Source organism: Salvia hispanica, chromosome 6 (assembly GCF_029641045.1).
Source record: "Salvia hispanica isolate PSC_SH4W2 chromosome 6, Shi_PSC_v1, whole genome shotgun sequence".
Lineage (NCBI taxonomy): Eukaryota > Viridiplantae > Streptophyta > Magnoliopsida > Lamiales > Lamiaceae > Salvia > Salvia hispanica.
The window spans coordinates 10,270,200-10,342,288 of NC_142697.1; the positions used below are offsets into that span (position 1 = coordinate 10,270,200).

The 72,089-nt window shown below is 36.9% G+C and overlaps 3 protein-coding genes, 1 long non-coding RNA gene and 2 pseudogenes across 4 annotated transcripts; 4 read left to right on the forward strand and 2 right to left on the reverse strand.

Moving 5' to 3' along the window:
* The first annotated feature begins 7,876 nt into the window (after nt 1–7,876).
* Nucleotides 7,877–8,390, forward strand: LOC148923196 (uncharacterized). The gene is made up of 2 exons (XM_089061424.1): nt 7,877–8,056; nt 8,121–8,390. Exons 1-2 carry the CDS (start codon nt 7,877–7,879, stop codon nt 8,388–8,390), a joined length of 450 nt encoding a protein of 149 aa, XP_088917550.1.
* A 16,472-nt stretch (nt 8,391–24,862) lies between these two features.
* Nucleotides 24,863–26,753, reverse strand: LOC148923197 (uncharacterized; annotated as a pseudogene).
* Nucleotides 26,754–29,875: 3,122 nt separating this feature from the next.
* LOC148923198 (uncharacterized) lies at nt 29,876–31,533 on the reverse strand. The gene is made up of 2 exons (XR_016132695.1): nt 30,254–31,533; nt 29,876–30,145 (listed from the first exon to the last, which is right to left on the reverse strand). It is a non-coding gene; the product is annotated as an uncharacterized LOC148923198 (long non-coding RNA).
* Nucleotides 31,534–34,389: 2,856 nt separating this feature from the next.
* LOC148923199 (uncharacterized) lies at nt 34,390–35,675 on the forward strand (annotated as a pseudogene).
* Nucleotides 35,676–42,735: 7,060 nt separating this feature from the next.
* On the forward strand, nt 42,736–45,220 carry LOC125208464 (aluminum-activated malate transporter 8-like). Its single transcript, XM_048108090.2, has 6 exons — nt 42,736–43,114; nt 43,212–43,352; nt 43,568–43,840; nt 44,012–44,121; nt 44,206–44,352; nt 44,631–45,220. The coding sequence occupies exons 1-6, from the start codon at nt 42,844–42,846 to the stop codon at nt 45,063–45,065; spliced, it is 1,377 nt and encodes a 458-aa protein (XP_047964047.1). The 5' UTR covers nt 42,736–42,843; the 3' UTR covers nt 45,066–45,220.
* A 12,380-nt stretch (nt 45,221–57,600) lies between these two features.
* LOC125203233 (NC domain-containing protein-like protein) lies at nt 57,601–59,219 on the forward strand. Its single transcript, XM_048101545.1, has 3 exons — nt 57,601–57,742; nt 57,853–57,926; nt 58,284–59,219. The coding sequence occupies exons 1-3, from the start codon at nt 57,723–57,725 to the stop codon at nt 58,964–58,966; spliced, it is 777 nt and encodes a 258-aa protein (XP_047957502.1). The 5' UTR covers nt 57,601–57,722; the 3' UTR covers nt 58,967–59,219.
* Nucleotides 59,220–72,089: the final 12,870 nt, after the last annotated feature.

Consider the following 72,089-nt stretch of genomic DNA (forward strand, 5'->3'; position numbering starts at 1 on the left):
AATTTTCATCCCCCCCAGCTGAAGGAGATTTCGAATTCTACTCCTTTTCCCAAAAGGATTTCTTCTGTCTTCTTTATTTAAGTCCTAGTATTCTGGTGAGATCAGTCCACACTGATATTGGAGTACAGTTCGGGAACCAGAGAGAAGATTTGCGGTCTAGTATTCAAAGCATCACGTGGAGAAGCAGCTAGCCATCTTTATGTCTTTGAAGAATTAATTAGGTATTTTTCTGCTCCGTAGAAAAGCATGTTTTAGGTTTCAATATTCTTAAAGCATGATTAATTCAAGTTATGAGCATGATACATGTAAGAATTACGCGAATAGATTTTGTCTAAATAATCTGCTAAATAGATCTGATTATTAAGTGATTTATTGGTGTGATTGATAATTGTTAAATTATGTTAATCCATGAAACACCGCTTCCGCTGCTAGTTCCATCAGTGAGGCCTGGCGCGGAAGCTCTGTCGCCGCTGAGGGAGGGTCCGGATCCGGATGAGTCGGATTCGAGTGACCTCAGGGCTGAAAGCGGGGCGAATTGGCTCTGCAGAGATCCAGCTCCTTCCAGCTCCACCTCGAGCTGCTCGAGGTCCGATCTGCACCTGCTCCTCGGCGTGCTCCGCGCGCCGCTTGCGTCGGTGCATGTTAGCAATAACGACCCTCTCCCGCACCTTTGTATTAAAGATACACCTATTGTTAGTTCCCTCTGGAACATCCTTCAATTTGTAGATCACATAATCCGATTGTTAGTTCCCTCTTGAACGCCTTGTCGTCGTACCCCACCGTCGTCACCGACTGGTAAACAAAATCCACCCAATTGAGGCGCTCCACCAGGTGGAGGAACAGGTCCCGATCCCGATCGGAGGTTAGCTCTAGGACAAGGTTTCGTCGTCTACCTATTCGCCGTCGGTCGCCGATCGGAGGAAGATTACGTCGAATTGAGTGAAATGTTGAGAGAGAGAGAGACCTATTTCATTTTATTTTATTTTTAATTATTTGTTTCCATTTTTTAATGAATGCATTTGTTAAAATAATTAGTGACTTAAAAATCATAATTAAGATTCTAATCTGGTCAAAGTTGGGCAAAACGTGTTGACCGTTAAAAAATTAACGAAACTATTGACGGACGACCAAAATGATCAAATTTCCATATGTACAGGACCAAAAATCCAAAATATAAAGTTTAGGACCAAAAAAAGGTAAAATGGTCATATGTTTAGGACCAATTTTGGGCTTAACTCTTTTAGGAATCAGATTACATTCCTTACTTTTTTTTATTATTGAAACAAACAAAGGATTTTAAAATTCTATGAATCAGATTACTTTCTAATGACAAACAAGTGGCAGGAAAGTAAAGTTGTAAAGGAAAATGATGACTAGGATTTTGATTTCTAGGATTATTATTTCGGAGATTTATGATTTGTCAGAAAATGATTACGTGGAATATGATTGATGAAAAATATGATTACTGTGTTCGGAAACATGTCAGGATTTTAAAATTATAATTTTTCAGTTATTGAAATAATTTGATGAATAAAAAATGTAAAATATAAAATAAAATACTCTTATTACCTGAACTATTATTTTACATTAAAAATAAAATAAAAATTATAAAAATAAATAATCTATATAATCTAAAAAATTTAAATAGTACACTTAATCAAAATAATCTTCAAATGTTTGACATGGGCATAATTGATTTTTTCATATAAAATATTCATCATAATCAAATTCGTGGCTTTACATATGATTAGAATTAATAAAATTTAGCAGAAATAAAATTCATTTCTAAATAATCAAACCCGTGTTTACATAGATGATTAGAATTAATAAAATTTAGCATAAATAAAATAGTTACTCGAATTAAAAAAAATTAGCATAAATAAAATAGTTATGGAGTAGTGAAAGAAAAGAGATATTTGATGAGTAGTGGTAGAAACCGCTTTTCAAATTACGGGGAAAAAGAATACTTAGGTTTAGAAGAGGAAAAAGAATCCTTAAATTTCTACATAACTTTCCTTTGTTTTAGGAATTAGTTTTCTGTCATTTTTTTATAATTTTACCAAAAATTGGAATTTAATTATATTACTTTCCCTATTTTCAACAAACACAAGAATTTTACAATTGGGAATTAGATTACTTTCCCAGCACACAATCCATGTCAAACAAACATGGCCTAAGAGCATCCCTAAAAATGCTCTTAGCTAAGAGCATGTTTTTTTGCCCGGCCCTACTTTTATTCATATTTTATTCCATGCTATTTGCTAAGAGATGCTTTTTCACTATTCATGGGTTCCACATACTATTATTCAATATAAACCTGAAATACTATTACAAATTCCTAAAAACTGAAAAAGTAAATAATTAAAATTCTGAAAATTTAAAATTGCATAATTAAAATCCTGAAATTAAAAAAAAAAAAAAAAAAAACAAAACCCACTTGATCTAGAGATGTGCAAGGTTTACGGTTCGAATGGTTAACCGGGGAACCGTAAACGCCAGTTACGGTTTTGAACCGGAATCCTGAGATTTTAATGAAACCGAGACCGTCACTTTTGGAACCGTGGGCCGGTTCAGATTCCAAAATTCAGGAACCGAGACCGTGCCAGAACCGCCAGTTCCGGGCGGTTCCAAACCAGAACCGCAAAAATCTAACGAAAAAACCATTCAGGTCCATTTGGTGAATTATATTAAGAAATATGAGAGAAGTATTAGTGAGAGATAATTTGATGTAAAAAATGGGTGATAAATGAGGGTATTTATAGATGATTAGGATGAACTGGTGATAAAAAAAATAAAACAAAAATTCAAATTTTTTGGAAAAACGGTCATAAAACAGCTCTACTTTTGGGAAGTGAGATTTTTTTTTGGTTGTTTTTACAATTTAATAAAAAACATTTTAGTAGTGCGATTGGGCGTCACCTCCAACACATAGCGCGCCACGTGTCCCGTGAGCGTCCCGCCCACCCAACGAGCGGAGCTCTTAGCTAAGAGCACGTCCGTGCCGATGATTGCACTGTTTATTAGCACTATAAATACCTGCAAGTATACAAAGGTTAGTATAAGATATCGATCACAGGGAAAAACACTCTCAAACTGGCTATCATCTATTAAAACTCAATTACTATCGGGAGAACCAAAAGATTTTGAGAATTTTTGTAAACAGAAAACAATTGAAAGCAATAAACAACTAATTGCAAATAAATCACGGAGATAAAAGTATAGAGATTAGGGAATTCCAGGGATGTGTGTTCATAGTTATGATTATACAGAATTCAACTACAATACCCTAGCACAGTTAATACTTTGATAGGATGAGTCACCTAGTTTATGCTCATGTGATGCAAAAGTTGATTACTAACATTAGGTTAGTCAATCCTAAATCTGTAACTTCTAAAAGCTCCTAAGACCCTTGAAAAGTCTTCACTCTCAATTAACAGTGTCGTTTTAAGGGAAGCTAACTGTAGTGTCTACAAAGTGGATCTAACTGGCCAACCTCCTCTCACAATTATGTAGCAAGTTATATTAAATCATCCATGGTTGTGTCATTCAAACATGAAGCATCGAAATTTACATAGGGAAGAAACAAAGTAAAAACAAAACGGATATTAAATAGAATAGGAATTGTATAACCAAAGTCGTTACTAACACATCCCTAGAATCCTATGAATTTAGTTACACATAATGTAATAATCTAAAGACAGAGATTGAAGGGAAAACAATTGGAATATAAAACTAAAGTAAATAAATCACAAAGGTTGAATCCTCGTAGTTTTGATGCTCTTGACTCCTTCTTCAACTCCTTGTACAATGAAGCACTCTAACTTTTAATCTCTAGAAAATATGTTGCAAAAAGAGGATTGGTATGATAAAGCTTATGGGCCTATTTATAGGGGAGAAATCGTCACTCATCCAATAAGAAAAAGGACTGCACAATATGGTAAATCTTCGAGAGAAATCTAGGGCAAATCTGCTCGCCACTATTTCATGGCGGACCGCCGCACCTTAGCCGGCGGTCGCCAGACAGTGGTCCGAAACTCTCTGAATCTTGTGTGGGGGTTGCCACGCCTTGCCCGACAGTCATCGGGCAGGTCTTCATTCCATGCACAGATTTTACTAAACGGACCGCTACAGATTGATGGTCGTCAGGCGCCGGATGCGACCTGAAGCTCCAGATTTCCTACTTCGCGTCTTAACTCCCTTTTTAGGATCAAATATACACATTTCTCACAAACACGTCAAAATACCAAAATAGATAAAAATTTGCAAATAATGGACATGTAATACAACTTTGACATTAAAAACGAACCAAATAATGACCTTAAACCAGTGCAAAATCCGAGCGTATCAGCCGACGGCACGAACGCAACCATGAGAAGGCGCACTGCTATGCCACGGCACGACCGGTAAACGAGCCAGAATTGTTTATATGTTCTGTCTCATGACCACTAATTAAAGGTATTGGATGCTTGATAGTATTAATTATATATAGTTCTAAACTACAACTTATCTATTAAAAATGCAATAATATTTCTCAATAACTAAGCTAAGTGTTTGCATTCATGCATACGCAATTCCACTCATACGGAAGATTGTTCAAAAAATTAGGTTTAAGTTTGCAAGGATCTCAATTTTAGAATCAGTTTTAATCTTGCAAGCATCATAACTAATTTGATTGTTATATATTTAATTTTATAATAATTAAAATATTATAGATAATTACGATTATCTAAGGTTGTGTGTGGCTCATAACTGGATTTCAAACTTAGACAGGGTCTCTTGACTCTGTTGAGAGTCTTGTTCTTCTTCTCTGTTGTATCTTCGTTCCATTTATGAGTACTTTGTAAGGAGGTGTCGGGATGTGGAAAGCACAACTAACAAGAACTCTTCTATGTAGTTATTTTCTATTATAAGGCCATTGAGGTGCTTTTGCTCGTAAGAGGAAAATTTTTCTCACATTTGAAGATAATCTGTGAGTATTTCATCAAGTTTGTCTTGTACAATCAATTAATTTCCATGTATTAACTTCTTTGGTGGTTTTTCGAGGTGTGACGGTTGGTTGAACCTCAGTGTTCTACCTTCTATGTCAATGAGATTTCTATTGATTTTTATATGATATTTGAGAGATCTTTGTATTCTTGAGCTTGAGTGCGAGTTCTCTGTGAGTGTGGTGACGTCTTTTGTTGAGTAGGTCATGTTTTTTTTTTTTTATCAAAAATGCCCAAAGTGGGCGGGGGGTTTAGGCAGACCCCCAACCCGTGAATAAATCAAAATATAACGTTCCAAAATATGATCCTAGCCCAAAAGTGACTAGTATCTAAAGCAAGAACATGAAGGAGAAACAAATTGGAACTCCCACAAGTCGGGATGCTCCATGCTATCAAAACTAAACTAGTAGCCAAATGAACAAAAGGAAGAAATAAACAAAGTAGAAATATCAAAAAGTCATAGTCAATCCACATCTCTGCGTCGGAAACGGAAGTTAGGATATCCCAGCTAGTCCATCCTAACAAGCGCCTTCAGGTATCGAGGCGCAGAGACAGAATCATAATATGTCATAGTAGGGGTCTGAACCCCCCTACCTGCAAGGAAGTCGGTAGCACGGTTTCCTTCTCTGTAGATATGTGAGAATCGAACCTACCGCTGAGATGTCATCCTCCGGATCAAAGCCATATGATGTCTAAAATCGGCAGAACCAGACCGTCCAGATGTGACTAAAGTAACCAGAGCCGCTGAGTCAAGCTCTATCCAAATGTGTGTAGATAACTCCATGGCCATCTCTAAGCCTCAAATGAGAGCCATAAGCTCTGCCTCAAAGCTCGAAGATGCATCCACCGGAGAAGAGAAGGCCCGCAGAAGGCCTCCATCAGTACCACGAACCAATCCTCCCTCTCCCGCCTCCAAAGTCGCTGAAGAGAAGGCACCATCTATATTCAGCTTCACCCAAGGGGCATCGGGGGGATGCCAAAGAACCATGAGTGATCGTAGAACACGCTGTTTGGGAGAAGAAGGCATGAAATCCACCGACATCGAGCAACCCCTCTAGTGTAACGGGGTGATCTTGCCGGCCAACACGAACATATGTAGATGATGAGTGACCTGCCAAACGATCAAACATGGAACAATAAACAAATACGCATGTCGGGAGCCCTAGAGAAAGAGGACATCCGCTAGTGACCTAGTCTAAGAGCAATATCGGTGCGCGTGTAAATCGGTGTGTGCGAGGGGGGGAACCAGGCATTGAAATACTCCCACACAGAAATCGCCGACTGACTCGAAAGAAAGACGTGACTAAAAGACTCAAAAGAATGAGACTGACAACACTGACACCTACCATACAACAACCTCCAAATAAAAATCGAGATGGTGGGGGTCAACCCCTCGTTCCAAATCAGTCCCAAAATCTCATACTTCGGCAGTCTCGTCCGAATGCTCTCCCAGGCAGAGGTCACAGAGAACTCGCCATGGCTAGTCAGACTCCAACGCCTCACATCCTTCACCCCCACCTCGATCGGCGTGGCTCTGATCTGATCGATCGTGTCGAGAGGTACACCAAACCTGAAATATAAGTCATGCAGCATATCCTCATCCCATGCATGCTCATGCCAGTATGATGCAACGACCTGAGATTGAGGAGGATCATATCCCGGCACGCACAGACACCGGATGGAGCTAGCTCCAAGCCAGACGTCATCCCAAAAGCTGATCTTCCCCTCACCCAAGGACCAATGAATATATTCATGCGTGAATGACCAAATACGATGCAGACGACGCCAAGTAGGACTATCATGTGTCATGTTTGGGCATTCATACAATGCTTAGCTTGTTGTTGTCAGTTGAGAAGTATGAGGTCCATGGCATGTGTAGTTGTTGTGTGACCGGAGCCACCATTTCTCCAATCTTTTGTTTTCTTCCCGATTCTTGTTATAAGTTTCTTTTAGATCCGAAAGGATCTGCTTGCTTGTGATACTAACTCTTCATGTTTGTGTGCAGCTAATACACAGTGTACCGCTTAGGCTTGGATTGGTTGTGATTCAAGCATAGCTATGGTTTTGTGGATCTCATACTAGTGGCGAGTTATAATGCCTTTTTCTCTAGTCTGTTCTTGAGAGATTGACCATCTCTTTATTGGTGAGCTATAAAAGAAGTCTTAGTAATTAGTGAACCTCGGCAGTCTGATCCCTACAATCCACTTTTCTAACTTAAAGGATTTGGAAAAACTTACTAGTGAACATTAAATTAATAAGTTCATTTTCTAACTAAGGGAGTTACACAACCTCTGGGGATGTAAGTACTTGACAGAGGATACAGACTTGATGAAGAAGACAATGAAGGCCTCACGTAAGAGGTAACCACAGAGGAGATCAAGGAAGCACTCTTCAACATCAGTATTGATAAGTCACCAAGTCCGAATGGGTACACATTAACTTTCTACAGGAAGCATTGGCAGTTCATTAGAGAATATTTGGTAAGGGTGGTTAAGGTGTTATTTACTACAGGAAGGCTCCTTAAAAGCCTCAACACAAAAGCCATTTCTCGCATCCCGAAGACAACCACGAACCCAAGGGTAAGTGACTTCAGACCGATTGTCTGCTGTAACGTGGTTTGCAAAGTGATCACGAAGATCATTTCAAAGCGGCTCGAGTTGCTACTTCCCAAGATTATTAGCCCAGCTCAATCGGCTTTCATCTCAGGGAGGAGTATCATGGACAATATCTACCTTGCTAAGGCGATCATGAAAGGTTACGCAAACAAGAAAGGATCACCGAGGTAAACTATCAAGATAAATCTCTAGAAAGCTTATAACACAGTTGACTGGAGTTTCTTGAGGGACGTGCTCACAGGTCTCAACGTCCACCCTTCTTTTGTCCACCTGATCATGGAGTGCGTCACATCACCTTCGTACACGATCACGATGAATGGTAGCCACCATGGCTACTTCAGAGGTAAAAGGGGTCTTAAGCAGGGAGACCCCATGTCTCCTGCATTGTTCATTTCTGTATGGAATATCTGTCTCGTTTGCTTCTTGATGGCACTTTTAGGGACCTTCAGTTCCATAGTAAGTGTGAGCATGTGGGCATTACTCACCTTACTTTTGCAGATGACCATCTGCTATTTGGCAGGGGAGACTTGATTTGAAGATTCTAGCAGACACCATGGAGGAGTTTTCGGCGTGCTCGGCGCTTGGCATCAACCAGGGAAAGTCTAAGATGTTTATTGCAGGCACCATCAAAGTACCCAAGGAAACTTTGCTGCAAGTGCTTGACTTTCCAGAAGACAATCTCCCAATCAAGTATCTAGACATTCTGTTTGCATCGAATAGACTTGTTTCCTTAAACTATGGCCAATTGATCGACAAGTTGATAGACAAAATAAAAAAAATGGCCAACTAAGACTCTTTCTTTTGTTGGGCGCATGGAACTGTTAGGTTTGGTATACTGAAAAGCATGTTTCGAGCAAGTTTCGCGCGAATAGAATCTTGCTTGTATACGTAAAACTCTACAATCCACTTTTAACCCGATTCAGTATTATTCGAGCAGTCTCGCACGAATAGAATCACTATTATTATTACATTGTGTTTGCTTGTGTATTTATAAGATGTTTTATAAACATTTAAATGTATAAGAAGTAAACAAAGCCTAAGTCTTTTGCTTAGTAGACTGGTTGTGGGCGTCCACTTTAAGGTAACTACAGTCGGTTCTATGCAATGCTTTGCAAAAGAGAAAGAAGAATTTCACAACCTAGATAGGCTTTGGCTACCTATCCTGAAAGGTTGCAATGTCAGTCCGCATATTTCTAAGCCTTACTAAAATAAGATGACTTTGGTGCGGTATAGCACTGAACGGATCTAAGAGCAAGACGTGTCTTTATGTTATCTACTGAAAGACTAGGTCTTGATAAAATACTATTTCTTAATCTAAATATGTTAGCATTGAGCATACGGTATTGATTATGCACTACTTTGACTTATCAAATAGTGCGGATTTTTCGCAACCCAATAATCCTGATATATTGGGTAGTGGTGATTAATATCTAGCGGTGCTAGGATTGCTATTATGTTGAAACATGCGCGAGGTGAGTCTCGTTTGATAATGTCCTCAAAAGGAGCTCGAACAAGGTTTTATTATTCGGAAAACTGGCCAGTTGGAGTTTTATTACTCTATGAATAATAAATAAATGTTTCTTGCTAAGTCCACTCTTGGAATTAATAAGATATTAATTAATTAAGTCCATAGCAGATATTAATTAATTAATGGACATTTATATCTTAAGCGCGGGAAATAAATAATATAAATAATGAGAACTCGGATTACTTGTAATTTCGGATTTGGGTGGGGAGAGTTCAATATTACTTCTGTAGTGGTTGCTCGTAATATTCCAATATAATCTTATATTAAATTGTGGGCTCAATTTAATTAGTAAAAAGCTAATTGGGGGAGCCCATATCCCTGACTGGGCCCAATATGAACTTAATATAAATAGGAGAATAAATAAGACAGAAATCACTTTTCCAAAAGATGAAAAATAGCGCCAAGTCCATATATGAGAGAGGAACGATTTCTTCTATGAATTTCTCCTCCGTGAGATTTTCAGCTCCTCCTCCATGAGGAATTTTCTGTCTTCTTTTTTCGAGTCCTAGTATTTTGATAAGATCAGCCCACCCTGATATCGAGATACAGTTCGGGAACCAGTCAGAAGATCTGTGGTCTAGTATTGAAGATCCTCGTAGAGAAGGCGCGAGCAATCGACGATTCTTTGGAGAATCAAAATCGGTAACCCTAAACCGTAGAAATCATGTTTAGTATTTATATTTTTCTAAGCATGAATTATTTGCGTTCTACCATGAAATTATCTGTTTAATATGTGAATTAATTAATCGCATAATCGGTCAAATAGATCCGTATCTGATTTATTTGTATTGTACAAGTCTTCCGCTGTGCAAGGGCACCAAACCCCAACAGATTCAAGATATCCAAATATCTCCATACGTAAATGTAACAACCCGGCATTTCTAGGGTATAATAAATACGGCGACTGTTAACTAGGCGAACTTAAGTGCAACAAGAACATAGACTAGGGTTTCAATTAAAGAGATTTGACCAAGTGTTTAATGAAGATCAACGCAACAAGTCAACGGCTTTAAATACGAAGATCAAGATTTAATAGATAGCATAGGCTAAGCTCAAAAATCAAAGGTTTATTGTAGCTCCAACAAAACGCAATAATTTCCCAATATTCCAAATCAAAGAAATAGGTTCAAGACAACCAACGATAATAAGTTTCAAAATCCCAACCATCCATATTATTCGATTCAATTGTCTCAACACCACCGACCGTCCGTCGCCGCTCAACCTGCACATAGGGAAAACATATGCAGGACTGAGTATTTTAAACATACTCAGTGGACTCATGCCAAATCATTTTATAGTTATGCCACCCTTACCATAGTGAACTCGAGGTTTTGCATTTATTTAAAGATAAGCATCGAGTATCACAAAATATTTCATGGACTGGCCAGTCAAACAATACCTCCCATTTTCTCATCAATCATCATTTCATATGGTGCGACGAAGTGTGGCCACACTTTCGCCCACGAGACCGGCCGACTAGCAAGGACGGCTCCCGATCTCCCGTGTACACTAGCCTGATAGGGTTTGCGGCCCTACTTAGACCCGAATTCGTTTTTATAGCCCTTTAGCCTAATGGAGCGTACTCACAATCTAGGCATCAGGCACACACAATATCCAAAATAATTCATAGGCATGGCATAACAGTTTAATCCACCCTTATTTCTCCAACATCATAAATTTTCAACATAAGAGAGAGTTTAAGAATAAAGCCCACCTCGATTTCCTTCGAGTTCAAAAAATGCACTTCTTCTTGTTATCACACCGGGAACGCGAACTATCACCTTTAGTTCAGATATTTCAAATAAGTCTCAATCATGGATCAAAATCATGCATGATCTCACGTTTTCCTTTATCCATCGATTATTTTCAATATCACCAATCAAAATCAAAGTACGATTATCATATCGTTTTTATTCACACAACAATTCCAGATTTATCATCACATCGTGTCACGCATGAGTGTTCCCACACAACACACGCACACACGCAACACACATGTGCACGCCTACCGAGGCGTGCACACACACACACACACGGTCATACACACACACATGCATCCAAATTAACCGATTAATTTCCCCCTTCACTCGTTCTAAATGCATGTGGACTCAAGAACACCGATTGATCGGTAGGAGAAGAAAAGATTAATAATAGAAGTACCTTTTCTTGCAAAAGCAAACGGTAGAAACAAGTAGAATCTTGATTCTTCAATAAATTCTTGAATCGCAGCTTCAATTCTTCTCCAAAAGATGAAGAATTAATGGAGAAAAGGGGTGGACGAAAATATGGAGGAGTGGGCGGCGGTTTTTGATGAATTAGGTTTAGGATTTTCACTCCTTATTTATAGAGTGCAAGATATACTCCAATAATTAAATAAATCAAGATTTGGAGAAGATATGGTGGTTAAGTAGCGTTAAAGTGGTAGAGAAAAATAGAGAATTTCGAATTCTAGGCTATTAAATTAGCCTATGATTTAATTTGAATATTTCACGGAGTAGGATCAAATATCACGGAGCAAGAAAAATAATAATAACTCTCCCAAAAAATGTGGAAAGTGGCGTGGGAATTGATTCTTCATAAGGAATCAATTATTAAATATTATTTAAACAAGATATGGCAAGATATGCTAGGATATTTGAATTTATTTATGGAAGAGAATAAACAAGGGATCAAATAATATAATATTAAAATCCCTTCTCCCATAAAATAGGGATTTTCGAAAATCCCAAGAAATAATAGGGGTTTCGAATTTTTCATCACTCAAATAAGGAATAATCGGACTTTGGATTTAATTTGGATAATTATCCCAAGCAATAATTAAATCCAAGAAAATGGGATTTCTTTCCAATAAATAGGAGGGGGTCGATAATTCCACATACTTAAATAATGCTCCTATTAAATTCTCACTCATCCCTTAGGAAAATATTTCACCACAATTATTCTTTCTCCCCACATTAAAATATCCACATATTCGGATTTCACCTCCACTTCACATTTTCCAACGACTTTGACCATTCCACGACCACGTCATATTTTCCACAATATTGACTATTCAATAGCCACGTCACATATTCAACAAGTTTGACTATTCAACTCAATCTCAACCCATATCGCAATTAGGTCACAAAGAACATTGCATTTTATCATTCATCATTTAATTCCACATATCATAGCATTAAAAGCATTTAATGCAAAAAATTTATATCTTGAAAATTAGGGTTCAAAAAAGCGGGATGTTACAGTAAATCCACAGCCTCAAACAACAAACCAACAGATCTCAGCTCCAAACATCCAACAATTAACAATAACGAAAGAGGAAAGCAACCAAACAACATCAACTCAACAAGATCCGACAAAAACCAACACTAACTTCCATAATATGTAGAAATAGGTTCGAATCCAGTAGATCAAACTTAGAAACTTGAGTTACGAAACTAAAATCCAATAAGTACTTAAAACGGAAAGAGAACTAAGCAAAATGAAAGTAAATATTGTTTCTTCGCCTTCACAAGGCGGTGTTACACGACAGCAAAACGATGAGAACCACCACGGCGGCCAGAAATCACCCCATATCCAAGTGCGCAACAACTGAAAATGTATTTGAAGTGAGGACCTAAGTGATGAGAACAAGGAACCTCCAAAAGTGAGCTAAGAGAGTGTGTGTTTGTGTGTAAATCTTCATTGTTGAGCTCTTTATATAGGTGAGGCTTTGATCCATAGGGCATCCTTTGGTGAGTTGACGCTTATGCCCTTGAATAAGATGCTCTAGAAATCTGTTTTTCTCCTCCTGTCGCCAACTTTCTGACTCTCCCAGGTCTGGATGACGACATCTGATTTTCACTTCCAATTTCATCTCTTTTGCATCTGTCAGGTCAGGTAACAACAACTCCTAGGTCCTGCAGATTTATTACGCACCTGAACTTAGAAACATAGATTAGCGCCCCAAAAATACAGAATTTTCACCCAAAACCAATGCATGAAACGAGCCTTATCAGAGATCAACGACAATTAGGAGTGTCATCAAATGGGCAGGACGAAAGATTCGAGGTTCACAGATTGTCCAGATGGCGAAGAGGATTGCACTCACGGCTACAGTGGCTATCATTTGGAGGACCGGGAACAAGATTATATTTGATGGGAAAACTTAGGACGCAGCTAGGTTCATCTTTGAGATCAAAGAAGCTACCTAAAACATCTTGTACTCACACTTTCCACATGAGCAGGTTCTTCTCCACCCTCCAGACAAATGATGGAGTTCACAGGTTTTGGATGTTTGGGTATTCGACGCACTTTAAGTAACTCATCAGGGTACTCTTTTTCCCCTTGGGGAGTTTTATCCCATGGGGTTTTTTCCCCAAGGGGTTTTAACGAGGCCCGCCCACTCTGGGTTTAGACTGGTGACTTGAACTGTGATCGTCATTTTTGGGGGCTGGGCCCGTGTTGTTCGTTTCTTGGTCTTTACCATATTGCTTTGTTATAGCCAACTTGTGACTATTTCTACTGTACTTCCTCGGGTATGTCCGAGTATATGATATAAACGTTTGGTTTTGTTTATATTTAATTTATTTATTCATTAAAAAAAAATAAGTAAATTACTTACCAATTCGATTGTTTTTCTCAATTAGGTGGATGTAATGGCATCATCTTATTGCTTAAAAAAACAGTACCACTATTGTGTTTATTTATTGATTTTTAGCATATCAAATCAGTGTTTATTTTATGCGCAATCGCAATATGATCCTTTATGAATGTTAGCAATATAAATAAAACACAAGAAATTAAACAATGGCAAGCCTTGTATACTTTCAGATCCGAATATGAACTCTATAGATGATTTTTTTTCTTTAGATTTTTACAAATAAGCTGTCAATAGAATTACCATTTTTTGGACAGAGTAGTTCAAATTAACCTATTCCTCTTAAAGGTTTTATTATTAATGTTCTAATAAATAAATCACTCCACATTAGTGTGATTATAAACATTCTTTATTGCCAAGGCATCATCAACTAATCCATAGTAATTAATAGACTATAGTACTCCTTTCGTTCTATAATAAATGACATATTTGGGGATTGACACGAGATTTTAGAAGATGTTGTTTTGTACGTAACATAGACAGAAAATAATATATTTATATTAATGTGAAATGATCTTTCCCGAAATAGAAAACATAATATCTGTCGTGGAATAAACTAAAAAACAATGTAACATCTATTATTGGACGGATGAAGTTGTACTTATATATTATTAAATAGAAACTAGATGTTGATGACATTGAGATAAGATACATTGGCTATGTGATTGCTGACTAGACTTCGATTCATTTTGTAGTGGGAAAGACAAGATGTTATTCATTTTTTGTACCTGAATTAAACTAAACTAAACCAACCAATTATAGTTTAAATATCTTTTTAAATAATTTTAAACCAGTCCTTGTCGCTAACTTTTTCATCACCCTTTTGTTCTCTCTTTTCTATCTTTTCTAGAAGTATATAATTAATCTCGGCCTCATCGGAAGTCTATGGACTACCAATTGCTTCATTCGTTTATGGACTACCAATTACTCCCTCAGTCCCTTAAAATTTAGCACTATCTGATCTGGTACGAGTTTTAAGAAATGTAATAGAAAATGAGTTGAAAAAGTTAATGGCATGTGAGTCCCACTTTTATATAATAGTTTTAAAATTAAATATGAGTGAGAATGAGTTAGTGGAATGTAGGGACCACTACCAAATATAGTAAAAATGAAAGGTGACAAATTTTTAAGGACGGACGAAAAAAGAAATAAGTGACAAATTTTCAGAGACGGAGAGAGTACTTCATTCATTTATTTCCTCGTTCTTTTCATATTTTTTGTGACCACATAAGCTCAAAATGCCTTATAACTAATTCATTTTTTGTGACCACGTAAGCTCAAAATGCCTTATAACTAATTCATTATATGATTGTAATATTTTTTTTGCCAATTTTTTTTATTTTTTTGTGATATTATGGGCATGCATCAAAGCGTTTTGTCTGTCTATTTATAAATTACAAAGTAATTCTGAACATGAGTGAGAAAAAGTATCGAAATATTACACTTACCGTACCTGAAACTACCAGTTTTTTGGTATAGCAAAATATTTCGGTTCGACAATGGTATCAATTTTCCTATACTGTGGTATACCAAATACTCCCTCTGTCTCCGATTAAGAGTCACACTTTGACCGGGCACGAGTTTTAAGAAATGTAAAGAAAAGTTGGTTGAAAAAGTTAGTGGAATGTGGGACCCATTTTTTTATATTGGTTTTATAATAAAATGTGAGTGAATTGAATTAGTGAAATGTGGGACCTACTTACTATTTATGGTAAAAATGAAGTGTCACTCTTAATTGGGGACGGACCGAAATGGAAAAGTGTGACTCTTAATCGGGGACGGAGGGAGTATTCGGTATATACCGTAGATTCGGTAATACCGAATCCTTGGTGCATACCAAAAAATCAGTATATGTTGAAATGTTATATCAATATTATATTATATTTAATATATTTATTTATAAAATAGAATTAAAAAGAAAAAAATTTCAAAATCCTACTTTTGAATATTTTGTGTATAAAATACTCCCTGAGTCCTCTAAAAATAGAACTCTTTTCTTTTGGTCCGTCCCCTAAAAATAGAACTTTCCTCTTTAGAAAATTTCTTTCTGTCTAATGAGGTGGGACTCATTTTCTACTTTTTACAGACAGAAAGAGTAAATTTTGCAATAGCGATAAGAAAACGGTATTAAAAATTAACCATAAGTCGGCATGGTATCAGAATGATATTTTGTCACATCGGAGTTTTCGGTATATTATGTAGTATGATGTTCTCGTTAACGGTATACCATAACGAACCAAATTCTGAACGCCCCATTTATGTGTTACTTAATTAATCAGTCAATCTATATTGTTTCTTTACATGTTTGATGTAACTCATATTTTGGGTGGGTTGGTTCAGTATACCATACCGAGAACGTCATACCGCATATACCGTATCGAAAACTGCGGGATGAAAAAATATCATACCGATGTCATACCGAAGTTTTGGTTATTTTTTATACCTTTACCTTACCGTTACTGTGGTATATCGCACTTTTACGTATACCAAAGTACAGTACGGTATACCGTAATACCATTATGCAAAAAAAAAAATTCATACACAAAATATTTAAGAGTAGGATTTTCAAAGTTTTTTATATTTAAGTAATATTTATATAATATTTCAACATATACCAAGGATCGGTATACTACGGTATATCGAATCTATAGTATATACCCAATATTCGGTACACCAAAGAAAATTTAATACCATTACCATACCGATGATTTCTTTATGGTACGATACATCGTATCGAAAATTGTGATATACTCCCTCCGTCCCCAAAGAGTATGAACTATTTCCTTTTTCGTCTGTCCCTGAAAAGTATGAACTTTCTAATTTTAAAAAATCAACTACTACATATGACCCCTACACATCATTTTATTTACAACTTACACCATTGCCATTAACAATTATACCATTACAATAATGTGGACCCCACTCTCCACTAACATTATTTCCACTACCATATCTCTCTCTCTCTCTTACTTTTTCCCTTATTTATTAAAACTGGTGCCGAACTCATTGTTCATACACTTTGGGGACGGTGGGAGTACTAAAGAACGGTATTCTTTATATTTTTTTGATACAGTACGTGTGGTATTTCGGTATTTTTTTTCCCACCCCTCATATGATATACACCTTTTAATTGCACATGAACTAAATATAAAATTGAACCTAATTAATAATGCCTAGAGTGAGCTTTCTATACTCGTCCCACTTTAGGAGTTCCAGTCATTTTCCAGCACTCGTTTAATAAAAATAATAAGAAATAGTTAAAGTGGAGAAATTGTAAAGTAAAAGAGAAAATAATGTTGAGGAGGATCTTCTTAACATTATTCTCTCTTACTTTATTATTAATTTATTTTAAAAAAAATCTAAAATAATCTAAAAATTAAAAAAAGTTACGGACATCCAGAAATGGCAAAATGTGACTTAAATCACGCTTTTCTAAAAATTAAAAAAAATAGGACACATTTGTCATTTTTAATTGTCCACGGAAAATATAGCACATTTAAAAAAAGTAAGTTTTCAACAACTTCTCTCTTACTTTTTTCCCTTCTCTCTTACTTTTTTCCTTTCTCTCTTTCTAATAATATGGACCTCACATTCCACTAACACTACTTCTCTCTTAGTACTTTTTTCTCTTCTCTCTTACTTTACCACATTAAAATCTGTGTCATCCATAATATGTCCTATTTTTCATGGATGGAGGGAGTATTTAATAGTAGTAATAAAGAACAATTAGTAATGGGAGAATAAGGATTGATTTTTATCGGATTAAGGAAATGCATAATCAACCATAGGACATCCTTAAAATATACAAATCATTTACTTTTGAACGGGAGAGCTATGCTAAAATGGCAGTGCCACAGCGGTGGGTATGTTATAATACAGTGGGACGAGAATGGTATATGGACGTCTAATTTTATGCACTTAGACATTCCGCATTAATAATATTAACCTAAGAAAGAAACAAAGAATTTTGGCGTAGATATTCCCCATTAATAATATTAACCTAGAAAAGAAATAAAGAATGTTGGTGGAGTGTGTGAATCAGGCATATGAGTTTTCAGAAATCAATTTCAAGCACTAGTGGAACACAGTGTAATTGCAATTATAGCATACATTTTAGACATTTCTTGCCTCTCTTATTTGTGGAGGGTATTAATGATATTTGTGGAGGGTATTAATGAGTTATAATTAACGGCGAACCAATTTTAAGGACTGAACGGCTGAACCCGTCATGATTAGCTTGTTTTAAGTTATAGTAAGACATTGTTAGTTTGTTTTAGACTTTTAGGTCATGCTTAGTTGGTTTTACGTCATGCTATATAAATTTGGATTTGAAAAATACGAATGTCATATTAAGATCATTTTGAAAAAAAAAATTGTTTTTACAAGAATGGAAAATTAATATCCCAACCACTTTTTACTTGTTACCTATTCTACCAATTTGACCTTAGTATAACATCATAACAGGTTAGTTTTTAACATGTTAAATAAATTAAACTTTAGTTTGGCTCCTAATTTTTTGTTCGACCAAATAAGAAAATGTTCGGCTTTGGAAAACCTGTTAATATTTGTTCGAAATAAATAATATATTTAAAATTGCACCAAAATTAATGCATAATTAGTAAAGTAAAAGAGAGAAAATGAAAGGTAGTTAAATTAGTGTTAGCAGATATCGAAACCCATATTATTGTTAGTGTTTAATGGTGGACCCTAGTGGTATAAATTATAAATAAATTGATATATTATATATAAAGAGTTGGTAACAATTTTTCATAAATGGAAATACTCATATATTATGGGAAAGATGGAAATGGAAAGTACAATATTACGGTGGGAATATTATTTTTTGTAATTTTGGATAATTCATTAATTTTACGTATTTATTTTTTCTTGCATTTGCATGTCGTCTCCATTTCTTGTTCTTTACAGTCACGACCACCACCACCACGCCACCAAATCATATTTTAGCCACAACACGCCTGAACCATTGTGTATGGTTGTTATGAGTTATTGAGTTCGTGTCGCTAACGGATTTATAGCGTGTGTTATATTCACATTTAATTGTAGCAATTTGGGGTTGTATTCGGATTAAGAATTTTCTTAATAGTTCTTGTTCGAATTTCATCTAACAGTTTGCTAGTTATTAGATCTACCATATAGCAACTCAGCCTACACAATTTGACCGCTCTAATTACACTAATTTAATTGAAATATCGTTAATTTCAACGTCAGTGCGCATCATATCTGTATATGGTCGCAAGTAAACTGTGGTTTATTCAATATAATTGGCATGAAATATAATTACATATTTACATGTACCTCTTTACTAAACAGATAAATCCCTGAAGATTTAATTATCTACTATTTCCTCCGTGCACAAAATAATATTCCCTCCGTCCCATATTTGTTGTAACATTTAGTTATGGCACGAGTTTTAAGGATTTGGTAGAGTGTGTAATTAATGAAGTGAGAGATGGAGTGTGTAATAAATGGAATGAGATGGTGGAGTGAGATGATGGAGTGTGTAATAAATGAAGTGGGTTGGTTGAAGGTGGGTCCCTCTTTGACTTTTTGGTTTTTTATTTTTGTTTTGATTTATTTTAATGTAGATAATGGCATTTAGATGTAATTTTATTGAATAATGGGGTAAAATTTTGTGCAAATATGATAAATTCTAAATATTACTTCAAATGTAAGACGGACTTTTATGGTAAAATGTTACTACAAATCTAAGACGGAGGGAGTATATATATTTGCTATTTCTGTCCCTTCACGAAACAACGTCTATATTTTTTTAAAAATTTATAAGTGAACCTCAGTTTCTCGTAACTTATTACACCTATATTTTATTCTAAAATAATTTCCATTAGTTTCTAGTACCTATTACATCTATGTTTTATTCTAAAACAATTCCCGTTAACTTTTTTCAACTTTTTTTTACTCCCTCCGGTCCCTTATAGTTGAGTTATTTTACTATTTAGGGAAATTCTTTCATAGTTGAGTCATTTCTATATATAATACTTCCTTCATCCCACAATAAATGTCACTTTTTTTCATTTTTGTCCGTCCCACAATAATTGTCACACTTCATTTTTATCATAAATGAGTCTTGTCTTACTCACATTTCATTATAAAACCAATATAAAAAAGTGGGTCTCATATTCCACTAACTTTTCCAACCAACTTTTCTTTATATTTTTTAAAACTCGTGCCCACAATAAGAGTGACAATTATTGTGGGATGGGGAGAGTAACTTTTTTTTCTTTCTTACTTTATTCTCTACTTTATTCTCTTTATTTTTTTTATTCTCTTATTTTTTTATTTTTTTATTTAACACACTCAGTACTTTTTTTTAAAGTCTGTGTTAAAAAATTTCACCTCAATTACGAAGTAATGGAGAGAGTTCGTTTTCTATAACCCCGGCGTCAAAATATTAATTTAACCGATAGACAAGGATAGTAGATCAAAGTCTGGATAAAGCTGTAGCCCACAAAATAAAATACTAATGGACCAAATCCACACAAAGTCCAGTCATCCACCTCTACTACCAACTTGATTGCTGCATCAGGCTAAACCCCGAGTGTCGCCCAAAAAATATTATAAATCCATTTACTAGTGTAGACAAAAAGTTATACGATCCACATTTGGTAAGTATTGATATAGCTTATTAAATCCCTAGCCATTTTCGGAGTAACTTTTAAATTTAATAAACTCCGTACTCTTGTCAATTTATTACCGAGTTAGGCCTAAACCTATCACATTTCGTTATTTTTGTTGTCTTGATCAAGATGTTTATATTAAGATTAAAATGTTTATATCGTTATTTTATAATTTAGATAGGCTTTAGCTATCTATTATTAAAGATTGTATTGTTAGTCTCTAACTCCTAAAGTTTTCTTGCCTTGGGAGCTAACGACACTAGTGTCGTACTCCCATGACACTAAATGATCTAGATATGTCTTTCTTGTTATTTATTTAATAGTGAGATCTATGTGATTATTATTACTCCATTCGTCTCACTTAAGATGACATGTTTTCCTTTTTAGTTTGTTCCAACTAAGATGACACATTTCATTTTTTGGAAATTTTCTCTCTCCAATTAATACGCCCAACCACTTTTTCTCACTCCTATTAAAATATTCATCTTTCTTTATCTTTCTACTTTAATACTTATACCCCACATTTTCTCTCTCCAATTAAACACTTTAATCAATAACTCCTAAAATCTCGTGCCGGCTAGCAATGTGTCATCTTAGCTGGTACGGAGGGAGTACTAATCTTTGTATAAATCTTTGAGCATTCAAAATTAATTATGCATTGCTTTAATTTATCAAGGTGTGAATTTTTTGTAATTCAAATATCCTGATATTTTGACAGTGGTGATTAATGTCTAATGGTGCTAGGATAGTTATTGAACTGAATTATATCTGAGAGGTCGGGATTTCGCACGCGTGTCGTAGGCACGTGTCCCTTCCTATTCAACAAGATTTATAAGTTCCCACTTTCCAAAATACTATTAATTAGTATATGGTAAGTTAGGGTGTCGAACCCACGAGGAACGGTAGCATCCGTTATGTGTTTCCACACTTAGAAAGGGTTTTGGCGATGCCGCCACGCTTTAAATTGGGGGTGGGAACTGAACTACGAAATATAAATAAAACTTAAGCTAAGATTGAGAACTAAACATGCAAATAAAATACAATAAGAAGAAAGCAATTAAACTGGAACGCAGACTGGGCAATCTGATAAACTGGGCAACTTAGCAGTGGCGAAAATTTGAACTATTTCGGAAATAAAACAGAGCAGCAACTTGCATGAGCATCCTAAGTTTAGAAAGCAAAAGGAACTAAGTTAAAAGTAAGGAAGAATAAAACTAAAGGAACTCCTAAAGGGAAGCTAGAAAATGCTATAAAAACTAGGAATATGGCCCCTAAAAGGTGGTCTAAAAGCTGAAACTGAAATGGAGGCTAAAGTGGCGTGTGAAGTGGTGAAAGAGTGTATTAAATCAAATCCTAATTAGTGAAAAGAGAGAGAGAGAGAGAGAGAGAGATGGGAAAAGGTGTTGTACTTTGTGTCCCCTAATCCCTATTATCCAATGTGCAAACCCAATGGACAAAACACTCCAACTAATGGTTAAAGAACTTGACTTCTAAAAGGTGACCCTAATTCCCTAATTCCACTCCTGTCACACGCAAGAAATGAGGAAGGAAAAGAAATGGCTGCCACACAATTAATTAAACCTTGGAAACACAAAATCATCAATTAAACCAACCAAAACATGCATAGAAAACATCAAATTAAAAGCTGAAAATTAAAGGCTCAATGAAGAAGATAAAGAAGCTTAACAACACTCAAACATGGTGAAAGAAATGCTGAAAAAACGAGACCAACATGAACCATGTAAAAACATACAAATCGGACCCAACTAAACGGCGGAAATCACGAAATCAACCGGCAATCTTACACAAACGTTTTTTCCTTCCATTTTCTTCCACAAAATTCGAACACAATTGAGGAAATGAGCTAAGAGAAACTGATTTAAAAGTTTCAAAAGGTGTTTTAACTAATAAGAAAGCAACAAACACTAGAGCTAAATAACAAGCTAAAGCCTAAACATTCAAACAAGAACTAAACTTAAAATATTTTTTTGTGCTTTCTTTTCCTTAAAAATACTTGAACACAAACTGAAAATAAGACTTAGAAGTAATATAAACTCAAGCTAATAACTAAATTATAACAATGAAAACGAAAATTAAATGCACTAAGCAACTAGCTACAAACACAACTAAACAACAAGAGCAATAAATACACAAGAACTTAAAGCAATAAATACTACTTCAATATGCAGCAAATAATGCCAACACTCTTAACTATGGAGTTAAGATGCTAGCAAGAGTACAACCAAACCAAGTGCTACAAAAGAGCTAGAGCATTCAAACACTACAAACAAACTACAACTTCACCCCATGGTGAGCAAAAGATGATTCCTGTTCTAAAATGAAAGAGAGTATTTTCTAGAGAGAGAGTTAGCTAAATTAAAACTAAAGATGATAGATGGAATAGTTGTTTGGGGAAAAGCATAGTTAAATATTTTGTTACATTTTTCAAATAAAAGTTATTTCCCCTTTCTCATGCCCTAGGGACGGATGTGGACACGTGTAGCAACAAGGAAGCAGTCTTGTAATTGTGCTCAAATGGCTCCATGCAGTTTTCCCGTCGGGTCCAGCTTGGCCAAGCTGACAGCTTGGACAGTTTGCCATTTTTCTGATTTTCTTCAAATTCTTGCACTTTTGCCTCCTTTTTGCATCACTCCACTACAAATGCCTTTCTACAATTCCTCCGAACCATATGCTCAATTCCCTGCCAAAATAGCATCTTCTCATGCAAATATTCAACTTATAAGTGCTAAAAGTGATCAAATCCGAGTGACGAAAACTAGCATATCAAACCTCCTCACACTTGGATCATACTTGTCCCAAGTATGTGGTTGGACTTTTCACTCAATTGCTAGTTTAAGTCACTCCCCTCTACTTTCTAAACACACACACTAAATTAAACAAACACAAAACACCAAGAAGTTTACAAGACAAACACACACATCGACTCAAGATACATACGAAAGACATACCAAGCAAGTTGTACGAAAAGCGTAATGATACCCCCAAGAACCAAACTCAAAATAGATTTTTAAAACATAATATTTTAAAACATAATTTTCTTCATCGAACAATGTGGTTCCAACCGTCGGTCTCATCAAGATAGCTAAGCACATACCACAAGCAAAAGATTCACTCCCTGACCCTCTCAAAATGCAAGGACAATCCTCTCATTAATAATAATGAAAATGCAATCAAGGAGATATCACTTTATCACATGTAGCTCAAGAGGGTCTTTTACGGGATGTAATGGGGCTTGGGACCATTTAATATTGTCGGTTAGATCCTAGGGGTCCTAAGCTATTGAGTGTAGTACAACAATAAAACTTGTGCTTATTCTCCAAAGGGATACTTAGAAACTCCAAACACAATCACCCACAATCAAACCAAAATTTAGAGATGCATTTAACTTTCTTCTTCTTCTTCTTCTTCTTCTTCTTCTTCTTCTTCTTTCTTTTTTCTTTTTTCCTCTTCTTTTTCTTTTTCTGCTTCCATCTACCTTCCCACATTCTCCTTGCCATTTTCTCTTTGTTTCCTTCCTCTTGTTCCTTCTTTTTTTTTTTTTTTTCTGTTTCTTCTTTTTTTTCTTTTGCTATTTCTTTTTCTTCTCTTCTCTTTTTTTTTCTTTTTCTTCTTTTTTTTTTTTTTGGTAGCCACTGTTTTTTTTTCTTTTTTTTTTTGGTGGGGGCAGCAGATTTTTGGATGTTCACAACTACTATCTCTTTCTTAAAAGGTGGTGATCATGTAGGAGCAACTAAGCACATTTATTTTGCACAAGAGGGAAACCATTTTCTAACTTAGAAAGAAATGTAGGCTCAAGATTTCAAAGTGGCAACTAGGGGTAGCTCTTTTTGGTTGATGTAATTACAAAGAATAAGGCTCAATTTGGCTTTTCCTAGTGCCCTCTATCTATGCCATAGTGACCAAGCGATATCAACTATCATGCAATGCAATGTCAATCCACGCTCGAAATACATGTAGAAAGTGTTCTACTTTGAGGGTTTGAACATTACCATTTGTGGGTTTTTATGCAAGTGGTAGTGCTTCACATTTCCATCGTACTCAACTTCATTCAATCAAAACCACAAGTTCTTGAAGTAAATTTTTCAAAACAAAGCAAATCAAAAATTATTTTTTTTCATACGATTCAACAAGTCAATTTTTTTTTCTACAATTCAATAGGGGGATCATTACCAAATCATGCATCAAGGCTTGGAATAAAGATAAAATACAGCACTTTACAAAAAAGACACAACACAACACGACCAAACAATAAAACAAACCCCCTCCTAACACTTAGACCTTGCTTGCCCTCAAGCAAGTTTGATTAAAATGTTGGAAAAAGAAACGCATCACATAAAACTTCGAAAACCAAAAACAACACACAAGAATCCCACCTCCTCACACTTGGGCATTGCTTGCTCGAGAGCAAGTAGACCAAGTGTTTAGAGAAAGATTACTAACAACACAAAACAGTCACAAATGCCGGCAAGGCCACAACATGTACAAAACAAGGCTGGCAAGGCCACAATTACAAAAACTTTAAAGCAAACACATATGTCACATAGAACACATATATACACAAGTAGAAAAGAGAGTGGGATAGAAATCACCTCCCCCGCACAAAGTGGGGGGTACGGGTTGATGTGGCAGGTGGTGCTAGATCTGGTGCAGCTGTCTCCTTTGGTTTCGATCCCAGGCTCATGTGTTGGCTCAACGGCTCCTTCAACTTCTGCAACTTTATCCACTATGGCATCCAGACTTCCCTGTCCCACAAACTGGGCAGCACACGAGTGTTCCTTTGGAAATGCATTATCGAATCTTGCATTCCAATCCTTCCAAGTAGAAGCATTCAACTTCCTCTTAGGATCCCTGTAGAGTTTGGAACCCTTCTCTGAACTCATGTAAACCATGCTAACATTGGGACTTATACTCACGATGTCGTTGGCCGAAGTCCAACCGGCCACCTCCTTATACCTCTTCAAAGATTTGATCAAACCATTTTCTTGAGGTTTTGTCTAGGCACCTATTGTTGATCATGGAAATGGTCTCATTCTTTTCCAAATATTTGAGGCCGGAAGGAATGGCATTCGGCTCCAATTTAGTTAAATGAATCTCCAATGGTAGCAACTCTTCTTTTTCTCTCGTGTTGGGCAGCTCATTCTGACTCGGTACTTCCATAGGGTTGGGCAGCTTACATCTCTCAGGCGGGTTTGTGTGATCCCTCTTCTTGCACCAAGTCATGATTTCAACTTCTATCTCCTCATCACTAAGCCCTTGAGTGCTGAACAACTTGCATTCACTAAGTTCTTCAAGCTCAACTTTTTCGTCAATGGAGGGTAATGGATACATATCTTGCAAAAACTCAGCTTCAAGAAAGTTGGGACTCTTCAACTCTTTGATCAACTTCTCACGTTGGCCATTTTCCATATCACTATCGATGATAACAGGGAGAATGTCACTTTCCCCAACAAAAACATGCTTGAGGTTGGTGGGCAGCAGCTTCAACTCCAATTTTGGTGACCAAACTTCTGACGGCACCAATTCCTCCTTTACGCTCAGACTGGGCAGTTCGCCTGGATCAGGCAGCTTGCTGGTAGACTTTGCATGCTCCAATTGGTTGCACCCTTTCATGATGGTCGCTTCTGGTCTCAAAGGCATGAGTGTAGGTCCATCGGGTGGAATGATGATGTGCTCTTCAATCTCCTCATCGCTATCCTCTTCATCTTCAAACCAAGGAGTCACCTGAATTGGGCAGTGTGTTGCACTGGGCAATCTTGGCCCCTGTTCCAATGTTTCCCCGGGTCCTCTGTTTGAGTCATTGTCGAATGAAGCTTTCAACTCTTTCCCGGACCTAAAGAGAATCTGATTAAAGGTCTCCTTCCTTGGTTGTTGCACTTGAGCCAGAATTCCTCCATCATTCCCGCGCATATTATTGATGGAAGTCGCCAATTGTGTCATTTGGCGTGCAAGATGATCAAGACTAATCATTTGCTCATATTGTTCGTCATGCATCTCATGCACTACATTGTAATTGGCTTGCAAATTATTTTGCATGAGTTGTTGGGATGTGATTAGATCCTCCATCATTTCTTCTAAGCACTTTGGTGGTATTGGCGGATGATTTGATTGATATTGGCCAAGTTCTTGTGGCTGAAAACACGGAGGGAATCCACTTGGATCGGGAGACCAATAAACATGATTAACATCTGATCCATGGAAAGCTTGGTAATTTACTTGTGGTGGTGGACCTTGATATTGTTGATTCGGATCGGTCCATACAAAATTGGAATGATCATGCCATCCAAGATTGTATGGATCTGTGAAATGATCCATGTTGCACTTTAATGGCACACCACTCTCGTCATTGGCTCTTGAATTGATTTCCTCATCAGTTTTCTCCAAACTCTCTGACTATACAAGCTGGGCAGTATGCTGAACTTGGCAGTTATATGAACTGCCCAGGACAGAGAAACCAATACCCACTTGTTCTCTCAAGCGAGCTTCCTTGCGTAGCCTCTTCGGTGTCTACTTAACTCCAATATCGAACAATAAACTTGGAGAAGAGGACCTGCTCATAACCTAAAAATAAAAGAGAAAAAAACAACAACAAAAAAAAAATAAGTCAAAAACTATATACAATAAGTGTAGGAATACATAACAAGACAACAACACCGTTCCCCGGCAACGGCGCCATTTGAGAGGTCGGGATTTTGCACGCGTGTCGTAGGCGCGTGTCCCTTCCTATTCAACAAGATTTATAAGTTCCCACTTTCCAAAATACTATTAATTAGTATATGGTAAGTTAGGGTGTCGAACCCACGAGGAACGGTAGCATCCGTTATGCATTTCAACACTTAGAAAGGGTTTTGGCGATGCCGCCACGCTTTAAATTGGGGGTGGGAACTGAACTACGAAATATAAATAAAACTTAAGATAAGATTGAGAACTAAACATGCAAATAAAATACAATAAGAAGAAAGCAATTAAACTGGAACGCAGACTGGGCAATCTGATAAACTTGGCAACTTAGCAGTGGCGAAAATTAGAACTATTTCGGAAATAAAACAGAGCAGCAACTTGCATGAGCATCCTAAGTTCAGAAAGCAAAAGGAACTAAGTTAAAAGTAAGGAAGAATAAAACTAAAGGAACTCCTAAAGGGAAGCTAGAAAATGCTATAAAAACTAGGAATATGGCCCCTAAAAGGTGGTCTAAAAGCTGAAACTGAAATGGAGGCTAAAGTGGCGTGTGAAGTGGTGAAAGAGTGTATTAAATCAGATCCTAATTAGTGAAGAGAGAGAGAGAGAGAGATGGGAAAAGGTGTTGTACTTTGTGTCCCCTAATCCCTATTATCCAATGTGCAAACCCAATAGACAAAACACTCCAACTAATGGTTAAAGAACTTGACTTCTAAAAGGTGATCCTAATTCCCTAATTCCACTCCTGTCACACGCAAGAAACGAGGAAGGAAAAGAAATGGCTGCCACACAATTAATTAAACCTTGGAAACACAAAATCATCAATTAAACCAACCAAAACATGCATAGAAAACATCAAATTAAAAGCTGAAAATTAAAGGCTCAATGAAGAAGATAAAGAAGCTTAACAACACTCAAACATGGTGAAAGAAATGCTGAAAAAATGAGACCAACATGAACCATGCAAAAACATACAAATCGGACCCAACTAAACGGCGGAAATCACGAAATCAACCGGCAATCTTGCACAAACGTTTTTTCCTTCCATTTTCTTCCACAAAATTCGAACACAATTGAGGAAATGAGCTAAGAGAAACTGATTTAAAAGTTCCAAAAGGTGTTTTAACTAATAAGAAAACAACAAACACTAGAGCTAAATAACAAGCTAAAGCTTAAACATTCAAACAAGAACTAAACTTAAAATATTTTTTGGTGCTTTCTTTTCCTTAATAATACTTGAACACAAACTGAAAATAAGACTTAGAAGTAATCTAAACTCAAGCTAACAACTAAATTATAACAATGAAAACAAAAATTAAATGCACTAAGCAACTAGCTACAAACACAACTAAATAACAAGAGCAATAAATACACAAGAACTTAAAGCAATAAATACTACTTCAATATGCAGCAAATAATGCCAACACTCTTAACTATGGAGTTAAGATGCTAGCAAGAGTACAACCAAACCAAGTGTTACAAAAGAGCTAGAGCATTCAAACACTACAAACAAACTACAACTTCACCCCATGGTGAGCAAAAGATGATTCCTGTTCTGAAATGAAAGAGAGTATTTTCTAGAGAGAGAGTTAGCTAAATTAAAACTAAAGATGATAGATGGAATAGTTGTTTGGGGAAAAGCATAGTTAAATATTTTGTTACATTTTTCAAATAGTTATTTCCCATTTCTCATGCCCTAGGGACGGATGTGGACACGTGTAGCAACAAGGAAGCAGTCTTGTAATTGTGCTCAAGTGGCTCCATGCAGTTTTCCCGTCGGGTCCAGCTTGGCCAAGCTGACAGCTAGGACAGTTTGCCATTTTTCTGATTTTCTTCAAATTCTTGCACTTTTGCCTCCTTTTTGCATCACTCCACTACAAATGCCTTTCTACAATTCCTCCGAACCATATGCTCAATTCCCTGCCAAAATAGCATCTTCTCATGCAAATATTCAACTTATAAGTGTTAAAAGTGATCAAATCCGAGTGACGAAAACTAGCCTATCAATATCCTAGGAGAGTCCGTTGCTAGGATAGTCTAGCAAATTTATTATTCAGTAAGTTTAATCGATTGGAATTTATTCCATGAATAATAAATTATGCTCTTGAACCAGACCACTCATGGATAAAAGATGTTAACTAATTAAAGTCGGGCATCAAGTATTAATAGAATTTTTCAATCTAAAACATGGTAAATAATTAAGCTAAAAATATTTCTCGGATTACTTGTAATTATGGACTGAGGGACAATTAACATTATTTTTACTTATTATAATATTATGTTGGACTTGGATTAAATTGTGTCTCGATTTAATTAGTGAAGGTCCAACAAGTATGGCATAGGCCAACCACTATAAATCCCTAGTTAACCCATAATAATTTTATTAATATGAGACTAGACATGAGATATAAATCATAGTTTTAATAACACAAATTTTCGTAGTTTTTATAACACAATTTTTGAAATCTCCATTGGATAGAGAATTTGTAATTCTATTCAACAGCTCTCTTCTCTGTAGCTGGAGTTATGTCTCTTTTATAATTAACTCGTATATTAAGCCTTGTCAACACAAAGATCAAACAAAGAGTTTAAGAAATTGTAATACCCGCACCATTAGTTTGCTTTCGATATATTAATGTGGAATTAGAAATGTAACGTCCTCTCTTTTCGTGAAGTTTTTTTTTTAGTGGAACTCGAGCCTTTAATGAAACTTAATCTTTTTAGTTGCAAAGTAAAAGCTAAAGAAGTAAGTGAGCGAGTTAAAACAGACTAAAGATACACTTCGGAAAAATAAAGTGTTTCGAATGGTATTTCGTGTTCAATAAAATGAACAACTAATAAAATAGGTTACATGGATCAAAGTCCTTAAAGAAAGAAAACAAGGAAAGGAAAATATAAATTGTGGAGTGCATTTCGGGCCTTTTCTCCAGGCCCAATTTAGGGCCCGTTTCGGGCAGCCCGTCGGCCCAGACATCAAATCCAGGCCCGCTCGAAGTGCAGCTAGGTAGTAGCCGAGATTTCACTCTCACCTGCAAGATAAAAACAAGTTTTAATGGCCATGGGACAAGAGTAATTAATGGAATACTTATAGAGGGGAAGAAGTAACCTTTCTTTAACTATGAAGACCAAGGACTTACCCAAAAAGGGGGGGGTTTCAGCCTGCACACCCTACATAATGCAGCCCTTGGCACAACACCCCCTGCCTCTCTGCAATCAAACAACCCCAATTAATAACTAGTACTAGGTACCCATAAAAATACAAGTTTTGCAGCCATGAAGGAGAGACAAGGAGATCACTAAAAGTGAGATATTCTGCAGCATAACAACAAGTGATACAACAGCTATTTAAGGCTCACGAGTACACCACAACCAATCTATAAAATCCCCTCCACAACACATTCAACTTCCTTCTGCATACCATCAAATTTTCAGCAAGATAGAGAGTAAAGAGTGGCACATAACCGAGAGTAACAACAAGGGCAGCCCCATTTTCTTCACTATCATAAGAGGTAACACACAACTCCCCTTATGACTCCTTTTTCATCCATGTAGAAAATCACCACACAACCATGCTTAAGCACAAAGAGGTCACTTACAAATCCACAACTCGGAATTAGTAAGAAGAACAATATACAAGCGAGAACAGAGCACCTCAACATAGAAATCTTAAATAGCATACTAAATCCTAAATAGAATCAGTAAAGCACTAGCACACTCCTTGCCTTTCATTGATTTCATGTTTAAGATAAGAAGATTAGAGCTTTCCTGCATAACAGAAGAAGAAAAACAACAGGCTGCTGCTTTTACCCCTGTGAATAAACCCAACAAGAATAAATCTTTAAAATCAGAGGCATAGTTTTGAGAATATCTACTTCCTTTCCACACCTAAATCATAGGAGATTAACAAAAAAAGAGAGAGGCTAAAGAACTTAGCCTTAGAAAGGCAAGCTGTCTGGTATGGTCAGTCAACGGCAGAACTCCGGGTAGTCGACCGGGGCGACGGCGCCGCAGGAGCAGTAGCGCGAAGCGGCGGCGCCTCGAGCCTCGCCGCGCAGCAGCCGTCGTTTCCCCCGAGCCTTAGACGGCGATGACGGATGCAGCCGTGAAGGAGGCGGCGCTGCCTCACCGGGAAACGCTCAGCGGCGTCGAGTGTCGAGTTGCAGGGGAGTATGCGCCGGCGGAGTCCGGCGAGGCAACGTGAGGAAGAAGAGGGTGGAGCCGCCGATTTTTCCTCTTCCGATTTAGGATTTTAATTCGGGAAATTTTTGATTAATGAGGTAGAGAGAGGAGGGGAAGGCATCGAGCCAGCCGGCGATGCACAGGGGGACGCTGATCGGAGTAGCCGGCGGCGGTAGACGAGGAGGCGCCGCCAAGCTCTTCTCCGATTAGGGTTTCGAATGTTGGGGGATTGAGAATGAGGGTGTGAGAAGGGGGGAGGCCGATGGTTTAAGGGAGTTTTGGGCCTCTCCTTATTTCTTTTGTTTTGGGCCTCATATTAGTTAATGAGATGGGCTAGTGGTGTAAGCTTTTATTTGGGCCACTAATTAAATTAAAGTAGGTGTGAGGAATCTAATTAAATCATGGGCCTTACTGTATTATGGATTTAAATAATAGCCCGCTAATTATTTCACAAGAATAAGTCTAATTTTCCCGGGATTTAGAATTGGTGCTCAAGTGATTAATATTAAGAAAATATGATACTTTAACGATGAATAGACCTCGAGCCAAATTTTTAGTACTTAGATGAATGGCTTAGGAGGAAACACCCTCAAGTTAAGCGAATAATTTTTCTAATTTAATTAAATCTACTGATTTAATTAATATTCAAGAATTCTAGAACTCTTCTAGAAAATTTAAAGGAAGAATAAAATGATCACGCACTTAGGATGCATCCATGTTTAAGCTTAACGGATATCTCAAAATCTAATTAAGTATCATTTTATTTCCTAAAGGGACGTCTTCGAACGTTATCTAAGACCAAGTTAAGGAAATTTCGGAAGGAGCTTTAGCTTTTGAGGTGGGCATTCTTTCAAAACGTGATTTCAGTATGAAAATGTGAATCTTTGCTCAAGTATATTGTCATGCCATGTTTTGTTTTATGATTACCTATCTGCTTGGCTATGCCAATTTAGTTAAATCGAATTCGGGTCCCAGTAGGGCCGCAAACCCTACTCGGACTAGTGTACACATGAGGGGACCGTGAGCTAACAAAGGAGTTGGCCGGTCCAGTGACCGTCGTGGAATGTGGCCACATTCCCGGTTCACATCAGTTTCAGATATGGTATATCTATGTTATGTGATTGCGCAATCAAATCTTTACTAAAGGAAAAGTATTTTAGTGACTCGGGTCTTTTAAGTAAAACCCCGTGATCACTCAACTGTGGCATTGACAATTAAAGATAGAACCATTTTTGGCAATGTGCCCACTGAGTATATCAAATACTCAGCCCTGCATGTTATTTTCAAATGTGCAGGTTGAACGTGGACGAGCAGGCGAAGGTGTTGGGAACGATCCTTAAATAAGTAGTTAGGTAGCCCAAAGTAGCATGTCTTCATACGTGCTATTTTGTCTTGGACTCTTCCGCTGCAAAATCTAGAATTATGTGCTAGAAAGCTATGAACTTAGTCTTGATACTCTGAACACGTTTTGACTATGTACCCATATGCCTTTGATACTATTGATTTAAGTGATTTCATCCTTTTTATTGTTGTTCCTTGATTACTGAGAATTGTTTAGTCGCGAAATAGCTACGCTCACTAGCAGTAGGGAGTTGTGGTCGTGACATATTACTTCTATACTTTATTTTCCTCTTTTCGCGTTTTTGAGAGCCCATTCTTTCGTACAGATGGCACGACAGCGCTACACCCATCGTAGGCCGCTCCGAGCTGGCGCAGATTCCGAGGCAGTGGTTCGCTATTTCCGGTCCTACCGCCGCTGCGATGGGGATACGCTGACAGAGTTCGTAGCTCACTACGCCTTATGGGACGAGGCCAACTGTCATGGGGTGAAGCCCTACGAGGGTATCATGAGGCTCGTCGGTTTGTTTCCTGAGGAGTGGCAGAGTTGGATGACGGCCACTGCCGAGTTGTACACGTCGTCCCCACCTCCCACGTATGAGCCTATTGGGGATATGCCCGGTTTCCTGAGCGCGGTCTCAGCAGGGTGCTTCCACTTCGGTGATGGGCCCCCACCAGAGACGCAGGCGCCCGGGAGCGAGGGATTCCGCAGGTTGCCACCCTTGGCCCTCATGCGGGGTGCAGGCGGAGTATTCGAGGAGGGGCAGTCGTCTCGAGCTCCCGCCCGCGAGAGGGGCCGAGTAGAGGTTACGCCCGACTCGAGTGATGAGACCGGGTCTATGAGGAGCCGCGCGGCGGATGAGGATGACGACAAGGACTCAGAGGAGGAGAGCGCAGAAGACGATGAGGTCAGTAAGGAGGACTCCGAGGGAGAAGACACGGATGAGGAGCGCGAGGAGGTTTTGGAGTGGAGCGAGATGAGGGAGGATGGTCCCGCTGAGGAGGAGCCACAGATTGGCGGCCTCGCTAACTTGGGGTTGGAGTTCGTTCCCCCACCACCGGCCGGACCACCACCAGAGATACCTCCTCCTCCAGTGGAGCCCCACCCGGAGACACTACAGTTGTCCCACCACCCGATAGATTTGACTTGTTTCAGCGAGCTGTACCACCGCATATGGCGTATGCGCAGGGATTTGGCCGCTGGGACCGACATTCCCATTGCACCAGTGGCAGCCCCAGAGCCACCAGAGCCTGTGGCAGTGCCGGAGCACCCCGAGGAGCCGGTGCCTCCGACCGAGGCGTTCCATCAGGGGACTAGTCATGGCGACCCGATGTGGATCAGCAGCGACTCTGAGTAGGGTTGATCTGACGGGCCTCAGAAGAGTTCGTTGTAGTAGCTTAGCATCACGTTTTCTTATCCCATGTATAGAACCTTTTTAGGAGCTTTCTTATTTCCCTTATTGCCCTCACATGTATCAGATATTAAGTCCTCTCTAGAGGCAATTTTTCCCTTGACTTATGACATGTGATGTTTCTTGGCTATGTTATTCGATATTTGTTATTTTACTCCTTATGTTCAAAAGAATGGTGCATTTAATGAACCTAGTGCGTACGAGCATGACATTTGATGAGTATAAATCTATGTTAACCTTGTTATCCTTAGAACAGAATGCCACCAAGGAGACGTGTCGGACGGCCAAGAAGGAATGGCGAGTTGCCACAAAATGTACCACGAGGAAATGGAGCGGGAAGAGGGATGACCCCATCACCTCCTCCGCCGCCTCCACCTCCACATGAGCGGCGAGTAGAGGAACTTTTTCTGAGACAGAACCCCCCAGTGTTCAATGGCTTAGGGGATCCGGCTACGGCCGAGAACTGGATACGTGCCATGGAGCGTATCTTCAACTTCCTGCACTGCAATGACCAGGAACGTTTGACTTGTGTGACCTTCCAACTGACAGGATCAGCTGATTTCTGGTGGGAGGCAAGGAAGAAAACTATGACCCCGGAGCAGCTGGCTCTGATGACTTGGAATGAATTCAAGACTGGGATGTATGATAAGTATATTCCGAAGAGTTACCGAAAGAGCAAGGAAGTGGAGTTCTATAACCTGAAACAAGGACGGATGTCCGTTACTGAGTATGACTGAATGTTCTGTGACATGTCTCGCTATGCACCTGATCAAGTTGATACTGATGAAAAGATGGCTGATAAATTATGTGCCAGTCTGAGGTACGAAATAAGGATGGCCTTGGCAAGCCTTGGAGGGTTATCATACCCCGAATCACTGAGTCGAGCTTTGGATATTGAGGCAGCCATGCCCAAAGAGAGGTCAATTATGCCTGTTGCCGCAACACCACCTCAACAACAGCACAACTTCCGAGAGAAAAGGAAGTGGGATGGAGATCGTGCCCCAAATGAGACTAAAAGGCAGCAAGTTGCTCTGAGGCCACCACAGAATGGTGGAAAGCAAGCCGCTCCGAATCAGGTGGTGGAGTACCGAACTAGAGCCCCTCCCTGTGCTAAGTGCTCAAGGAATCATCATGGGGAGTGCAAGGCTGGGACTGATAGGTGCTTCTACTGTGGCAAGGGTGGACATTTCTCTAGAGAATGCCCGGATAAGAATGCTGGAGTAAGAGGGAGACAGAACTATCAGGGGCAGCGTCCGCAATTGCGGGCACTTCAAGCTGAGCCGAAAGGAAAAGCGGCCCTACCCCAAGTTCCACAACACCAGCGGCAGTTACGACAGAGGCTTCCCACTCAGGCCAGAGCTTTTGCACTGAGACAGAGGCAGCCTAAGACGGAGCCAGGGAACCAGGAGCAGGGCAATCTGGCAGGTATGGGAACTCTCCTCAACATACCTATTGCCATTTTGTTTGATACTGGTGCATCACACTCGTTCATATCAGCACCTTGCGTGGATACTTTAGAACTTCCTACTGATGCAATCGAACATAAGATGAGGGTGTCCTCACCCGTAGGAGGCCTTATAGACATCATACGAACTTGCTCAAACGTAGAGTTCACTATGGGAAACCTTAAGTTAGTGGCTCATAATTTGCATGTGATGTTGATGTGGAGCGTCGACATCATATTGGGAATGGATTGGTTAGCCGAAAACTACGCTACCATTCTTTGTAAGGAAAGGCAGATCTCGCTGCAATACCCAGGAAAGGAACCCACAATCTTCCACGGAATCTCCATGAGGCGACGAAAGTCCATAATTTCTGCACTACAAGCAACCACTATGATAAGGAAAGGATACCCTGCATACCTCGTTTACCTGAATGGGGAAGAGAAAGAGGACCGTAAGATTGAAGATGTAGCAGTGGTACGAGAATTTCCAGATGTCTTCCCAGACGCACTACTTGGATTGCCGCCAGACAGGCAATTAGAATTCACAATCGATCTCGAACCAGGATCGGCCCCAGTATCGAAGGCACCATACAGAATGGCGCCTAAAGAGTTAGAATAACTCAAGATACAGTTACAGGAACTACTAGACCTAGGCTTCATCCGACCCAATGTGTAACCATGGGGCGCACCAGTGCTCTTCGTAAAGAAGAAGGACGGAACACTGAGAATGTGTATCGACTACCGAGAGTTGAACAAGCTGACGCTCAAGAACAAGTATCCTCTACCAAGGATTGATGACCTTTTTGACCAACTTCGAGGGGCCGGTGTATTCTCAAAAATGGACTTGAGATCAGGCTATCACCAACTGAAGGTCCGACATGACGATGTACCCAAGACAGCATTCCGCACCAGATACGGCCATTACGAATTCACAGTGATGCCTTTCGGGCTCACAAATGCCCCGGCAGTGTTCATGGACTTAATGAACCGCGTGTTCCACCCATACTTGGACAAGTTCGTCCTAGTCTTTATAGATGATGTACTCATCTACTCGAAGAACGAGAAGGAACACGAGGAACATCTGAGAACCACCTTAGAGACGTTGAGAGCCGAGAAGCTCTATGCTAAGTTTAGCAAATGTGAGTTCTGGCTCAACGAGGTGAACTTCCTAGGACACATAGTAACGGCAGAAGGGATCCGAGTGGACCCTGCAAAAGTGGAAGCAGTACAACGTTGGCAGTCACCGACAACACCTAGTGAAATTCGAAGTTTCTTAGGTTTGGCTGGATATTATCGGAGGTTCATTGAAGGATTTTCTAGAATAGCCAGACCATTAACCCAACAGCTCAAGAAAGGGGCTAAGGTCAATTGGACGCCGGAGTGCGAAGCGAGCTTCCAACTATTAAAAGAAAAGTTGACCACCGCACCAGTCCTAGCCGTGCCAGCACCAGAAGCAGGCTATGTAGTGTACACCGATGCTTCAAAAGTCGGACTTGGATGCGTATTGATGCAGAATGGCAAGGTGATCGCATACGCGTCACGCCAACTCAGGCCACACGAGCTGAATTACCCCACTCATGATCTGGAACTAGCGGCAGTGGTACATGCCTTGAAGATTTGGAGACATTCGGAGTTCGATGTGAGATCTTCACGGACCACAAGAGCCTTAAGTACTTTTTCGAGCAAAAGGATTTAAATATGCGACAACGCAGATGGCTCGAATTAGTCAAGGATTATGACTGTGGTATAAATTACCACCCAGGCAAGGCGAATGTAGTGGCAGATGCCTCGAGCAGGAAAACTACACCCTAAGTGGCCACCTTCCTTACACAAAATGAGGAACTCATACGGGAATTCGCTAAGATGCGATTGGAGGTAGTGAGAGCACCAGAGACGGTGGAAAGTAGGATCGCCACTCTAGTGATTGAACCAGACTTAAGGGCCAGAATTGTTGAAGCTCAAAGGAGTGATGAAGCATTAGAGAAAATTCGACTTAAAGTGAGGACGGGAAAAGAGGTGAGTTACCGCGAAGAAGCGGATAACGCCCTCACTTTTGAAGGAAGATTATGTGTGCCCAATGACGAGGTTCTCAGAGATGAGATCATGAGCGAAGCGCATGAGACACCCTACACCGCCCACCCAGGAGGTACGAAAATGTATCAAGATATGAAGAAGCATTTTTGGTGGGATGGCATGAAGAGGAGCATAGCGTCGTTTGTAGAAAGGTGCCTAGCATGTCAACAAGTGAAGGCTCTACATCAACGACCCTATGGGAAATTGCAACCCCTGGAAATTCCCGAGTGGAAATGGGAGCACATTGCAATGGATTTCGTGACAGGATTGCCAAAGTCACAACGAGGAAATACAGCTATTTGGGTGATTATAGATCGCCTCACCAAAAGCGCTCACTTTGTACCAGTACGTATCACTTACGGATCGGACAAGTTAGCTCAGATCTATGTGCAAGAGATCATACGGTTACATGGAATACCGGTGACGATCACATCAGACCGTGACCCAAAATTTACTTCTAGGTTTTGGATAAGCCTGCAGCAAGAGCTAGGCACCAGGTTGAATTTCAGTACGGCATTCCATCCACAGACTGATGGGCAGTCTGAGAGGACAATCCAAACCTTAGAAGATATGTTGAGGGCCGTAGTGCTCGACCGCGGAGGAAAATGGGAGCCAGTATTGCCACTTATAGAGTTTGCTTACAATAACAGTTATCAGGCGACTATAAACATGGCCCCATATGAAGCACTGTATGGGAGGAAATGTAGATCACCACTCTATTGGGATGAGGTCGGTGAGAGAAAGACGCTTGGACCAGATTCTGTAGAGGAAATGATAGAGATCGTCCGCCAGATCTGTGAGAGAATCAAGGAAGCCCAAGACAGGCAGAAGTCCTACGCGGATGCTCGCCGAACCGACCTGCAGTTCAAGGCGGGAGACAAAGTTTTCCTAAAAGTATCCCCGTCTAAAGGAATTACGAGATTTGGCGTCAAGGGCAAGCTAAGACCACGTTTCATCGGACCCTACGAGATTCTAGAAGGAGTCGGCCCTGTGGCGTATAGATTGGCACTCCCACCGAATTTCGGGAATGTGCACAATGTTTTTCATGTGTCACAATTGAGGAAATATGTGTTTGACCCAAAACACATAGTCCACCAGGAAGAAATGGTTTTGGAGCCGGACTTAAGCTATGAAGAGAAGCCAGAAGCAATCTTGGATAGGAAGGTCAAGGAATTAAGAAACAAATCTATTGTAACGGTGAAAGTTCTATGGAAGCACCATGGTCACGAGGAAGCTACGTGGGAATTGGAAGACAAGATGAAAGAAAAGTACCCAGAGCTCTTTGAGTAACTTAAGCAAAATTTCGGGACGAAATTTTCGTTAAGGATGGTAGAATGTAATACCCGCACCATTAGTTTGCTTTCGATATATTAATGTGGAACTAGAAATGTAACGTCCTCTCTTTTCGTGAAGTTTTTTTTTTAGTGGAACTCGAGCCTTTAATGAAACTTAATCTTTTTAGTTGCAAAGTAAAAGCTAAAGAAGTAAGTGAGCGAGTTAAAACAGACTAAAGATACACTTCGGAAAAATAAAGTGTTTCGAATGGTATTTCGTGTTCAATAAAATGAACAACTAATAAAATAGGTTACATGGATCAAAGTCCTTAAAGAAAGAAAACAAGGAAAGGAAAATATAAATTGTGGAGTGCATTTCGGGCCTTTTCTCCAGGCCCAATTTAGGGCCCGTTTCGGGCAGCCCGTCGGCCCAGACATCAAATCCAGGCCCGCTCGAAGTGCAGCTAGGTAGTAGCCGAGATTTCACTCTCACCTGCAAGATAAAAACAAGTTTTAATGGCCATGGGACAAGAGTAATTAATGGAATACTTATAGAGGGGAAGAAGCAACCTTTCTTTTCCTATGAAGACCAAGGACTTACCCAAAAAGGGGGGGGGGTTTCAGCCTGCACACCCTACATAATGCAGCCCTTGGCACAACACCCCCTGCCTCTCTGCAATCAAACAACCCCAATTAATAACTAGTACTAGGTACCCATAAAAATACAAGTTTTGCAGCCATGAAGGAGAGACAAGGAGATCACTAAAAGTGAGATATTCTGCAGCATAACAACAAGTGATACAACAGCCATTTAAGGCTCACGAGTACACCACAACCAATCTATAAAATCCCCTCCACAACACATTCAACTTCCTTCTGCATACCATCAAATTTTCAGCAAGATAGAGAGTAAAGGGTGGCACATAACCGAGAGTAACAACAAGGGCAGCCCCATTTTCTTCACTATCATAAGAGGTAACACACAACTCCCCTTATGACTCCTTTTTCATCCATGTAGAAAATCACCACACAACCATGCTTAAGCACAAAGAGGTCACTTACAAATCCACAACTCGGAATCAGTAAGAAGAACAATATACAAGCGAGAACAGAGCACCTCAACATAGAAATCTTAAATAGCATACTAAATCCTAAATAGAATCAGTAAAGCACTAGCACACTCCTTGCCTTTCATTGATTTCATGTTTAAGATAAGAAGATTAGAGCTTTCCTGCATAACAGAAGAAGAAAAACAACAGGCTGCTGCTTTTACCCCTGTGAATAAACCCAACAAGAATAAATCTTTAAAATCAGAGGCATAGTTTTGAGAATATCTACTTCCTTTCCACACCTAAATCATAGGAGATGAACAAAAAAAGAGAGAGGCTAAAGAACTTAGCCTTAGAAAGGCAAGCTGTCTGGTATGGTCAGTCAACGGCAGAACTCCGGGTAGTCGACCGGGGCGACGGCGCCGCAGGAGCAGTAGCGCGAAGCGGCGGCGCCTCGAGCCTCGCCGCGCAGCAGCCGTCGTTTCCCCCGAGCCTTAGACGGCGATGACGGATGCAGCCGTGAAGGAGGCGGCGCTGCCTCACCGGGAAACGCTCAGCGGCGTCGAGTGTCGAGTTGCAGGGGAGTATGCGCCGGCGGAGTCCGGCGAGGCAACGTGAGGAAGAAGAGGGTGGAGCCGCCGATTTTTCCTCTTCCGATTTAGGATTTTAATTCGGGAAATTTTTGATTAATGAGGTAGAGAGAGGAGGGGAAGGCATCGAGCCAGCCGGCGATGCACAGGGGGACGCTGATCGGAGTAGCCGGCGGCGGTAGACGAGGAGGCGCCGCCAAGCTCTTCTCCGATTAGGGTTTCGAATGTTGGGGGATTGAGAATGAGGGTGTGAGAAGGGGGGAGGCCGATGGTTTAAGGGAGTTTTGGGCCTCTCCTTATTTCTTTTGTTTTGGGCCTCATATTAGTTAATGAGATGGGCTAGTGGTGTAAGCTTTTATTTGGGCCACTAATTAAATTAAAGTAGGTGTGAGGAATCTAATTAAATCATGGGCCTTACTGTATTATGGATTTAAATAATAGCCCGCTAATTATTTCACAAGAATAAGTCTAATTTTCCCGGGATTTAGAATTGGTGCTCAAGTGATTAATATTAAGAAAATATGATACTTTAACGATGAATAGACCTCGAGCCAAATTTTTAGTACTTAGATGAATGGCTTAGGAGGAAACACCCTCAAGTTAAGCGAATAATTTTTCTAATTTAATTAAATCTACTGATTTAATTAATATTCAAGAATTCTAGAACTCTTCTAGAAAATTTAAAGGAAGAATAAAATGATCACGCACTTAGGATGCATCCATGTTTAAGCTTAACGGATATCTCAAAATCTAATTAAGTATCATTTTATTTCCTAAAGGGACGTCTTCGAACGTTATCTAAGACCAAGTTAAGGAAATTTCGGAAGGAGCTTTAGCTTTTGAGGTGGGCATTCTTTCAAAACGTGATTTCAGTATGAAAATGTGAATCTTTGCTCAAGTATATTGTCATGCCATGTTTTGTTTTATGATTACCTATCTGCTTGGCTATGCCAATTTAGTTAAATCGAATTCGGGTCCCAGTAGGGCCGCAAACCCTACTCGGACTAGTGTACACATGAGGGGACCGTGAGCTAACAAAGGAGTTGGCCGGTCCAGTGACCGTCGTGGAATGTGGCCACATTCCCGGTTCACATCAGTTTCAGATATGGTATATCTATGTTATGTGATTGCGCAATCAAATCTTTACTAAAGGAAAAGTATTTTAGTGACTCGGGTCTTTTAAGTAAAACCCCGTGATCACTCAACTGTGGCATTGACAATTAAAGATAGAACCATTTTTGGCAATGTGCCCACTGAGTATATCAAATACTCAGCCCTGCATGTTATTTTCAAATGTGCAGGTTGAACGTGGACGAGCAGGCGAAGGTGTTGGGAACGATCCTTAAATAAGTAGTTAGGTAGCCCAAAGTAGCATGTCTTCATACGTGCTATTTTGTCTTGGACTCTTCCGCTGCAAAATCTAGAATTATGTGCTAGAAAGCTATGAACTTAGTCTTGATACTCTGAACACGTTTTGACTATGTACCCATATGCCTTTGATACTATTGATTTAAGTGATTTCATCCTTTTTATTGTTGTTCCTTGATTACTGAGAATTGTTTAGTCGCGAAATAGCTACGCTCACTAGCAGTAGGGAGTTGTGGTCGTGACAGAAATGATCTGTGGTACAACACAAAAGTATCACAAAGAGACATAGTGAGTTTACCTAACCGTAAAATTCATATTTTAAGATTTAAATATCTATATGAATTATTTGCATTCTATGGATGCAATTAATTGTAATAACATTAAATCAATTAATCTATAATCGACTAAATAGTATTATAGTCAATTTTTTATTCCGCTACGTGGATTAATTTCATATTAATTTGAATGGCATAAAGGCCTAAGTTTCATTCACTTCTTATTCATTGTTTTATTTGCTTATATCCATTTAAGTTGATATATTTTCTCTTTGTCAAGAATATTAAAAGTGGGCGAATGGAGTTCCATAATAAGATTTTAGAACTTGCCGCATTAAGTTAAGTACATGCATTTGTCTCGATCGGACGAAAGAAATAGTATAAACGTAGTTCATAGAATATTTTCATAAATGAAATCTAGCACATAAGACAAACATATAAGTGAAGCTTCAACAAATTGGGCAGAATCCAACTCATACAACCGTGTAATTACTATTTAAATATAACAAAATATTAACCTCCCCACAAAAAGAATTCAGATTAAAGCATGCCAAAACGGAATAGATCACCGCCATTTAATTTCCACAACTATTGTAAAACTTTAATTCTCCTATTTTCCAATTTCCACCTCTTATAAAATCCAGTGACCACACTCTTTCTATCTCTCCACTCTCAACTTTGCATGGTTCAATATTGCTACTTCATTATCTGTAGTGTATCCATCCATGGAGATTACCTCAACCAACCAAGAGAAAACACAGTCTAACTTCTTGAAAGCTATGTTCGAAAATCTTAAGGTTAAGTTGAAGGACATGGCGATGAAGACGAAGAAGATCGGAGAAGATGATCCGAGAAGAATCTTGCACTCCATTAAGGTTGGATTCGCTCTGACCTTAGTGTCTTTGTTCTACTACTTCAGACCTCTCTACGATGGCTTCGGGCAAGCCGGAATGTGGGCCATTTTGACTGTCGTCGTCGTTTTCGAATTCTCAGTTGGTAAGTTAATTACGCAGTTTATTTCTAGTACTTGATCAGATGTAGCATCTACAACAATTTTATTTGTATATATACATTACTAATTTATTTATTGCAGGAGGCACAATTTCGAAGAGTTTGAACCGAGGGGGTGCCACTCTACTAGCTGGTGCCTTAGGAGTTGGAGCTGAATATTTGGCTAACCTATGTGGGGAGAGAGGAGAGCCAATTGTTCTTGGCATTTTGGTTTTCATTCTAGGTAATTAAATATATTTTAAAAATTATACTATTATAGTTAATAGGGTTCTGTTAGGTTGCTAACTGCTAACTATGTCAATAATTTAGTTGACATACAAATGTCTTCGTATTGACATATATAACCTATTGACATAGTTAGCAGTTAGCAACTGATCACATCCCATAACTAATAAAGATAGAAAGTTTAAATTTGTGTGATGTTGTAATAAAATGCAGCGGCTGTATCAACATTTACACGATTCATCCCAAAGGTGAAGAGGAGATATGATTATGGGGTATTGATATTCATACTGACGTTCAGTTTGGTGGCGGTGTCGGGTGCTCGGATCAGTGAGATAATGGAGTTGGCTCATCAACGGCTGTCAACGATTTTGATAGGCGGCGCCACCTGCATCCTTGTGTCCCTTTGCATCTACCCAGTTTGGGCTGGTCTAGATTTGCATAATCTCATTGCTTCTAACATACTAAAGCTTTCTGCCTCCTTACAAGGTAAACATATGTAACTATATGTTGATTGTCTTTTATTATAGTATATGCTGATGTTCAGTCTCCCGGATAATATAGTATCAAGATATAATCAAATATTAAGTTGTGAGATTATTTTAGTTGGATGAGATTGGTTATGACTAATTATCACATGATTTGTCGATTAATTTGCAGGTTTCGGTTCCGAGTTTGGCAATGTGGTGTCGTCTAAGGATGTTAGAGATAAGTCATATCTCCAAATTCATAAATCTGTGCTCAACTCAAAAGCAACCGAGGAATCATTGGTGACTACTTAGTTATGACCTTTTTGTTATTCCTTTTTTGTATGGATGCTTTTATTAATATATTTATGTGATTATTAAATACAGGCTAATTTTGCATGGTGGGAACCTAGTCATGGGCGTTTCAAGTTGAATCATCCATGGAAACTCTACTTGAACGTGGGTGGCATAGTCAGGCAATGTGCTTGCCTAATCGAAATACTTAGTGGCTGCATAACCAATTCTAAAATTCAGGTACCTATATACTACTATAGACTACGGGCAGTGATAAAACGCAAACTACATCTTTTCTACAAAACTCCAAACTATGATCTGGACCGTTAGGTACATTTACTGTTGACATTATTCGTTATCTGTTGACATCAAATCTTGAAATCTAACGGACCAGATCTTAGTTTGGAATCTGTACAATGTATAGAGTTTGCATTTGATTATATCTCTAATATATAAATTCAAGAATTGATCTAAATACGTTCATTTCTTGCTCATCTCACACTAGCCTATTTTTATAGGTAGTATCCGAATTCGAACAGAAAATTCAACCATCATGCGTGAAAATGAGCATGGAATGTGGCAAGGCTCTCAAAGAAGTATCCACAGCAATTAAAAACATGTCAAGTCCACCATCATCTGTTGCACTTCATTTAATCAACTCCAAAGCTGCAGCCGATGAACTTAAGAACATAATGGAAAATTACCCCTCGTCGCGAAACGAAGCAGACCTTCAACAAATCATGCCAATGCTAGTCGTTGCATCCATACTCATCGACATCATTAAATTTGTCGAAAAGATAGTAGTTTCTGTCAATGAATTGGCTGAGAAAGCAGGGTTTAAACAAGCGCAGCTGCTTCACCGTGGGATTGTGAAACCTGTAAATAATGACGATGATGATCAACTTGTTATAGAGATCGGCGAGATGAAAAAGCCTATAGGAGTAGGAACATAGGAAAATAATATTTCTTCATTTATTGGAAATGAAATTATTACATGTTTCTAGATAGAAATATGAAACCATATGTACCATTGTTTTCCATAGGTTAGTGATGTATTTTTATTGGAGATATGTAATATAATGAAGAAATAATATTTAATCTTTGTTGTCATGTTGTGAAAAGTGTGAGTGATCACAAAAAGGTACAAAAAGTGTGTAAATGAACTAGTACTTCTATTCGGCAGAACGTGCTTTACTTTGTCTCTATTTAGCTACAAAAAGTGTGTTAATCTACTAAATAATCTAATCTATCAAACATGACTTTCTATTATCTTGTTTTTTAATCTAACCAATAAGAACCAACACTGACTTTAACCATTATTTCATTAATTGGATCCATACTAATTGAGCCTTGAAGTTATCACGAATAGCAAACAAGTCACTAGGTGAAATGCCAAAGCATATTAGTGAAATTAAAGAATTAAGTTTGATTGTTGTGGGTGCATCACACTAGGGGGAATAGGAAAGGACAAAATCATATGTATGAAGGGGGAAAACTACCAAAAATGGCTGCACGGTGTCCACTGCATAAACACAAAATGATTAATTGTAAGTATTGTTATAGAGGTGATATTGAGCTACTATAAACCACGATTTATTTGGAAACTAGAAACCAACTAACCTAGCTAGGCAGCCACTCGCCCATAAAGGACGTTTATCGTCAAATAAAGGAATTAGGGCTGTTTTCCACTTTCTCTCTTCAGCAAGTGGAAAAAAGAATCTCTTCTACGTGAAAATGACTGGTGGGGGGTTGGGGGTTGGTGCAATTAAGTTATTGGAGGAAATTCAAAATAAATTTAAAAAAAAAAAACATGACTGGTCGAGTTTAGTTACATGAAAAAGAATATGTTTGATTTCGATTATCTGAACCAAAATCATTGTGTGATGTTAGCAACTTTTTTAGATAAAAGTTGTGCAAAAAATATTACTCCTTTCGTCCCACTTTAACAGTCCTATTAATTTTTCTGCACTCGTTTTTATAAGAATGATAGTAATAAATAGTTAAAGTGGAGAAATGGTAAAGTAAGAAAAAAGATAATGTAGAAATAAGTGCAGAAAGTCAACGGGACTGCTAAAGTGAGACGGAGGGGTAGTATATAATTGCAAGCATCCCTATACTTGTACACCCCTGTTAATGCATGCTTAAAAAATTAACCGTGCTCAAAAAAGTTTACAGTATAACAGTAATATATAGTTGCAGGTACTATTTTATAAGATTTTCTTTCCCATGGTTTCACCATGCAAGAAATTCCAAAATATTGTTTAGTCGTATTTTTAATTTAATCAAAACCTAATCGATGCATGTCTTAATCTTTCCCTGTCGTGAAATGCGACTGCCAACAGATTCTTTGAATCCAATCGACTTTTCCTTGTGACGATGAGGTGGTAAAAGTGTAAAAGATCTATTGTTTTAATTATTTTTGTGGACCTAATTAATAATCTCCATACTCCTCAGTCACGTTAAAGATCAAGAATTTAAACCATCAATTAGATCAAAAAGTACGTTAGTTGAACGTGTAGAATCCCACCAAGATTCCCTCAATCGGTAGCAATGTTCCAAGGAATATTTGTTATTCTTGTTGTAGTAACTTGCAATTCTCGAATAATATATATGCTATATGATTGGCTCCTTCTAATTAAATCCTCCAAATTTAAATAGGTATAAATGAATAGAATAACGCCTTGAGTTTGTAACTAAAATTTCATTAGTTCAAACCCAACTTATCAATTTCGAGTATGTCTGCAATTTCGAGTACAACTGCAGATTCATTGAAAACATGGATCGTCACCAATTCATATTTCTATTTACTAGTACTATATAACAAAAGGATACATAATATATACAGCAATGATATGTATAGAGATTAATGTTTAAGGCGTCAGCATATATAGACTGTTTACACTATAACAAAAAGAACGGCTAAGAATATTTTTTAATACTACTCCCTCCGTCCCAATTTTATAGTCACATTTTGCCATAAAAGTCTGTCCCACATTTAGAGTCATATTTAGATTTTTTCATATTTGGACATAAAATTTTACCCCATTATTCACTAAAATTACACCCAAATGTCATTATCTACGTTAAAAAAAACCAAAACAAAAATAAAAAAAACCAAAAAGTCAAAAGGGACCAACCTTCAACCAACTCACTTCATTTATTACACACTTCATCATCTCACTTCATTTATTACACACTCCACCAATTCCTTAAAACTCGTGCCATAATTAAATGTGACTATAAATGTGGGACGGAGGGAGTATTAGGACGATAATTTGCGTGTCTAATTATATCACCAACACTTCATAAAGTATCCTTATTGTTGGTATCCCAACTAAAATTAGGGAACATGAATAGATGTGTACTAAAAAAGCAAAAGATTAAGATAATTTGACCTTAATTTATGGACGCTTTCTTTTGCTGCCTAAATTATAATTATTTAAAAAATTTCAAACGCTAGTAATTGCGTCTCAATTTTTTTTATCATTAAAAAAATAAGTTTTTTTGGTGTTATATAATAAATTAGGTTGATGAAACTGGAATGTTTTAAGTATGATATAAAAGAGCAATCTGAGATATCACTAATAAATAAATGCAGAAATTAATAATTATTTATTTTTAAACTGACATGACCTTAAGATATCCTTGTTTCTTTCCTTTTGGCTGTATAATAGATGATACATTTGTATATTTATTTATCACAGTGGTTGGTATAAGTACGTAGGTTCGATCTGAAGCACATGAACAGCAGCGGCAGACATGCTAGCTACATTTCGGTGGGATTTATCAAATTTGATCGGTCTTTATTGGTATATAATATAATAATAATAAAGAAAATAAAGCCAACAAGAGTAACAGAAGACCGGTGTATTTGAATTTTCTATAGCTAATGTTAACATGTTAAAATTCCATAGCTCATCAACATTCTTTTTAGTGGGATGGGTGTTAAATGCATTCAAAGAACTTGACAAGGAAAGTGATCAAATGCATGGCATGCATGAAAAGATGCCAAACAAACTGACAAGTAGGTGGAGCTCAAGAAGTGTAGTGACGTGTTCAAGGGATCTATAGCAGCTTTTGATCGAACACGAGAATTCAATTCTTCCTAATTCTATTGATCAAGTTGTTAATTGTTCTTTTTTCCAACTAAGTTATTTCATCTCTCCATTAATCTAGCTTAGCCTGATATCATCATGGCTAATCACGTGAATATTGAAAGAGCAAGATCAAATAAAACAACAAGAACATTAGCTTAGATAATCAAACTGTTAAATTAACATATCATCAATTTATCTATCACCATAAATCGCACACAATAAACATTGCTACTTATTTTCATCAATAATTCACCGTTGAACAACAATGAAGACAATGAAAACATTTCTCACTCTGTCCCTAAAAAGTATGAACTATTTCCTTTTTAGTCCGTTCTTAAAAAGTACTTCCTCCGTCCACGAAAAATAGACAAGATTGGAAATGATGAGGTCCCAATCATACATCTTCAATTCGCAGATGACACGATTATCTTCACCCCAGCTGATAAAAATATTTTGGAGAATTACAAAAAATTGCTGCAGTGTTTCGCTTTGATGACAGGGCTTAGAATTAACTATGAAAAATCTGTGCTCATCCCTCTAAATTGTGGAAAGCAGTGGATTGATGATACTTTGGATACAATCAAATGCGGGGCTGCAAAATTACCAACCACCTACCTTGGTATCCCACTGGGAGCTAATCCGAGAAAGAGTAGTACATGGAAGCCCATCCTTGATAAAGTAGAGAAAAGACTTAATGTGGAAAGCAAAAACATTATCTAGAGCAGGAAGGTTGGTTCTTATCAAGGCTGTCCTCAATAACCTCCCGATGTATTATCTTAGTTTGTTTAGAATGCCTAAAAAGGTGGCAAATCGCATCATCCAAATGCAACGGAGATTCTTTTGGGGCAAGGAGGCCGGAGCTAGAGGAGGATGCTTGATTGCTTGGAAAGCTATTCAAAGGCCCATTGATAAGGGGGCCTTGGAATCGGTGATATCCTTATTAGAAATGCAACTCTTCTATTCAAATGGTGGTGGAAATTTGCGCATAGCCAACGACCCCTGTGGAAGAAAGTTGTGAGCTCTATACACAACACTCGACACATTGGTGATCTACAAAAGCTCGAGGGAAAGAACACTGCTAGTACTTGGGGACAAGTTCTGGATTTTTCCAGAAGCAACAATGAAGTACAAGAAGTTATCGAAAAAGGGATCAGAATGAAAGTCGGAAATGGATCAAATATCAGATTTTGGCTTGACAAGTGGACTGGAGATGACAGCCTCAAGAACTCTTTCCCAAGATTATTCATGATCTCTACACAACAGAGTGACTTTATTGAGGACATGGGTTCATGGGACGATGGTAGATGGAGTTGGGAGTTTACTTGGAGAAGAAATCTTTTTGTTTGGGAGAAGGAATTGGTAGAGAGTCTTCATCTAGCCGTGGATCAAACTTCATTGAGTGAAAATGGGAGGAATGTGAGAGTTTGGACTTTTGACATTTCAAATGCTTTCTTTGTCTCTGGTTTTCTTGCGCAGGTTAATCACTTCATGGGAGAAGATGATAGCCGTTCTCATAATGGAAGACTAGCATGGAATAAGGTTGCCCCACCTCGTGCCCAACTTTTGGTGTGGTTTGTCCTTCAAGGAAAACTTAACACCAAGGACAGACTTTTCAGACTTGGAGTTCCCGGAATTGCAGATCTGTGCGTATTTTGCAAGGAAGAGCAGAGACTATCAACCACATCATGTTTGGATGTAAGTACTCTAGCAGCCTGTGGTACTTCTGCTGTAACCAATGGAATCTCGCCTTCAGCTTGCCTGAAGACCCGTTCGTGTGTTTTCTCTCTTGGATGGATGCACCTTTCTACAAGTTCGATAAGAAAATATGGACATCCCTTTTCTATGTGATTACATGGTCCATATGGTGGATTAGAAATAAAGTTGTTTTTCAAAACTTTGAACCAAATTGGGAGGTTGAAAGAAAACTAATTTTGTGGAGGCTCGACTCATGGATAAAAGGGTGGTGCCCGAACTTCCCTTTCCTACCAGGAGAAATGTATGATGAGCTTGTCAAAGCTAGAAGATGGTCTGGAAGGTATCAAAGAACCATTTCCACTTGCCAATTGATACAAAGGTGAACTTCATCTCGCCTCTTTTGCCTTTTGTTTGCTGCTGGGATTGTCTTGGTTTTTGGCAATGGTGATACTTTTGCCTCTTTGCTGCTTTCTTTGTTGGCGGGAGGTGTGTTGGTCGTGGCTTTGTTGCTCGATTTCTTTTGTGTCTTTGTTTTTGGCTTGTTGTTTGTTCTTGTTTGGCGCTCTTGTTGTCCCTTTTTGGTTGGGTCGAAACCTTTCTGCTCACTGCCGCCGGTGGTTTGAGCCTTTTATTCAATCAAAAAAAAATATGGGTTTTAATGTATAATTGGTAAAATAAGATAGAGATAGGAAAAGTAAGAGGGAGGGAGGGAAAAGCTAGTGAAATGAGTGTCAGTGGATTGTGGGTTCCACATTTAGAATGATGTGTAGGGAGGACCAAAATGGCAAAACTTGTCTATTTTTGTGGACGGGGGTAGTATGAACTTTCTAATTTTGGAAACTTCTTTCTCTCTAATGAGGTGAGACTCATTCTCCACTAACAATACTTTAAAAACTTTTTCTTTCTATCACTTTCTTACTTTTCCAATTATGTATAAAAAACTCATGCCGAACCAAATGTTCATATATACTCTTTGAGGACGGAGGGAATATTAAACTATGTTAAATACTTATAATAGTGGAATGGTCGGGATAGAATAGTCATCTTCGATCTTGTGATGAATTGAACCTTCTTCTTCATCTCTTTTCTCTAGATGGTGTATTCTAGGTTGAATGGAAGTTGAGAAGTTATGGAAACCATGGAATAATAATCATTTATACATGAGCTAAAAATAAATAACGATAACTGTAACAGCCCGCCTTCCTATGGTACAATAAATGCGGCGACTGCTACCAAAATTGACTTAAAGAATTCAACATAGGCTAGGGTTTCATTTAAAGAGTTTTGACCAAAAATTTAAAGGAACTATCAGAGCATTAAAACAACAACTTAACCTAGAAACTTAAATAAGAAAAAGGAGGGTATCATAAATTACGATCAAAAATCTCAAGAGTATGACATAGTTTCCAAGATAAAAACCACAAGATAGTCTAAGGCCTCTAAACCGAAAGGAGAGTGCAAAATATTCGAAAAAATAAACAAAAGTGTTTCAAAATAATTTCAGCGGAAGCGACCAAGAGAAAGAGCAGCTATGTATGAAGACACAACTACGCTTGAAGTTCAAAACATCCATCTTAATTAGTTATCATGCTCAACACCCGCCACCGCTCGTCATCGTTCAACCTGCACATAAGGAAAACACATGCAGGGCTGAGTATTTTGAAATACTCAGTGAGCTCATTGCCAAAACGTTTTATAAGTTATGCCACCCTTACCAAGTGAACTCGAGTTTTAAGCAGTTATAAGAGAATATCACGAGTATCACAAAATATATTTTCCATAGACTGGCCAGTCAAATAACTCCCCACTTTTCTTATCAAATTCTACAATCACAATCTTTCCATGGTGCGACGAAAGTGTGGCCACACTTTTCGCCCACGAGACCGGCCGACTAGCAAGGACGGCTCCCGATCCCCTCGTGTACACAGCCTGGTAGGGTTTGCGGCCCACACTCAGACCCGAATTCGTTTAACATATCCATAGCCCTATAGCCCAATGGAGCGAACTCTCAAACTGGGCATCAGGCGCACAATATCACAACAAAACAGACATAGGCATGGCATAACAGTTAAACCACCCTTATTTCTCCATATTCATATATTTGCACATAAAAGAGTTTAAGAGTAAAGCCCACCTCGACTGCTTAGGTTTCAAGTATGTTCTTTCCTTTGTTATCCGGCTTCGCAACTGAGATTTCACCTTTTTAATCACATAGGCACATATCACAAATCAGATTTAATACAAACTCCTAACTCATGCATGTCTCAACGCTTTTCCCTTTTCCCACCGATCTATTTTAGCATCATTAATCAATCAAGATCATGTTCGTCGCATAAGTTCCATTCGCATCTCAAATCTAGATCTAACATCAACATGTGTCACACAAGAGTATTTAGCCACCAAACACACACCACACACACACGACACGCCCACACACACGCCACACACATGTATACATATTTCCATATCCACTTTATCCCACTTTCACTAAAACAAGATGCATGAGGGTTCAAGAATACCGATAAATCGGTTAGAAAGAAGAGGAATCGAGTAGAAACGAAGAAGACAAATATAAGAATACCTTATGAGAAAAACGAACGGTAGAAATTTAGTATTAGACTTGGTTCTTCAAGATTCTTGGATTGAACTTCAATTCTTCTTCAAAAGATGACAAAGTATAGAAGAAAAATTGGAGAGAGTGGGGAAGGGAGGGGGGCGAAAATTATGGGTAGGGGGCGAAAATTTGTGATGACTAGGGTTAGGTTTTTGGCTTCTTATTTATAGAGTTCAATAAGATCTTTAGGTAAATAAAATAGAATATTTGGTAAGATCTTATTCTCCACAATTAAATAAACAAATATTGTGAAGTAGGGAAGAAGAATTAACAAAAATAGACTAGGGTATCAAGGCATGTAATTTTCGAAATATATGGCTCCCAATTAGCCAAGATTTTGTTTTGGTATATTTTACGGAGTAGAATAAAATATCACGGAGCAAAATAAAAATCTTCCCATTGGGAAAAGGCAAAATAGGCGTGTACTTTGGGTTTTAAATAAGGAATGGATTTTTGAATATTAACTAAAATGAAATAAGGCAAGATCTCTTGAGGTATGGAAAGATTTGGTAGAATATTTAAATTCTAGGTATGGAAGGAAATCAAATAAGGGATCAACTAAAAAATAAAATAATTCTTTCCTTCCCAAAATAGGTGATTTTCAAAAATCACCAAGAAATAAGGGGGGCTGATTTTTCCCTCTTTAAAATAAGGAATAATTGGGTCTTGGATTTAATTTGGATAAATATCCCAAGAATTAAATTAAATCCGGAAAAATAGAATTTCTTCTTCAAAAATCAAGAGGGTCGAAAATGGCTAGTATTTATGGAAATTTTCTCTAATATTCTCACTCACCCTTAAACAAATAATTCACCTCATAATTTAATAAATCACATGGCACATCACATAATCAAAAAGTTTGACTTTTCAAACCTCCAACGCAAACCCTAGACTCGACTTGGCCAAAGCATCTCATGAAATAAATGCATTCATAAATAAATTCACGTCTCCACGTCATCAATAATAAATTCTAGGGCTCTAAAATTAGGGTTCGGAAATTCGGGATGTTACAATAACGGTTGTGATTTATATAAAAAAAATTAAAGTATATTTTTTAATGTTTTAGATCATTTTGTAAGGGCTTTTACATAGTAATTTGTATTAAATTTAGAAAAATTATAAAAACTTACTAAAGAAAAAAGGTTAACAAACAATTTATTAAGGGCTTTAGCCCTACCCCCATCGCACATGGGTCCACCCCTGCCGAAAATGAGAGTTTTTTGTAACGATCGGTATCTACTCGACCGAGTTATCTTTTGGTCGGGTCTGAAGTGAGGTCTCTAGATTGGATTGCTCAGCATGACTCGATCTGAGTAGATGTAGACGTCATACGTAACTCGGTCGAGTAGAATGCTCAGTATCAACGAGGCTCAACATGACTCGGTTGACTTGTTATCTTAGCGCATTCACAACAACGGTCGAAACTAAGGTTCTAGCTACAAAACTCGATAATATATATGTGCATCGAACAACCAATCAAATCTACAAAACTACAAGTTCATTAGTTTCAAAATGAACTAAATAAATGATAATTTTGTTTGTCTATTAATTTAATTTGATAAATGGTAACAAGTGATGGGTGTGCTACCGCTGATTCAGAATTGTTTTTGAAAATTTCTATGTAGGCGCTGCATCCTCGTCGGATCATTGGTTGCCGCTTTGGCTACACTATATTTTATCTAGTAAGACGTCATGACATGTTGTGTTTTAATGTCTTACAAATGTATTGCCTATTTCTGCTGCCATGTAAAATGAATAGTGAGATAGGTTTTCTACGATAAATATAAATGTATAATTGTTTTGTAAATAAATTGTTTTTAAGTAATAAGTTATGGTACTGGAACTGTGGCGTCTCCTATTCGGTCGGTCGCCAATCAGATAGGTGGAGTTACAAATACATCCAAAATGCAACATTAATATTTGGCCTACAAAACAAAGAAAATAAAACTCAGAAATTAAAAAGAATAATGCTAGATCCAAAAAATAAATTGTTGCAATCTGGCCCAAGGAAAAGGAATAATATTAGGCCCAGCCCCCAGGACAAAGCTTATCTATATTGCTCAATTTAATAACCCAATTACTATCCTCCCAAAACAAATGAGAGCAGTCAAGTGCCACATAACGAAAAAGAAGTCTCGTTTCGCCGACGAGCGCGTCAATTAGCGTTCAACTGCCGCTGACAGTCCCATTTTCAGATTGAAATAAATTTTCAAAATCAAGTTAGATTTTAAATGATGATTGAATCACAGAAATTTGACTGAAAGATGAACTAAAACGCACTCAAACTCGAATGAATTTTCATTTTTGAGACTAATAAATGATTTTTCTTCAAACGGTGAAGATAAGTAACTGTGGTTTTGTTATATGAATATTTTAATTTCGTCATTTTCGTTGTCAACAAATCGACTGATATTTTATCATTAATGGAATAAAAGCTAATTGAAGAAACAAAGCAAACGGACTTGACCTCAATAAGAAGTTGCACTCATACAAAAAAGTTGATGGAATATTTTTTATCCAAATTGAAAGAATGCAAATTCTCGTGCAGGAATTTCTGAACTTTTATGGAGTCCTTAAAAGTAATTATGTGATAGTCAAATATAGTTTTTGACAAATTATTAAATTAATGAATTATCAAAGTAGTGAAAAAACAGGTCAGAATTTATCAAAAAAATTAAATACGTCAAATATAAGGGGTGTCGAAATGTACTAAATTTCCATGGAAATTATTTTGCTTTGACTTCATTTATTTTAGTAGATTAAGTGCTAATTTTGTACTAATAATTTATAATTATGCTTTGTGGACTTAGTACATGTCTCGGAATCTTAATACATAAGTGCCAAATTAATCAAAATATTAGCGGCTATGACGCGATTAATATAGTAATTCCCTAACACGTGCATATCAATAAAACTTGGATTTGATTTAGTATTAACTAAGATTGTTATCTGTAGCAGGCTGCGACGCAATTACGCGGACACGCTAACTTAGGTCTTAAGAGCATCCGCAACGCTGACGGCATCGAGACAGCGTTGCGGCTCCCGTCTCGTCTCGACGAGACGAGATGTCTCGATGCCCGACGCGTCCCGGCGAGGCCAGCCTCGAGCTGGCGAGACACGCGCCCGGCGCCACGTGGCGCGCGCGAGCGGCTGGCGTGACGCCCACTCGCCAACCCGCGAGTGGGCGTCGGATTTATGACGTCATAATTCAATTTTTTTTAAAAAAAATCAGATTTTTCGGAAAAAAAAATTTAAAAAAAACGGTAATATTTTTTAAAAAAAAATTGTTTTGTTTTTTTATATTCTATATATACTCTTCTCCATTCTCCATTTTACACACAAACACACGTCTATTCTCTCATCTCTCTTTCATTCCTCTCCAATCACTTCTATAAAATCATTCCTTTATTTTTTTCTTCTCCCAAATTTAATCAATTATGGATCCATTTGAGCAAATGCGTCGAATAATGGAAGAATCGCTAGAAGAAGATCGACGTAGGGAGGAGGAAGCCGCCGCGCCTCCTAGGCGACGCCGGACATACATCCACCGTAACCGGGAGGAAGCCGCCGCAAGGTTGGAACGTGATTACTTCAGTCCGAACCCGGTGTGGGGAAATATCTACTTCCGTCACCGTTTCCGTATGTCACGCCCGCTATTTTTGCATATCGCAAATACATTGGCGGCACGGGAAGAGTTCTTCAGAGAAGGGTTCGACGCTGTTGGCCGTCCTAGCCACACGACGCTCCAGAAATGTACTGCGGCGATCCGTCAGCTTGCTACTGGATAAACGGCGGATGCGTTCGACGAATACCTGCACGTCGGAGAATTCACTGGGCGACTTTGTTTGTTGAACTTCTGCAAAGGCGTCCGGGCAGCCTTCACCGCCGATTTTCTGAAGAAGCCAACCACCGCAGATTGTCAGTTTCTGCTCCGTCTTCACGAACAAGTGCACGAATTTCTCGGGATGCTCGGGAGTGTCGATTGCATGAATGGAAGAATTGCCCTGTGGCGTTGAGGGGGTCATACACGAGCGGCCACAAAGGCACCCTCCCCACCGTTATACTCGAGGCCGTCGCCGACTACCGGCTATGGATTTGGCATGCGTATTTCGGGGTCCCCGACTCGAACAACGACGTCAACGTGCTCAACAACTCCGACCTCTTCGCTGAAGTTCTGAATGGTAAAGCGCCAGCCATCAACTTCGTCGCTAACAATCGTCAGTATAAAATGGGGTACTATCTTGTCGACGGCATCTATCCGAAGTGGCCAACCTTCGTGAAGACGTTCAACAGGCCTGTGGACGAAAAGCAGTCTCTTTTTGCGCAGAAGCAAGAGTCTGCTCGCAAGGATGTGGAGAGAGCGTTCGGGGTTCTTCAAGCTCGATGGAACATTATCAAAGCCCCGGCTCGACAGTGGTTTATGGAGAATATGGTCGACATCATGTATACGTGCATAATCTTGCACAACATGATTGTCGCCGACGAAGGACCTGAGGCGGGAAATTGGTTCGACCCTGAAACCCCGGGAAGCTCAACCGCAAGTAGTCCGCCTCGAACGGGAGTGCATCCGTCTTTGCAAGAGCGGTTGTCTATTCGGGCAAGGACACGTGATTCTACCGCCCACGCCCAACTCCAAGAGGATCTAATGGAGCACATTTGGGCAAAATTTGGCAACCGTTAGATGATCGTCACTAGAGAACTCCTTCTTCTGCTTCTTTGCCTCCATTTTTTTTTATTTGAGTTTAAGTGTGCAATTTGTAATTTCTAGTTTTTTAATTATGTCTTTTTTTATTTTTTAGGTAGTTAAATTGTAATTTTATTTTATTTATAATGAAGTGTGTTTTTTATTAATTGAATTTGTTGGAATTAAAAATAAAAAATGAAATTGAATGAATAGTTAAGAGATGGTTAAGAGATGAAGGGATGCATGTGTTGTCTCTTAGTTAAGAGATGAGCTGAAAAGTACAGTGGGGCACATGAATAGTGAAGATATGAGACGGTTAAGAGACGGATAAGAGATAGTTTTGCGGATGCTTAGGGCATGAAATTTGGGAATGAAGGCAAGGGCAATTTCGTCATTCCGTTTGCGTATAGCGTCAGAGCCATAAATCACAGATACGCGGCGAAGGATCATCTGCAGTTTTCGTTTTACCGCAACGCAACTCTTCCCCAATCTCACTTCGCACTTAGATTCACCGCAGGAAATGGGGCTGCTCTCCAACAGGTACATCTCCTCAATTTTCTAAATCGTTTGAATTATCTCCATTTCTTACCTTCTATAGATTAATCGAGTATTTTGCTGATTTTATTTTTTGTGTGATTGCAAACCCGAAGAATCGTAAGGAGCAGCCTCAAACCAGGGGATCATATCTACTCGTGGAGGACTGCATACATCTATGCTCATCACGGTTGGTTTCAGATGAATTTATTTTATTAGGTTTTATTTAATTAAATTGGATGACAAATACAACTTCTGTGATTGCTGAGATCTCGACTTGTTTCGAATCGTAGAGCATGTAATTTCAGTGCAATCCAATTAGAATATGTATGAAATTGAATAAATATTCCTGACTAGCATTTGATGGTTAGAAATTAGATGAAAAAGAGGATTTGGTATAGATTTATTTAATGGAGTTTCTGCATAGTTGTTGCTTACTCATCATTGGATACTCTTCTTTGAGGAAAGCTTTTTTATTGTTTAAATTTAGTTATTGATGTCAAGGTTATATCTGATGATTTTCTGCACAATGCTTGGACGAGAATAGGTATATATCTTGGAGATGATAAAGTTATACATTTCACCAGACGAGGTCAGGAAGTCGGAACTGGTACTGTGTTAGATGTCCTGCTGGTGAGCTCAGGACCGAATCGATCATATATTCCGTGCCCCACCTGTCTCCCGAGAGACGATGCACATGGAGTGGTCTCGTCGTGTTTGAACTGCTTCCTAGCTGGTGGTATTTTGTACCGGTTTGAGTATTCAGTCAGCCCTGCTCTTTTCCTTGCAAAGGCACGGGGAGGGACTTGCACCCTCGCTGTCTCAGATTCTGATGATGATGTGATCCACCGAGCCAAATACCTGCTGGACAACGGATTTGGATGCTACAATGTGTTCAAGAACAACTGTGAGGATTTTGCAATTTACTGCAAGACGGGACTGCTCGTGCTGGATCAGAGTACAATGGGACAAAGCGGGCAAGCTGTGTCCATTATAGGCGGACCTCTTGCGGCTGTAATGTCCACACCACTGCGGCTTGTGACCACCAACATCTATGGGATGGCAGCAACTGCGGTTGGGGTTTATTGTGTGAGCCGCTATGCGGCAGACATTGGCATGAGGAGAGATGTGGTAAAAGTTCCTGTTGAGGATCTGACGAGAAGGCTCGCCACGGGTGTGCTTCAGGTCCTTGAACCAAGCATCCCTGCTGCACCACCTCTTGCTCACTAGGTAGCCTATACGGAGAGATACAACAGAGAAAACCTCAGCATTATCCATTTTCGATTTATATATAATATGGTTACTTAATAGTGTGGTTTGTAATGTCATTCTATAATTGTGAGATCCCTTGCAAGAAATGACATCATGCTACATTTTATCTTGATGCAATACAAAGTATGTTGGAGTATAAGATCATACGTACTTATGTGTATTATTTCCGGATGATATATATTGGAGTATAAGATCATACTTATGTGTATTATTTCCAGATGATATTTATTTGAGTAAGATCGTCCTTTGTGTATTATTTCCAGATGATATATACAGGGTACTACCCATGCCCGCATAATATAGATAAAGTTGTAAATGATACAGGATTTAATGCATAATTGATAAAGTAAAAAAGATGGAACGGTGGTGGAAGTAGTGACGGATTATAGAGTCCATATTATTACTAGTGTTAATAGTGTTTAAAACTTTTCATGTTAAAATTAATCTAATTTTAATTTTTTGATTAACTATCCAAAAATAGTAAAACTAGTCTATGTTATTATCCGCACACAAATAAATGCACCAGCTGCCTTGGCCCTAGCCACTAGTAGCTTGTCCTGTTGACCACATCAATATTCATCCCCGTGATCTAAGTCTCACTGCTCACACCATTAAAGCACACTATCAAGTGCTAAGAAATTGATCTAAGTAATACAATATTCAAAATATTTTTATATGCTTATTTCTTATTATTTTAAAGTACTATATAAAAAAAATTATTAACTAAATGACAATATTCTTTAATGTCTGATCAATCGCTTAAGTTTTGAAATTAAAATATGAAATCATAATTTTTAATGTCTAAACCCTAAACCCATTTTTTCACAATTCTCTCACAGTGATCAAAATCAAATCTAATACTATGTCAAAATTAAATACTATGATACAACAATAAAACCTTATCGTTTCGAATAAATCGTCGTCATTTTAATTAACACTTCAAATTGATTTTGTCATAACTATTGTGATATAATTGCGATAATTTTAAAAACTAGTATGATTTTATGTTACAATCTCAAAATTTGAGAAAAGGCCTAATTATTCCTCTCATATTTCTCTTGTAAAATTTGTAGTGATTTTTGCTCTAAAATCGCCATCTCTTTAAGGCCCATTTAATACCAATACGGACCGGGCAATACTCCTGATTAAATGCTATATTGAACTTTACTCATACCAGATATATAATATAAATCAAACAGATTTAATATTGTGATCTTATAAAGTTCATCGTTTGGAAGCAAGCAAAGTTAAAAGTCAGCTATATTATCGGCAACGCAAAAAAACACCTCCCAATAATTTTGCAATAGCCGATGTGATGACGGAGAACCACAAAACAAAACTGTACCAACGCTCCTTGTAAATTTTGCCATTTCAAATTAAAACACCAAAGAATCCCAACTAAACGAATAAACAATAGGGAAAAGCTAAACATCCACTGTGTACAACCATAAATTGGGTTTATAGAGAAAAACCGGTTTATTTTCACTATCCGGTTGACTGCCAATTTCAGTTTACTTTTATACCCTTAGCTATTATTTTAAGCGAATTGCAGCCTCTAACTTTTCTTCCCTCTAATTTTATTATACTTTCATCTTTTCTCTCTCTTCTATTTTCATGTCATAGAGTTCGCGCCTCTTGTAAGAATTGAGTTGCACATCAAATATAGCAATTAAATGTTGAGCACGATACATTTTAATATTTTTAAAACTTTATTGGGATAGAAATGACGTATATATTATATTCAAGAGTTCATGTAATGATTTCAAATTTGTTTGAAAAATTCTTGTATGACATAATACTTAGTAAGTTTTAATTCTAAGCTATTAAATGTATATATTCTAAACTATATTATGACAAAATATAACTGAATCTACGTTTTTTTTAATTTATATAATATTATATTAATTTAACTTTTAGAGCAGTTAGAGCTTCTAAATTAGTAAAATATATATTACTCCTTTCGTTCCAATATAGTTCAGTCGTTTCGTTTTTGTTTTAAATTAAAAAATTTATACAATTATATCTTTAAATATTATAGTTATAATATAATAATAATAATAATAATATAGTATTATAATTATTTATGATTATAATATAGTAATACTCTATGTAACTATATATACAATTATATTATTATATATTATGATGAATAATTCATATTTAAACTATCCATCGTAATAATAAATATAATAATACGATTATTATCATTTAAAATTATACTTGATTTATTAAAAAATTTATATTATTATTTTTTAATAAATAAATAATTATAATAAGTATATTTTTATTTAGTGTTCAAATCAAATATAAAATATAAAATCTTGATACTTTCCAAACAGGAAAGTAAAGTTATTACGAATTATATTCCCGGAATTCATTTTCCTGGGAATCATTTTCCTTGTCAACTTTACTTTTCTGTCAACCAAACATGGCTTAAAACTTATAAGTAGTCCCAATTACATTAGTATTTGATTAATTTGTTTAATATGCTTAAGATAAAAAAAATGATGGATTGAATAATGAATTATGGAGTATTTTTATCTAACTATTTGATCTATGATAGAAATTGCAATTATATAAGTGATTAAATAAATTTTTTATTGTGTAAAGATCTAATCCATAAAATAGATGGATTAACTAGTAAATTGATCTCATCCAATTACTTGATTTAAAAAAGAAATACTAAATACATTAGTATTTGATTAAATAATTTTTAAAATGATTTTCATCCAATTATTTGGTTTGTAAAAAAAATCCTAATGACATTATTTATGATTCAATAAATATTTAATGTCATCAAGATTCAATTATACAGTTATTGACTATTCTATTTATTATTTTAAAAATAGTTAATGTTTTAGTTATTCCATTATAAATTAGTAGTTATTTAGAATTATTAGCTAAATTCAAATGAACACACAACACATTTATATTTTATACTGTATGAGTATATTAATTTTAATTGAGTCACAATTTTAATCTTAAGAATTTCATGTTTTTACTTTCCAAGACCTTAATTTCTTTATATTCTTAATTTTTTGGAACATTACAAGTGGACCATAATCAAAATATAATCACATGATCTTAACTCATCTATTAAATATTTTTAAAAGATATATAGTTAATAGTATTTTTTTTCTTTTCTTTATGAAATAGTAGAATTTTTAGCTCAATTCCCTATAACATGTACAATTTGGTATATGATATATTAATACTAACTGAATTTACTGTTGCAAATTTATGAATTTATAATTTTATATTTAATTCTTTACTTTCCAAAATACTAGAAAATTTCATAAATTCTTAATTTTGGAACATTACAATGAACCTTTATCATAAAAATTATCCCACGTTCTTAACTCATTTATTTAGTATAATGTTTTAAAATTGCACAGTAAATATATAATCTCTTTTTTCATTATTAGAGTTTGATCTAAGATAAATTGATTGGATCAAAGATAAATTGAATTATTATCATTATTTTGTATCCCCGGTCATTTGATTGGATTTGAGATAAAGTGACTTTATGAATTCAAGTTTGATTGAATTGTTAAATTGGCTAGGCTCCAACTTAAACGTTAATTTGAATCTATTACTACGAATCTAAACTCAATTGAATCGTTCGATCGCATATGAAAATCTACTTATTTTTCCAATTAAATTTAGCATTATATTGAATCTAAAATATAAGATCAACAAGAATTACTTAAGTTTATCAAATTAATTTTACATTGAATTAAATTGTTGAAATGAGTATAAGATAAATTACAAGCATAAATAATCATATGGTTCTAGTTAAAATTCAACTAAATGGTTCAATTATGATTCAATTGAATATAATTAGGAACAATTGAAATCTCGGATGATTCAATTGAGTATAAGTATCAATCAAATTATTTAATTTAATAGTATTTTTTAAATTCCTGGATAGCCATTTTAGTATGATAATAATCAAAATTCTAAATTTAATACCTAAATTAAATTGTATGATTCATTTTACCTTTCTTTTATGCGTTATGCAGATTCTGCTTAAATTAAATTAAATTAAATTAAATTAAGTAGAATGGTTAAAATTTTGAGATTTAATATTGCTCATTTGGAATGGATCAATTAGAAGAAAATGATCAAAAGAGAAAAGAAATATATATACAAACAAAACAAACAGAGGGAGTAAAGACAATGTGGTCGGTCTATAATCATTCAATTTCCAATGTTTGGTACTAAGTACAGTAATTAATGTATAACTTGAGTTCAAAATTTAAAATTCGTTTGAGAAAATAAGTGGAGGGAATTCTAAAAAAGAAACTAAAGAAAAGGTTATATATGGAATTTCAACTTATCCACTAATAACTACTAATATTTTATCTATTAATTAATACTTAAATTTATTAATTTGTCCTTATGTGGTTAACCATAATGTGATTGTTTAGCATTACTCTAAACAATAACTAGTTTTTATACGTCAGGGTTGAATAATGATTAAAAGAGAAATCACAAAATTATATGCTAGTTAAATGGGTTGATTCACATACTACTTTTTATTTTGCTTTTGCTAATTTGAGTGGAAATCCTAGCTAGTTGCAACGTCTATCATTAATCACCTATGCATTTTATGATTTTGAAGAATGAGTTTTATAGATTTATCTTGGAAATGTGCTCTAAATAAAGTGATCAAGTGGTAAGGTGGCTGTCAATTTTCTTAATTTGACAATTAATGATACTATTGGTTGAATGTGCAAGTACGTAATTTGGTATTGATTTAATATGACATTAATTAATTTCGGGCAAGCAAGCTTTTTCCAACAAAATAATTCCAAAATTCATTTAATACAATGTTTTTTTCTATGTCATAAAAATGAGAAATGCACATTATATCCTTGTTTTTGTTAATTGTTAGCGTTTCACCGGATATTATATGATGAAAAAGAAATTCCTGGCTCAGTACAAGATTCCCCATTTTTATTATAAACAATTTACATATGGATAATGTCAAAAGTGTAACCATCAAAATGAATCTAAACAAATGTATATATAGGGAATATTAAAATTTAAGTGTTAATGGAAAAATGGGACCCCTGCTTTTTGGACTGATTGGCCCTTATTTTTGTAACAGAGACGAGACAAATAGCTTTATCTTGATTTGATTTTGGGACCCATATTTGTTCCAATTAATGGACCAATAAAAGGCTTAACTTTTGCACCGCCACAAAACACATAGGATGTGTTTGATACGAAGGGACTGGCAGCTAGAGGTGTCACGCCGGGCTAGCTGCCAAGTGGCCCGGGCCGGCCCGGCCCGGTCCAGGCCAGGTTAGGACCGGTGACATTTGGGCCCAGCCCGACCCAGGCCCATGTCCGGAACGGGCTGGGCCGGGCTGGGTTTTAATTGACATGGATGGGCCCAGCCCAGCCCGAGCCCAGGTAGCAAGTGGGTCGGGCTGGGCTGGGCTGGGCCAGGCTAATTTACATATTTTCAAGATGCATGAAAAACAAATGATATCTTCATAATTTCATAACCAAAAAACAACAAAATGTCTTCATAATTTCATATCCAAAAACACAAATTCATAAAACTTGGCTAATTCGGATAATTTTGCCAATCATAAGTGAAATTGGGCTCTTGAGAACTTGAATAGTGATAATCTGTAATCGGAAAATAAAATCTCTCTATATTCAGCTCTTGATCTTCATCATTAAACACTATATCCGGTTCGCCATCATCATCTTCTTCCACCATTTCCTTGATTTTATATCTTTCCAACCTCTGCAATTTGTTCATTCAAAATTCTTCATCCAACCAATTCTTCAAGAGCATGCAAAATTTGATGGACTTTGGAGTTAATCGAGTTCTTCTATCAGTCACCGTCCTTGCACCTGCACTAAAAGCACTTTCGGATGCTACACTTGACATTTGACATGTTAGTAGATCACGTGCAATTATGGATAAAATTGGATAATTTTTTTGTTCCATTTTCCACCAATGCAAAATATCAAAATCATCTAAATTTTCCACCAAATCTAAACTTAAATAATGTTTAAGTTCATTTGTTGATTTTGTACTAGCATCATTCTTCCTCTTTTTTATTTTATCTAGAAGTGCATAACTAGAGGAAGAACTATGGTTGTTACTCTTACTACTAGATGATGGCAGCATAGTAGTTGACAATGTATCTTTGAAAGTAGACGTATATGAACTAACAAGAAAATTTAAAAAATCTTCTAGTTCTTCATTTGACAATGGATTTTCAATACCAAGACACAAGTAATATTCTTCAAGATAAACTTCACAACCATCCTTTTTGCATCTTGGATCAAAAATATAAGAAAAAATAGCACAAAAAGAAACACTTTCATAATACTTTCTCCATTTAGTCTCCATTTTTGCAATAATTTCTCTCACATTTTCAATATATCTATGTTCATCAAATAATTTAACAATATTAACCATATCACGCAACATAATATTAGAAGTAGGATAGTAAGAACCGGCCATGATATTAGTCATATTGCTAAATGCTTGCAAAAGAGGAACCAATATATCAACAATCTCCCAATTCTTCTCACTAATGGCAATAACACTAGAATTCTTTTCTTCTTCAAAATAACGTATTATTATTGAAAAATAAGGTTTTGCTTCCATGAGCATTTTATAAGTTGAAGACCATCTAGTTTTTACATCAATATAAGGAAGTTTGAATTTCATTTTTGCATTTCTCACCATTCTCCTATATTTTTGCAATCTAATCGATGATGATATAATATAAAGCAAACAATCTCTTATAAGATCTATATGAGGTCTAACACTTTTCATTCCATCACATACACAAAGATGTAAGATATGACAAATACAACGAACATGGAAAAACTTTGCATCAAAACATGGCTTCAAATTTTTTTTGAAAAAGTCTATAGCTTTGCCATTATTTGCAGCATTATCCATTGTAATAGACATGATCTTTTCACTTATTTCCCAATAATTCAAAGAAGACATAATAGCTTGATATATAGATAGCCCATCATGTGGATGCTCAAGTGATGAAAAATCAATTATTCTTTTTTCTAACATAAAATTTTCATTTATCCAATGAGCCGTAACACATATATAATGCAAGCCTTGTCTCCCAAGCCATAAATCTGTAGTTAATGAAATTTTTGAAGTTAATTTAGAAAACAAATTTTTCAAACCAATAATTTCATTTTCATACAGTTTATAGCCATCTTTATAACAAGTGTTTCGAGAAACATTTTTGTAACGAGGTTGAGCTTTTTTCAACAAATTTGAGAAATAGTGATTTTCAACCAAACTAAATGGGAGTTCAGCTCCTATAATCAATTTAGCCAATTCAACTCTCACCTCATCTTGTTTATAAGAATGATTTGCAACGGTGCCACTAGAAACATCTAAAATTTGTTGTCGACTATCGTCTAACAAATCATTTTCCTCCCAATTCTTGTGCCAATTATTTAGATGTCTAGTTAGAGTACCCGTACCACTATTAAGTTTAAAGGAGAAATCTTTTTTGCATATCATGCACTTTGCTTTATCACCCTTTTGAACAAAATAATTCCACACCTTACTAGTCTTAGATCTAATAGGTGGTTTTTTAGCACAAGTAGAAGAAGTTTGAGATCCTACAATGGGTTCTTGTTCATCTTTCTCTTCTTCTTCTATTGTTTCAGGTTATACCATAGACTCTAAAGATGGCAAGACAAGCTCACGTTGTTGTGGTATTTTAAAAGATGAATTTACTAGGTTTTTCTAAAAATCTTTTCATCTTGAAACAAAAACTGTAAACAACAAACCAAGTTCTAATCAATAAAGCAAATAACTAATAATAAAAGTAAATCTAACCGACATTAGACTGTGAAGAATGAAGATCGTGGTCGGCGATTTGATTCAGCAACAGACACGTCACACGTTCCTCTTCTACAACAAATATTAACAATGAGATTAATTAAAATAAGAAGAATCATGAAAAGAATAATTACAAACAATAAACTAAGTATAATTTTGAAAGCAACTAATGCAAAACAAAACTAAATCTTACCAACAAAACATGGTGATGACAAAAGACTCGTTTCCTCCTCTACAACAATCGAATAGTTATCCGAGAACAACCAATATCAAATTGTTTGGACACCACAGGTTCACAACAATTAAATCCAATGGAGTTATCAGAATAGAACTTAGAGAACAAGATAGAGTATGAAGAAGGAGATGAACATGCAGAGAATTATATATAGGAGAATATGAGAAGTGAATAAAATAGCCGTTGAATTCTTCGAAGAAGAAGAGACTCTCATCGCTAAGTCTCTCTGCCTTCTTTACCTTTAATATTATAGGGAAACAACTAAGTAATTATATCTATTAATAGTTATTGGGAATACCTAAAATCATGGAAATTTTAATTGAAAATTGAATATTGGGAGGAGAGAGAAAAATATGAAACGGCTAAATCATATCAAGATTAATTGAAACTAAATAATTATATCTATTAATAGTTATAGGGAATGACTAAAATCATGAAAATTTTAATTGAAAATGGAATATTGGGAGGAGAGAAGGAAATATGAAACGTAAATGATTAATTGAAATTAAGATTATAATCTCTGATGATCTTATTAATATACATATGCATATATAGTTATATACTAGTATTAATTAATTATCACTACAATCATGGAGTGATGGAACCATTTAACTACATATATACATATGCGTATATCACATAAAAAAAAAGATTTAACTAATTATCACTACAATCATGGAACCATGAGAATTGATACGCATATACATATATTATATATAATTACCACATGCATAATTAGATATTGTCTATAATTAACACATTCATAATTAGTTTTATATAATCCCACAAAATCAGGAAAGGTCTACTAAAACCACGGTCCACGAACAATAATATGTATAAAAAATTTAACTATCACTATAATCATGGAACAATGAATCTCTATATTAATGCAAATATTTTAGTTCTAGAATCCACTATTTTGTAAAGAGATAAATCAATCACTATAATTATGGAGATATAATTACTTCTAGGAGTATGGATTGATCCATTATTTTTATTTTTATTGAGAAAAATTAGCTAACAATCCATCACTAAAATTATGGAAATATTATTTTATAAAGAAAAATTAATTAACAACTATGCAATCACTAATATTATGGAAATATTATTTTATAAAGAAACATTAATTAACAACTAATGTCACGATCACAATTCACAAGATTTCTAGGAATTATCTCCTTCATTATAGCTATTGCATTAGTCAATTAGTTCAAAATCCCCTTTTATTATAGGAATTAATTTCGAATAGTATACATAGAAATATGTACAGCATTATGGCTTATGGGTGAGGATGAATTAATTATTTTGGTATATGCAACAATTTGAAATATTTAAATTAATATGAAAAAATAAGCATAAATTATTCATAAAACACACTATATTACTAATTTTATAAGAAATATATGCTGGGCCGGGCCTGGGCTGGTCCTGGGCCGGTCCTGGGCCTGGGCCGGTCCTGGGCCGGGCTTCAGATGGGCCTGGGCCCGGGCCGGTCCTGGGTTTATAAAATGGCCCAATTGGAGCCCGTTTACACTATTAAGCCCAGCCCAGGCCCGCGCTATTTCACTGCCGTGCCGGGCCTGGGCCGGGCTGGGCTGGGCTGGCCCGGCCCACTTGACATCTCTACTGGCAGCTTTCACGCACACATGAATCAATTACAAATAATTCAGATCTATTTAGCGGATTATTTCGCGAAGGGACCGGCAGCTTTCGCGTAATTATCACATGTATCATGCTCATAACTCAAATTATAACATGCTTTAAATTAATTGAAACCTAAAACATGCTTTTCTAAGGTTCGGCCATTATACCTTGATGATTCTCCAAAGAATCGAAGATGGCTAGCGCCTTCTCCACGTGAAGATCTTTTAGTACAAAACCACGGATCTTCTGACTGGTTCCCGGACTGTGAACTGATATCAGGGTGGGCTGATCTCACCAACGCACTAGGACTTAAATAGAGAAGACAGAAATCCTTTCCCACCGAGGAGAAGAATTCGACCACCACTTAGGAGAGGGGGGCCCGAAAATTTTAGAGTAAAAATAATGATTTATTCTGTCTCCTTTATTCTCCTATTTATAATAAGTTACATATTGGGCCCAAACAGGGATCTATGGAAGGCTTTGGATATGGGCTCCTCTAATTAGCTTTTTACTAATTAAATTAAACCAAATTTAATATAAGCTTAAAATTAGAATATTACGAGCAGCCACTACAGAAGTAATACTGCACTCCCTATCCAAATCCGAAATTATAAGTACTTCGGGTTTCCATTACTTTATATTTATTTCCCGCGCTTAAGATAGAAACATCCATTAATTAATTATTTTCTGCTATGGACTTAATTAATTAATATCTTATTTATTCCAAGAGAGGACTCAGCAAGAAAATATTATTTATTATTCATAGAGTAATTAAACTCCAACTAGCTAGGTTCCGAATAATAAAACCTTATTTCAAGCTTCTCTTGAGGATGTTATCAAACGAGACTCACCTCGTGCACGATTCAACATAATAGCAATCCTAGCACCGCTAGATATTAATCACCACTACCCAATATACCAGGCTTATTGGGTTGCGAAAAACCCGCACCATTTGGTAAGTCAAAGTAGTGCATAATCAATACCGTATGCTCAATGCTAACGTACATTGATTGAGAAATAATTTACGAGACCTCGTCTTTCAGTAGATAGCATAAAGACTGTCTCACTGTTAGATCCATTCAGTACTATACCACACCAACGTCATCTTATTTCAGTAAGGCTTAGAAATAATCGGACTGACATTGCAACCTTTCACGATAGGTAGTCTAAGCCTATCTAGGTTGTGAAATTATTCTTTTTCTTTGTTTAGAACTGACCGTGTTACCTTAAAGTGGACGACGCCCACAACCGGTCTACTAAAACAAAGACTTAGACTTTGTTAAGTTACTTATACATTTAAATATGCAATAAACATACATTAAATGTAAAACATAACAACATTATGACAAAAATAATCTGTTTATTCATTTGGAAAATAAAATAAGAGTTTTAACAGTATTCAATCACTCGAAAGGTGATTTCTAGTATACAAACTCTAACATGATAACCACGTCATGAAAATAGCACCTAAGACCATCTCCAAGGGTACACTAAAATCTAAAATGAGATAAATATTTTGCTCCAATAGTACTCAAAAATCTATCTTATTTTTGGTTTTTGAGAAAAAAATACCTATCTTTAGGTTTACACTAAACCAATACCTAAAAGTTTTTCAAATTTTGTGAGTAAAAAAGGCATAATATAGAGAATATTATTTTAAGTTTGAGTTTAGTGTAAATGGTTGGAGTAAAATCAATATTTAGTGTGAGATTTACACTAAAATGAGTTTGAGTTGGAATGGCCGGAGATGCTCTAAGAAAATAATCAAAATAATTGACCAGAAATATGCTGAAATTATTTTCTACCTTGTATGTTTGTTACGCTGGTGATATTAAGCCAGAAACATGAAGTGTCAATTAGAATTACAGTTTTACCCTTTATTTATTTTTAATCTCACATGAAGTGTCAATTAGAATTACAGTTTTACCCTTTATTTATTTTTAATCTCATTAACTGTCATGCAAAAAAAAAATTTTGTCCATTTTATACCTACCCTTACTGTAATCAATGGAAGCAAAAAAACATTCATTTAGAAATCATCCTCAATTGAATCAATGGCAGCAAAAAAACCCATCAAATATCATATACTGTTACAAACCAATGTTCTCGCACTCCCATCAATAGCCCCTAAAAAATTAAAATCTTAACTCATGTGATTAAAAAAAAAATTTAACTGCTTCACTTTCTTCAAATCTTAACAGCCGGGCTTTGCTCTTCTTCAAGAAGCGGATGAGTTTTTCGGCTGAAATAGTTGGCCCTCTTTCCTTCTTCAAATCGTTCACCAATTGCAGCTTCATCTTCAAGAACCTACCTTAGATAATAAGTTATTTCCTTTTCTTTGTCGATTCGCGAATCTGCCAGAAAATAATCACAATTCAATGGACTAAGACGCCGATGACATTTTGGGTGTTCAGTCGGTTCAGATCTGTACTCGACACCACGTTTTTTTGTCAAACAAATTCAAAATATTTCGTAATGTAACTACATAGCCAAAAAACCAATGAAAATTCTCTACACAAAAACAATGGATTCATTGGAGAAAGCTGTGGTGATAAGAAATATGGAATGCACAATCTAGAAGGGCAAATATTGGAAAGATTTTTTTTTCTTGACACAGCAGAAAAATATCGGAGGGGTAGGCACCGAAATGGTAACTGCTGTAAGTGGGAATAGATACATGGGCCTTGCTACTTCACCGGCCCGACAGTAGGTACTCATATGTATCAAATGATAGAGTTTGACCAGAAACAAGCCATTTTCTGGGCAATACAGGAGTATCAAACGAACCCTTAGAATCTAATATAATTATCATTCAAATATGTCGAATTAATAGTATTTTGCTGAATATATAGGAAGATGTTTTCGTTTTATGTAAAATTTTAATATAGAATTGATGAAAAAAATTATAAATTAAGAGAAATAATAATTAAGTCTTATTAGTAAAGAATGACATTTATTTTATGATATTAGATATAAGTTGATTAATTTATATAGACTATCTAATAGGAAAGTGTGAATAATTGATTGTAGATGGAGAGAATATAATTATTTGTTCCATTCAAGCAATCATAAGCTTCATCGTCGTATTAATACATAAATGGAGGATGAAAGAGAAATTCACCAGCGAGTATGTGCATATTAAATTGGATATATTTAACAAAAAAATCTTCAATATTTCAATGGTAAATAGATGAATATGTATCACATGAAGTGGTGGTATTTATTAGTGTCATTATAGATTAACATTTATCGCCTGAAGAGGCTTTAGTGGGTGATTTGTGATCAGCGATGCAACTACTGATATGGTATAAATATTTTAATGGTCTTTTAGTTTAAAATATTGAAGC

Coding starts and splice junctions, on each gene's coding strand:
- LOC148923196 (XM_089061424.1), top strand. CDS start 7,877: ATGGAGTGCGTCACATCACCTTCGTACACGATCACGATGAATGGTAGC. Junction 8,057..8,120: donor TAGGGACCTTCAGTTCCATA/GTAAGTGTGAGC, acceptor GCTATTTGGCAG/GGGAGACTTGATTTGAAGAT.
- LOC125208464 (XM_048108090.2), top strand. CDS start 42,844: ATGGAGATTACCTCAACCAACCAAGAGAAAACACAGTCTAACTTCTTG. Junction 43,115..43,211: donor CGTTTTCGAATTCTCAGTTG/GTAAGTTAATTA, acceptor TATTTATTGCAG/GAGGCACAATTTCGAAGAGT. Junction 43,353..43,567: donor CATTTTGGTTTTCATTCTAG/GTAATTAAATAT, acceptor AATAAAATGCAG/CGGCTGTATCAACATTTACA.
- LOC125203233 (XM_048101545.1), top strand. CDS start 57,723: ATGGGGCTGCTCTCCAACAG. Junction 57,743..57,852: donor ATGGGGCTGCTCTCCAACAG/GTACATCTCCTC, acceptor GCAAACCCGAAG/AATCGTAAGGAGCAGCCTCA. Junction 57,927..58,283: donor ATACATCTATGCTCATCACG/GTTGGTTTCAGA, acceptor GGACGAGAATAG/GTATATATCTTGGAGATGAT.